The 64,803-nt window shown below is 45.0% G+C and overlaps 2 protein-coding genes across 3 annotated transcripts in view; both read right to left on the bottom strand.

The window, feature by feature from the left end:
• Nucleotides 1-4,629: 4,629 nt before the first annotated feature.
• ADNP2 (ADNP homeobox 2) lies at nt 4,630-39,072 on the bottom strand. Of its 2 annotated transcripts, XM_040264408.1 has the most exons (4): nt 39,022-39,072; nt 28,135-28,255; nt 14,402-14,491; nt 4,630-9,297 (listed from the first exon to the last, which is right to left on the bottom strand). In XM_040264408.1, exons 2-4 carry the CDS (start codon nt 28,240-28,242, stop codon nt 6,064-6,066), a joined length of 3,432 nt encoding a protein of 1,143 aa, XP_040120342.1. In that variant the 5' UTR covers nt 28,243-28,255; nt 39,022-39,072; the 3' UTR covers nt 4,630-6,063. The 2 variants fall into 2 exon arrangements, with proteins under 2 accessions (XP_040120342.1, XP_040120343.1); XM_040264409.1 differs by lacking the exon at nt 39,022-39,072 and having other exon boundaries at nt 28,135-28,294.
• Nucleotides 39,073-51,754: 12,682 nt separating this feature from the next.
• The window catches only part of RBFA (ribosome binding factor A), a 14,698-nt gene continuing 1,649 nt past the window's right edge, over nt 51,755-64,803 (bottom strand). Inside the window, exons 2-7 of the mRNA XM_040264399.1 lie at nt 63,274-63,316; nt 61,163-61,339; nt 60,575-60,687; nt 57,979-58,063; nt 55,413-55,486; nt 51,755-54,296 (exon numbers count right to left, since the gene is read on the bottom strand). Of these exons, the coding sequence (XP_040120333.1) occupies nt 54,035-54,296; nt 55,413-55,486; nt 57,979-58,063; nt 60,575-60,687; nt 61,163-61,339; nt 63,274-63,316 (754 nt within the window). The 3' untranslated portion in view covers nt 51,755-54,034. The remainder of the gene's footprint in view (nt 54,297-55,412; nt 55,487-57,978; nt 58,064-60,574; nt 60,688-61,162; nt 61,340-63,273; nt 63,317-64,803) is intronic.

Below are 64,803 nucleotides of genomic sequence, written 5' to 3'. Positions count from 1 at the left end.
TTCCAGAATCTGAGTGTAGTCTGTTTCCAGAATCTGAGTGTAGTCTGTTTCCAGAATCTGAGTGTAGTCTGTTTCCAGAATCTGAGTGTAGTCTGTTTGATATCATACTAACGTGTGTGTGTCATTGTTGTTATTTCATAGACAATGTAGGATTTTCTGGGTCTTCAAACAGTTCTGAAAGCTGCTCCATAGGGGTTGGGGAAGCAAAATGAGTCAACTTATCTATAAAACCCTAGCAAAACTACTGTTCTTATTGATTATACAACTTAACACTCAAGATAGATCTATAGAGAAACATTAAGAAAAACTATTGAACCATTATGGATTGCTATTTTCTCTAGCTTAGACAAGTGGTAAATTATCTAACATCATATTAAACTTTCCATAAAAACCATGCACTGTAAACCGTAAGAAACTAATTTCTGAAAAAATATATTCATTTATGACAACTAATTCTGAATTTGCATTTGATATGATCACGATCTTACTTTATCTATAGCAAACACATCTATATGGCTGAAGTAGCATTAATAAAGATTAATAAAATTTTAAATGTTTTACTATTAAAAGTTTTATCTCTGAAAAGGAATTTATGTAATTTTTGTTTGTTTAAAAGTAAACAATCATTGCTCATATTTTATGGGTGGGATAAAAAAAGTGGTTTCGGAAGCACCTTCTTTAATAGCGTGTGGGAAATGAATGTTACCTACTATTTAGCGGCATTATTATATATATTTTACCTTCTGAAAGGTGAGCTAGGTCATCTGTGTGAATGGTGTTAGTGTCTGTTTTCCACCTACCAACATAGTGGCCTTAGAGATCCCAGTCATAAAACAGATTTTTATTTTGATTTTAATCTACTTTACATGGTGACCCTCCTAGGTATCTGATCCCAAATAAGCATAAAGTTTAGGCTGCTTTCATATGTCATTATCACAGGTCTTTGAGGTTGATAGTGCCGGTAAACTGTCATCTTAATTGTGTATTATAAAAATCTGGTAATTTAGACTTAAAACTTTCATCAGTGTTGACACGTTTTACTCAGATGGTTCATGGATCACAAATTTTAAAACTCCTGGGGTTAGAATCTGAAAGTACCTAGAACTACTGGGCACTGTAACAACTAACATGTTCTCGGGGCTCACTCACTATAAAGCGTTTCCCTGTATAAAATTTTCATTGCTATAATGAATTCTAAATTTTTAAACTTTAAAAACTAGGTAATGATTAGTAACACTGTGATTCCGTAAGTGTGCACCGGCAGGAGCGCTACAAGGTGAGGCTTTGTATTAAGGACTGCGTTTATATGTTTACTCACCACCTACAAGAAAAAGAATTGGTTTCAGGACAAAGATGACATTACATTTAAGTTTTTAAAACTTAGTTTTCTGGCAGTACCTCGTAGTTCGAATTTGTATTCCTTGGTTGATAGTTCAGCAGGGGCTCTGTTTAGTAACATGAGGAGACATTCCAAAATACTGAATGAAATAGCCAATTTGCATTTCTTTTTTGTTGTTCTAATCAAAGACTTCCCTCCTTTCACTTTTCATTCAACAAATGTCACCTCACTGAGTTCATCACGCATTCGGAACAGTACCCGGCGCACAGGGCATCACTGCTGTGACCATCCAGGGCAGGGTGCCCTGCGCCTCCACACCAACAGGGCCGCATGCACGTCCAGAGAACGGACATTTAGGAGCAATGGTACTGCATCCCTTAAGCGATGTGCCACTGTGGGGAGGTGAACTGACCTCTGGGTAGGGTGACCAACTGGTCCCCGCCTGCCTGGATATTCCCAGTGTCGGTACTACAAGTTCAGAGAAATCCCTCAGTCGTGAGCAGACTGCAACAGTTGGCCACACTACCTTGGAATCCACATCTTCATCTTGAAAACACAGGCAAAATAATACCTACTCACAAGAGTACTGAGGCTTAAGTAGGGACCTATTGATACAGGACAGAAGAATGGAGCACAGCAGCACTACCTGTCACCTCCCTACTCCTTCCACCGGACTAGCTCCCTGCCTCGGGCAGCTTACTTAACCTGTTTCCTTTATATGGAAAAAGGGAAAAGAACTTTCCGTTTTCCTTATGTATGAATACTACCATTCACCTCCTAGGTCTGTTCAGAGTTAAAATGCACATCAGCTGCATCAACACAGAGCCAAGTAAGGAAAGCAGATCATCAGCATCATCATTAGAATACTCAGCCCATTTCCCAGCAACCGTCAACTGTTGATAAATGTTTATTATTAGAAAGGCGGTTTAAAAACAATGTATAAACTAGGTTAGTGTTTTGGGGCTCTTTTTTCTTTTCTTAGTCAGGGCTGTTGCTTCCTCAGAGAGGAAACAGAGAGCTGCACATAAGCATCAGATGTGAGGCTGCGGGAAAGGGTAACAGAGATGGGTGACCACCAACACATCCCTGGGGACTTGGGGCAGAACCATCAGCTCCCGCAGGCCTGGTGCAGCTGCTGCTCTGAGAACAAAGGCAGGTGGCTGAGAAGCAGCCACAGCACAGCATTCCCAGAGGCCTTACTGCAAAACTGAGTGAAGAACCACAACAACGTGGCTTCTGCAGGGAGACAGACCTGGCCTGAGCCTGAGGGAGAGGACATGTCCACCCCCCCGGGAGGCCAACTGCAGGGCTGGTGTGAGCAACAGCCCTTCCCTGGGACACACCTGCACCAGGGCTTCCGGAAGAGCACCTCTGCCCAGGATGCCAGTCCAGAGGTGATACAGCAGCCATTTTTGTGGTTACCTGGTGGTAGGTGGATGACGGGTCTTCTGTCCCGTCGGCTTTCAGGACCAGCCTGGCTTCTTCACTGACTGCTGTGTCCTGTTTGATCGCACTGGTGAGGGTGAGGGGGGCAGGAGTGGGCAACCCTCTGTGCCAGGTCGTCTCCATGCTCCTGTGGTGCTGACACAGCCTGGCACCAGTGCTGTCCTCAGCACAGCGTCCCACAGTGTGTGCCCTCGCACCGGCCTGTGGCCCACAGCCCAGAAGCTGGAGACTCGACTCCCGCCTCTTCGTTGAGGTCTCGCGGCTTGTGGTGCAGTCAGCCCTGCAAGGCCTTGCTGCCCGCTAGAGCCACGGGAGCCATGCTCTGCCCATCCAACCTCACTCGCCTTCAGCTTCTTAAAGAAAATATTCAAGGGCCTTAGGATGACATCAAAGCTGACCTGTTCCTCAGCTGAGTTACCAAGGCAATCTGACAAAGATTTGCAGAGCTCCATTCTGGAAGCAGCACACTGACAGGCAGGTGGGAGAGCAGTCACCAAAAGATCCACCACAGGAGCGGTGGTGAAGGGGCCTGCCTTGTTACCGGGTCGGGGAAAGGCTTTCTGGGGCCTCTGGAGTTGTTCTCATTTACTATTCACTGTAACAAATGAAGTGACGAGGTTCCTGGCTGTTAAAAAATAATACATCCCAAAACCATGGTAACAGAATTCAGAAATTACACTAATATGCTACATTCTGTCTTTCACCGAATAGACTTCAAATATGTAATCTGAGGGAAGAGGGAAGGAGAAGGAAGCATTTATTACTTGAAGCAAAAACACGGGATATTTCCCAAAGCAGTGTCTCCAAATATGTAATAGTTTTAATGTTCATGCATAGATTAAAATTTAAATATACACCTTTTTGAAAACATGAAAATAAAAAAAGAATTGTCTTCTTTCCTTCTCAACTTCCAATCTTTTAAATGACAGCAGAAAAATCCCCCACCACAAAACTAAAGTTTAGTTTTTCCTTTTCAAATAATAAACTTAGGGAATTCCCAGTTGTTTAAGGGCCCACACTTCCACTGCAGGGAGCAGAGGTTCAGTCCCTGGTTGGGGAACTAAGATCCCACATACTGCACAGCATAGCTAGTAATAATAAATTTACTGCCTTTTTACAAGAACTCCCATATGCTTTTTTTTTTTTAATGTTCATATATATACTTTATTTTATTTTATTTTTTTTTTTATTTTAAATTTATTTATTTATTTATTTTTAATTTTTACTTTACAATTCTGTATTGGTTTTGGCATAGATTGACATAGTCCCATATGCTTTTTGAAGCTCAGTTTATATCAAATTTTGATCTGTAAGCCTAAAAAAGTGTTTAAAAACCAGTAACTAACATATAAAAAGACTCCACATCAAAAGCTGGACTACAGCTAGCAACCAAAATTCCTTCATCACAGTGGTTCTGCTCAGGGCTGTTCCTCTCTGCTGGAGGGACACAGCCTGGGGAGGGTGCAGGGGCCATGGCAGGGAGGGAAGAGGCTGGCGATGCCGCTCTGATCCTGCAGTGGACAGGACCATCAGTCCAACAGACTGACCAGGCCCCAAACTCACACAGAGCCCCGAAGTCTCACAACTGAAGGAGCGCAGGCCGAGCCACACAGATGGCAAGCTGCGCCAGTCAGCACAGGGCTCAGCCTGGAGAACGGCAACTCCCGGCCACCGTCACACAAAGCAAGGATCTCCAGCCACAGCTATTTCGTGACCCTGTAATTAGTCAGCCTTTTGGAGGTGTGCTTATTTTCACAACAACAAATATGGTATCTACTTCCATGTTTAAATTGTTTCTGAATCATCACGATGTTTTAACATTTAAAAGAATTAAACAGTTCTACTTGCAGTGGTATAACAAGTTTTAATTCAAAATAGACACTCTGAAAACAATAAGTAAAAAAAAAAAAAACTTGAACAAGCTCTTTGAATTTACAACAGAGCACACCAACAATCACACACACGCCAGTTTCACAATTGTCTCAAAAATGTACATTACAGCAATGACATGCAAGAATTATACTTTAAAAATCCACGTGGTAGACTGTCACATCTTCCAAGCACGCAGCACAGAGGCCGTGCATCACCAGCACTGCGGCTCAAGGTCAAACAGGCTGGTCTCCATAACTGCTTCTGATGCTTTATTTCAGATTTTGTGGAAAAAACGAGGCCTAGCTGGCCAAAGGACAGTAACACACTTGATTCCTTAGCAATAGCCCATCCCAGTAACCTGGACACCAGGCTATGGGAAAGCCCATTTTCCCAGAATGAATAAATTTACCTCCAGGAAACTGTCAGATTTAATACACCAACTAGGAGACTAGCTCCAGTCCATACATTTCACCTTGTTCCCTGAAAACCTGTGTTTAAATCTTAGTAGCCACACTCAGGGGTCAACATTTTATTCCTGAGTAACACAGACTTTCCCGTTCACTGGTTTATGAACAGTTAGGTTAGGAGGAGAGCTTGTGTGTGTGTGTGTTTTCAGTGTTTGTTCTAAAGGCACTAAAGATTTATTGTCTTGTCTTTGAATGGAGACTTATCACCATATCAAAAAGAGGGGGAAAGTCTACAGTGAGAAGTATTTTGTACCTACAGAATTACTTTATTTGTAAAATAACTTGATTTAAATACCGGTTCAGTATACTTTTAACAACTGAAAACATTTGGTTTTCTGAGTTACAATCAAAAACAACAGGACGTAAACAACTGAAAAAACGTAAATCAAAATTATAATCTAATAAGCAAATACCTTACAAGAAGAAATCAGCATAAGTTAATGCAGTGCATCCTTAAGGAACCAGACACGTCACGGAGGCTGCTACTCACTTCTCTAAACATTTACTGTATCGTCTGCTGCTACTTAGGAAGCTGAGGGAGAGCAGTTTTAATTTGCAGTTAATCAAGTGTTTTGAAACAAGCTGAAATTTCCTTAAATGAAAAATAAACATAGATAGATTTCAGTTTTTATCATACGATACTGACACTACTGGGAAAACAAGGCGTGCATGAATTATCAAAAGATTTAATTTACATGACAGAGGAAAAAACAAAAAATAACTGTTACAAAATCAAACTGCAGGAAACAAATTTGAAATAACTATTCACTTCTTTATACAGAAGTCTTTCTGAGCACCTGAAAGAAATCTAAAGAGCAGCATAAAGACCACTGAAACTGATTAGTTCAACATACAGTGAAGAAAATAACATTTTTAAAAATCTCAATTGAAAAAACTACTAATTATCTAATACTTTAGATTTCCTAACTTTTTTTTTTTTTACAAGTTTTGTGGTTCATGCTCAAAGTTCAATCTGTGTTTAACATTTTTAAGTTCAGACATGTCAAAGCCTAAAAGTACAGAAGGCTTGTGATTTTTTATTGCTTTCATGCAAATATACCTTCTTTTTCCAAAAAATGAAGCCACATCAATTTTCCACACCCATAAAAGTGAGGATAACAATTCTATTTCCTTTTTACTAGGATATGGTCTCTTGTGGAAATAATCCCTAAGAAACTGCTTTTTGTCTTCGTAAGAACGGTCTTCGTACTTTTTAGGATTTAATGCTAAAATCTGAAGAGCGTCGTCACTAATGGGCGGCCCCTCCGTCCTGCCCTCACTCCGCTGCCGTTTAACAGGTGCAGCACTCGGTGCCTTTTCTGGGGCTGGGTCTGCGTCCGCGTCTATGATGAGGGGCCGCTCCGCGCCATCCCTCTGGTCTTCGGCCGCGGAGTGGCCATCGGGCAGCTTTCTCTTCACTGAGAAGCTGGTGTCATGGATCACCTCGCCGTTGACTAAGAGCAGCTCGCTGTTCTCCAGGAGGCCGGGCTGGCCCTGCAGGTCGGGGCTGCTGTCCTTGGGGGCGCTGCGGCAGCGCAGCAGGTGGATGGCAATGGCTGCCAGCGTCATGTTGCCGGTGTAGACCCCACAGCAGTGGATGCACTTGAAAGCTGGAGACTTCAGAATCGTGTGGACTGTGGGCGTGATGTGGTGCCTCTCCTTCAGATGCAGCTCGTATGCCTCCGTTGTCACAAAGGTGCCAAAGCAAAAGGGGCAGGTCAACACCTGCTTGCCGGGCCTCCCAGATGCACCTTCAGCCTGGGGCCTCACCTTGATGTACACAGGCACCAGCGACTTGGAGTGTATGCCCGCCAGGATGGCCAGGTAGACCTCCCGCTCGCCCAGCTCCTCCCTGGGCAATATGGTAATAAAGTCAAGGTGGGGAAACAGCAGGTTGCCATTGGCGTCGATATCCAGCTGAAAACCTTTGTTACTGTAATCCATGGGCAGCTTCTTCTTCCCCAGGTGCATGGTCCGACTGTGCTCTGAGAGGCCTCTAATATCATGGAAGGTGCACGGGCAAAACAAGCAACCCAGGCCGTGCATCAGTAAGTGATGGATAAGCTCTTGCTCCGAAACTAAGCACTTACAAGACAGACACCGCACTGTCTTCTCTCTCATCCACTTTAAAAACGGTGCACATGCTGCCAGTTTCTCTGGCTCCAGTTTGTCGGCAGCTTTGGATTCACTGTGCTTATGCGCCACTTCCATATGGACCTGGTACACATTGGAAGGGAAGAGCTCGTTGCAAACGGGACAGGTTTTCCATTGCTTGGCCTGTTTGAGCACCTGATTCGCCTCTGCCACAGACGAAGAGGCCTGAACAAACATACTCTGAGTGGCATTTACCACCACAGGAGGGGAGGGCATGCCGGCCATGGAACTGGCCATCTGGGCGGCTGTGCCTGACTGCAGGAGCTGGACAGGCATCTGGGGAGGGGCCACAGTAGCAACACTTCCAGGGGGCACGGGCAGAGTGACAGATACCGGGGCAAGTGTGTATGTGGGTATGCCATTCACTTGTTTCCCTGTGGGGATGAGTTGTCGAAGAATAGAGCCCGACGTCAGGAAAGTGGTGTTTGGCGAAGCACCAGGTCTAATGGTCTGATTTGCAGGCAGAATGTTGGTATTCAGAGACTGATTAAGCTGCAGGACCCCAGGCCTCACTGACTGGCCCACAGGAAGAACTCCTGACATGACCGGCTGACTGAGCTGAAGAACACCAGAGTTAATGCCCTGGTTCACAGGAAGAACAGCTGACGAGACTGTCTGGTTAGGGGGAAGGAGCCCAGGTGGGACTACCTGGCCAGGCGGGAGCACCCGCAGTGGGACCGTCAGCCCTGTGGGCAGTGCTCCCGAAGGGGCCGTCTGTCCGATGGGGAGCACCCCTGACTGAACCACCTGGCCAGCAGGGAGAACCCCAGAAGTCGCTGTCTGTCCTGAAGGGATGACCCCAGCAGGGGTCACCTGTCCTGCAGGAAGGACCCCTGACGGGAGTGTCCGACTCACAGAAATCACCGCTGGTGAGACTGCCTGAAGCACTCCAGGGGTGACAGAGGGGTTGACAGGGAGGACCCCAGACCCAACGGGTCTGTTCACCGAAAGAACTCCAGGTCCAACTGGCCTGCTTATGGGCCCCACAGGCTGGCTGAGCGGCAAAACCCCCGGGCGGATGGTCTGATTTATGGGGAGGACACTGGTTCCAACAGACTTATTTACAGGTCCAACCGTCTGACTCAAGGGCAACATGGGAGGGTTTGCTGCCTGATTAAGTGGCACTCCGTGAGAGAGAAAGACAGGCTGAGGCGTCGAGGGTGGCAGAGTGAGGCTGCTCTGGCCCACTGGCAGAGGACTGGAGACCAGAGTCACGTGAGGCTGGGCTACGGCTGGCGGAGAGTGGGTGACACTACCCACAGCCCCTGCAGCCGGAGGGGCTGCACCCTGAACCGGCTGCACCATGGTCTGGCTCTGGCCATTCTGTGGCAAGGAAAGATGGAAGCCAGGAGATGAGGCTGGGATGCCCGGAGCGCTGCTATTCGGTGGTACGGCCACGTGTGCAGCTGGTTTGGGAGCAATATGCATCTGTTTCAAAAGGCCAGTCTTCTTAATATGTTCTGAGATCACAGACCTAAGCTTATTCTCCAAATCCCGGTGTATATCGGATGTCAAAATATGATACATTAAAGCGTCCTGGCTGCTGGCATTGGCGTTGCACTTTTTACAGTAATACCTGTCAGACGGGGGCAACTTCTCTGCACAGAGGGTGTCGTCAGCTCCTGGATGCTCACCCATCTCCTCAGTTCTCAGGCCAAAGTAGGAGTTAATTAAGTAGTGAAAATGTGCTACCAGCACATGCTTCTTCATGCTGTAGTACAGTGTGTTTGAAAAGTTACATTTTAAACATGTAAAACTTATCACATCACTCCTAGATGATTTAGTTTCACCTGAAATATTCACTGTGTAATTCTGGACTTTCCGAGCAGGTGCATGGAACATTCTGAAGTGCCTTCCCACAACTCTGGGTTGAGAGGAAAACACGCAGTTTGGGCAAGGGATCACCAGCTCCTGGTCAATTTCATCTTCATGGTAACGATGTAAATGATTTTTGAACGAAGTAAGCACTTTTGTGGAGTATTTACAGAGGCTACAACAGTATGGTTTTGTTCGATATCTCTGTTAAAAAAAAAAGTCAAGCATAGTTTAATAAAACTACATAGTTTAATAAAAATCAGATGCTACACAATCTACAGTTAACAAGTAAACAATTTTTTTTCTTCTAACTTGCTGGATCTAGGACTGTGTTTTAAGGACAGGCACCTACAGATAACACACATCACAAAACCCTTTTCATTTTTTTTCCTAAAACACTTTAAAAAATGTAACAACTATTCTCAGCATTTAGGCCATACATACAAACTGCGTTTGGTCCCCAAAACATAGCTACCTGAACCCCGTTTCCAAAGCCAGCCATTAAAATCACAAATCTCATTATTTAACCCTGTACTCTAAATCAACTGCATCAATTGAACTCAATTCTCAGCAAGAAAAAATTACTTTCTCCCTCATTCCACTTTTCTTAGTTCCAAGTTGCTTACTCCAAATTCTAAAACTTCTGAAATGTTCTAACATAACCAAAATTGATAATTGTTAAACTGATCACCCGTCTTTCATTTCCCAGATTCCAGGAAAAATTATGACCAACCTAGATAGCATAGTCAAAAGCAGAGACGTTACTTTGCCGACTAAAGTCCGTCTAGTCAAGGCTATAGTTTTTCCAGTGGTCATGTATGGATGTGAGAGTTGGACTGTGAAGAAAGCTGAGCACCGAGGAATTGATGCTTTTGAACTGTGGTGTTGGAGAAGACTCTTGAGAGTCCCTTGGACTGCAAGGAGATCCAACCAGTCCATTCTGAAGGAGATCAGCCCTGGGATTTCTTTGGAAGGAATGATGCTAAAGCTGAAACTCCAGTACTTTGGCCACCTCATGCGAAGAGTTGACTCATTGGAAAAGACTCTGATGCTGGGAGGGATTGGAGGCAGGAGGAGAAGGGGACGACAGAGGATGAGATGGCTGGATGGCATCACTGACTCGTTGAATGTGAATCTGAGTGGACTCCGGGAGTTGGTGATGGACAGGGAGGCCTGGCGTGCTGCGATTCATGGGGTTGCAAAGAGTCGGACACGACTGAGCGACTGAACTGAACTGAACTGAGGAGACAAATGGACAGTGACAACCACTGAAGACAGAGGGGCTGTGGCTCACTCACTGTGAATAAGCCTGAGGTAAGTTCAAGCCACAGACTGCCACTCTGACAATGTGGTATCTCTATGTAAGGCAAATATGGGGAATTCAGCAAGCCTGGGGCATAAGAACAGACAATTGTACAACAGCTGGCCAACTGAGAAGCACAATGTGTTCTGACATCCAGGAAGCCTTGCTGGTGTGACGTGAGAGCAGCACGGCAGGCACCAGATCCCAGAGCTGGAGCACCAGAAAACACTGGGCCTAGCTTCACAAGCAGGAAGGCCGGGGCATGGACAGGTTAGACACCGGGGCAGAGGTCTTCCCACTCTGCAGCTGTTTCCCGCTGACACAGTGGCCGCTGGCCACCCCCGTCCTTCCCAGACATGTGCCCGGAGACCACTCTCTCACACACACACATACAAATTCCCCTCCTGTGGGTTTTGTCACTCTCTCTGCTAGTCACGCAGTCTTCCTCTTGGGTCACTGATCAGAGAAAGCACCCAAACACATTCAACAACATGTCACTACTGCCTTTTCAGCAATTAAGAAATCTCAGGTTCTGGCACTTCCAGGAGAATCTATAAAAAACCTAGGGGACAGCCAATCACACATCACATTTTAAAAAATTTCCAATTCGGACACACTTTTTTCTATTTTAATATCTCTGAAATCTGGAAACACCTTACAACTGACAGTTTAATGCTGTACTTTAGTTTCATTTGTGGTTCATTTAAAATGGAGCCATCTTATAGTCCACAAATACTGTATTGAAAAACCAGATACACCAGTTAAAGAGTCAACAGAACTAACAACTTGTTAATATCTGTTAGTACTGAACAGATCTTTGAATCAAGGCAAGATTTCTTAAATAAGACATCATAAATACAATCCATAATAGAAAATACATGCCTCCTGAGGAAATCTGTACGCTGATCAAAAAGCAATAGTTAGAACCGGACATGAGACAACAGACTGGTTCAAAATTGGGAAAGGAGCACATCAAGGCTGTATACTGTCACTCTCCTTCTTTAACTTCGATGCAGAGTACATCATACAAAATACCAGGCTGGAGGAAGCACAAGCTGGAATCAAGGTTGCCAGGAGAAATATCAATAACCTCAGATATTCAGGTGACACCACCCTAATGGCAGAAAGCAAACAGGAACTAAACAGCCTCTTGATGAAGGTCAAAGAGGAGTGTAAAAGCTGGCTTAAAAACTTAACATTCAAAAAACGAAGATCATGGCATCTGGTCCCATCGCTTCATGGCAAATAGATGGGGGGAAAAAAGGCAACAGTGACAGACTTTTATTTTCTTGGGCTCCAAAATCACTGCTGATGTTGACTGTAGCCATGAAATTAAAAAACACTTGCTCCTTGGAAGAAAATCTACGACAAACCTAGACACCACATTAAAGAGCAGAGACATAACTGCCAACAAAGATCCGTCCAGTTATGGTTTTTCCAGTAGCCATGTATGGCTGTGAGTTGGACCATAAAGAGGGCTCAGCGTGAAAGAATTGATGCTTTCAACTGTAATGCAGGAGAAGACTGTTCAGAGTCCTTGGACTGCAAGGAAATCAAACCAGTCAATCCTAAAGGAAATCAACCCTGAATATTCATTAGAAGGATTGATACTGCAGCTGAAGCTCCAAAACTTTGGCCACCTGATGCGAAGAGCCGACTCACTGGAAAAGACTCCAATGCTGGGAAAGATTGAGGTCAGGAGGAGAAGGGGATGACAGAGGATGAGATTGTTGGATGGCATCGTCAACTCAATGGACATGAGTTTGAGCAAATTTTGAGAGATGGTGGAAGGAGAGGGAAGCCTGGTGTGCTGCAGTCCGTGGGGATGTGAAGAGTCAGACATGACTGAGTGAATGAACAACAGCAAAAAAAAATTATAAACAGGATTTTATCAAAGTAAGAAATCTTCTCTTTGAAAAATACTTTAAAAGATAAAAAAACAAACCACAGGCTAGAAAACAATATTTACAAACCACATATCTAATAAAGGACTTATGTCCATAAAACACACTGTGGACATGTTCAAGTCTCAGTAAGGAAACATATGACCCAATTTTTAGAAAACTGGCAAAACATAAAGAGTCGAATACTTTAAACTAAAGAGGGTATCCAGATGCCAAAGAAACACACATAAAGACGCTCAACAGTGTTAGTCACCAGGGAGATGCATATTAAAACCAGAGAAGACACCACTACATGCCTATTAAAATGGAAAATAAGCAGTTAAATCCAAAAGCACAAAAACCTTGACAGAGTCCAGTGAGGATGCAGAGCAGCCGGGATGCCCACCACCGGTGGGAAAGCAACATGGTACAGGCTCTTTGGAAACAGTCCGGCAGTTTGTTCCAGAGACGGACCATATAGTGTACAACCCAGCAAGCTCACACCTGGCAATTACCCAAGAGAAGTGAAAGCAAATGTTTAAAGAAAAACCTGTATGTCAAAGTTCTAGGAAAGTGATCAATCAGAAGTAACTGGAGTGTGAGACCTTGGTTCACTGTAACAGAAAAATAACCAAGGAGAGAAGCAGAAAGAAGTGGAGTCAGGCATCCTGGGCACTGCAGGATGCCTTGTCTCCGAGATCATCCCTGTGTCCCCATCTGCCTAAGGCCACGTCTTCAGGTCCTGTAACAGCTGGGCTTCATTTCCAACATAACACGAGCATCTCCATCCCAATCCCAGATATCCAGCACATCTCATTTCTCTGCAGCATGAGCCACATAATCCAGCCAAGTAGCACATTCCTGCTACAGTGGCCGAAAAACTGTCTTTGTTCAAAAATCCTATTTCCCAGACACAAATTAAAGAAGGCTATCTACAAATGCAAAGCAAGGTACTAAAACTAGCAGGTAACACAGCCTCTACCACGCCAGGTAACAGTGGTTTATTTTTTCTGAAAATGGTACCTATTTAACATATTCAATCTCCACTATTTCATATTGCTAAACTTTTTGTGCCCATTCACACAAACAAAAACATAAACTCCCTAAGGAAAAGAACCCTAACTTTCACCTCTTTGCATCAAGCACTCAGAAAGTTGTAGCAGGAATTTGAAAAATGTTTCTTGATGAAGAGCATATAATTATACATTATATTGCATGTTACATATAATCTTTTAGGAATTCAGATGAGAAAAATCAGAGAGGCATAAGAAAATATTCACGAAGCCACGGTATTCAAAACAAGGCATATTTGAAAAGCCATGAGCTGTTCTGAGCAGAATAGCCAAATCAGAGCAATTTCAAGGAATCTTGTGTCTGTTGGTAGAGAGGGGAATGTCAGGTCAAGGAAGGAAAGAGACACCGAACAGGCAGAAAGCAGGACTCAAGAGGACAAGGTGACAACAGAAATGTTTACAAATAAAATTCTGACAGAAAAACGACTGACGAGTTACAGAAAGCTTTTTTAAGCCAGAATTCTCAAGGGCAACGCTATTTGGACAAATGGGCGGGGGAGGCAATGAGCGGAGGCTGGTCCCCTTGGTGCGAGCTGCCTGGAGGTGCTAACCCAGCGGCTGGGTGGCAGGAAGGTTTTCCAGAGGAAAACACTTTCTCACTTTACAATGGAGAATTCAGCAGTATGTCACAGTTTAGCTGGAATCTGCTTAACTATGAGGTTTCAAATTTATTATAAATTGTGTTCCCTGATTCAAACTCCATATTTTTAATTTTTGAAACCACAATGTATGCTCATACTTGAAGTCATTTCTTTTTACTCAGAATAGTTACATAACTCAGAAGCCCTTCTTATATCAGAGGCATATAATAATAATATAATAATTTATCACTGTATCACTTCATCAACTTTATATGCAGAGAACTCACAGCATCAACAATCCTGTATTATAAAACATTTAACTTTTTCTACTTCCCTACATGTTTACATTATACCCTCCTCCTCCCTTTATTCATCTGTAACCCCGAAACACACGATGTTCCTCAAAACTAAACCAACACTTACCCCACGTTCTGAGGAAACATGAAAACTGGAAATAAAAATACATACCACTTTCTTTCCAGAAGGTTCCCACAGAGAAATATCTCCCCATGATGTGTTATAAAAGTACTTCTCTCCTGGGTCAAAGCCTTTAAGGTCCTTTTAGAAAGGGAGAAAAAGAGAGATTATTACGTAATTTCAGAAGATAAAGAAGTAAGAACCCAATGGGATTCTTTGGCACTTAAGAAATCTACATGCAAAGGACTTCCTTGGTGGACCAGTGGTTACAAGTCCCAGCACTCCCAATGCAGGGAGCACAGGTTCAATCCCTGTCAGGGAAATGAGATCCCCTATGCTGCACAGTGCGGAGAAAGGGAGGGAGGGAGAGAAAGAAAGGGAAATCTACGTGGGAAAACTGAAATGAAAATATATCCCATGGCAAACTCTGACAGAGTTCCCATCAAGCTAGAGACCTGGGGAAAATGCTGAAATAATCCAAGTTAATAGTACAGCTTCTGTACTCCAGCAGCTGCCTTTCAAATTATGTCAAGTCCTTACAGAGTTTATACTTAGTAAACGTATCTTCTGAGTTTCACAGTGTCTTAAATTCAATACATTTTTTTCTTCCTTTCCCACACTTTCTTGTTTGCGCTTCATTAAACTGTCCTATTACAGAGCTGATTTCCTTCCTGGCCACACTTGCTGGGGTGCTGGATTCTTTCCATGTCTTCAGACTTCCATAAATTAAAAAACATACTAAATATATATATATGTAGTTTTAAAAATACAGTCTTATAAGAAATAAGCAGATGAGATTTCCCACAAATAATTTCTGAAAGAGAAAAACCACATGAGCAAACACTGTCTTCCCAGTGTGAGCCCCATGGAGAAGCGTGTCTGGGGTGGGATGACGTGGGCACGCCAAGTGTTGGTAAGAAGTCAGACGGTGAATATGTAAGGCTTTGCCAGCATGCAGTCTGTCTGAAACAACTCAAGCTCACCACTGTGCACAAAAGCAGCCATAGACAGTACGTAAACACAGACAAGCAAAGCTGTATTTCAAGAAGTTTATTTACAAAATAGACAGCAAGCCAGATTTGGCCCAGTTTGCCTACCCCTAGTCTAAACACTCAAATAAGAAGTATAGAATGTCAGATTGAGTTAAAAACCACAATCCAATTATATGTTGACTGACTGGTTCAAAATCAGGAAAGGAATACAAGGCTGCATACTGTCGCCCTGCTTATTTAACTTCTTTGCAGAGTACATCATCCAAAATGTCAGGCTAGATGAATTCACAAACTGGAATCAAGACTGCTGGGATTCATCAACCTCAGATATGTAGATGATACCACTCTAGTGGCAGAAAGTGAAGAACTAAAGAGCCTTTTGATGAGGGTGATAAAAGAGGGTAAAAAAGCTGGCTTAACACTAAACATTCAAAAAACTAAGATCATGACATCCAGTCCCATTGCTTCATGGCAACTAGAAGGTGAAAAAGTGGAAGCAGTGACAGATTTTACTTTCTCTGGCTCCAAAAGCCCTGCAGACGGTGACCACAGCCATGAAATTAAAAATGCCTGCTCCTTGGAAGAAAATCTACAACAAACCTAGACAACGTATTAAAAAGCAGACATCATCTTGCCAGCAAAGGTCCACTGCATGAAAGCTATGGTTTTTCCAGCAGTCATGTATGGATGTGAGAGTTGGACCATAAAGAAGGCTGACCACCAAAGACCTGCTTTCAAATTGTGGTGTTGGAGAAGACGATCGAGAGTCCCTTGGACAGCAAGGAGATCAAACCAGTCCTAGAGGAAACCATTTCCTAAAGGAAATCAACCCTGAATATGGAAGGACTGTTGCTGAAGCTCCAATACTCTGGCCAAGTGATACAAAGGGCAGACGCATTGGAAAAGACCCTGATGCTAGGAAAGACTGAGGCAAAAGATGAAGTGGGTGGCAGAGGATGAGATGGTTAAGACAGCATCACCAGCAAGAATTTGAGCAAACTCCAGGATATAGTGGAGGACAGAGGAGCCTGGCATGTTACAGTCCATGAGGTCGCAAAGAGTGGAACACAACTTAAGAGACTGAACAACACCAACAATTATATGCTGTCTACAAAATTTCACTTCAAATACAACATCATAGACAGGTCAAAGATAAAAAGAAGGAAATCCATGTCACATGACCACTACTCTAAAAAAAGCTGATATAAATCACCAATGTCAAAAAGAGAGGGGAGGACTTTTTCCGGTGGCAAGTGGATAAGAATCCACCTGCCAATGCAAGGGACACCAGTCCAATCCCTGGTCCAGGAAGATTCCACATGCCGGGGTGCAACCAAGCCCACAACCTGCAACCGCTGAAGCCCTTGCACCTAGAGCCCGCGCTCTGCAGCATGGGCAGCCACCGCGATGAGGAGTCAACACCCTGCTGCGAAGAAGCCCGCACTCGCCGCAACCAGAGAAGCCTGCACAAGGCACCGAGAACGCAGCGCGGCCAAAAAATAAACAGAGATACCACTATGGTTCCTAGAGATGAGAAAATAATATGAACACCATGATGCCAATAAATTCGACAAATTAAAACTGACAAGGACAAATCTCTTAAAAGAACATAAGAAAAAGCTCACTCAGGAAAATCAGATAACCCGATAGCCTGATGTCTAGTGTAGAAATTGACTTCATAACTAAAGCCCTTCCCACAAAGGAAACTCTAGTTCCAGACAGCTTCACTGGGAATTCTACTAAACATGGTATTATCAATTCTACATAGACTCTTCCAGAAAATAAAAAGGAAGAAACAATGCCCAATTCATTTCACAAGGCTGGCCAAGACTTGACAAAGATATAACAGAAAATGAAAACTATAGACCGTACCCTTCAAGAACATAGATGAAAAATCCTTAACAAAATGTTTGCAAATCAATTCACATACTAAAAAGGACCAAGTGGAATTTATCCCAGGGATAGAGGTTGGTTTAACAATTTTTTTTTCTTAAAAAATAAAAACTATGTAATTCACTAGACTAAAAAAAAGAAAATTATATTAATATAGAAAAGTCATCTGACAAAATTCAACCATCGGTCAATAATTTCTGCTCTAAGCAAAGTAAGAATAAGGAACTTTCTCAACCTGAAAAGGGGATCTCCCAAAAATATGTAGCTAACAACTATGCTGCACGGTAACATAAAGAACATTCTTACATCTATTTTAGGTTTCATTTCAAAAATTTTTTGAAAACCAACACTATCAAAAGTTAGTAAGGATGTGGAGCAAGGGAAACCCTCCCACACTGCTGACAGGAATGTGAAATAATCACACAACTACTTTGGATAATACCAACTCTAGGTATTTATCCAAGAAATATCAAAACAGCTGTCCACAAAACACACTTTTATAAGAATATTTGAAAAAAAAAAAGTGCTAGCTCCTTAGCTGTGTCCAGATCTTTGCGACCCCACCAGGCTCCTCTGTCCATGGTATTCTCCAGGCGATACTGGGGTGGGCAGCCATTCTCTTCTCCAGGGGATCTTCCCAACCCAGGATCAAAACCACATCACCTGCATTGCAGGCAGACTGTTTACCATCTGAGCCACCAGGGAAGCTCTGTAAGAATATTTTTAAGAACCTTACTCATAATAACCCCAAACCAGAAACAGCCTAGGTGTTCACATTAGAAGAATCAACAACTACTTACAGAATGGGATCCTCCTCAGCAACAAAAACGACCAGCTACAGAGAAACAACACAGAAGAATCTTCCCCAGGAGCACCTATTATTTCACTGATATAACACATCAGACAGGCAAATCTCATCCACAGTGAAAATTTTCAGCATGATGGTAACTGGTGGGGTGGGGTGGGGTCTGACTTCCACACCAGGTCCTGTGCCCTGACAGGGGCTTGTACTGCATGAGTCAGGGCATTTCCAAACCCATCAACTGGAGACAGCTACGGTACATCTCACAAACATATAAATTCCCCTCCCACTAAAAGCTGTAAAGAATTACTAAACTTGTGTTATGACACACCTATGCTGAAAGAGTTTAAGGGCAAATTTATCAATGCCTGAAACTTAGAAATGCATCAAAGTATAAGATAGAAGGACCTCCCTGGTGGTCCAATGGTTAACACTCTGCACTCCCAGTGCATGGGCCTGGGTTCAATTCCTCGTCAGGGAACTAGATCCCACATGCTGAAACTAAAGATCTCACATGTTACAATTAAGACCCAGTGCAGCCAAACATAATTTTTTTTTAATAAGGTTGACGGATGGGTGTATATACATATGCATGTTAATTTTATAGAATTTAGGTGGGAGGTACATGGGTTTTCATGGTACAATCCTTTCAGTACTTCTGTAGGCTTCAATTTTTCATAAGAAAATACTGGAAAAGGAAGAAGTAAGCAGTAATGTTCTACCGCAGGAGATAAGAAGGGTTTAAGGGAAGAAGTGCTTTCCACTGTCAGATGCAGGAAAAAAAGAGCTAATATGGGCTTCCCTGGTGGCTCAGTGGTAAAGAATCCACCTGCCAAGCAAGAAACACAGGTTCAGTCCCTGGGTCGGGAATATCCCCTGGAGGAGGAAATGGCAACCCACTCCAGTGTTCTTGCCTGGGAAATACCATGGACAAAGGAGCCTGGTGGGCGACAGTCCATGGGGTCAGAAAAGAGTCAGATTCAATTTGTGACTAAAGAACAATAAAACGCAACTATTAGGAAATAAACAGATTAACTATTTCAATATTTTTTGTAGATTAAGATATAGGAACATAGTGTAAGATTAAAAAATCTGTTTATACATATAATGATCTCGGAAGATGGTCACAGGGTGGGTTTAGTGCACCTTTTTTTGAAGCTTCCCTAATTCAGATGCAACAACATCAACTTTGCAAACACTGGTTTAAATGTTCTGACCTGATCTAATACTTGATGCACAGAAATTAAGTGTGGGAGCTGCCTCAGAAATGGCAGCTTTGCGTAGAGCAGCAGAAAGCAACACAGTGTGGTACAGTGCAGCAAGAGCAGGAGCAGCCAAACTTCCAGGCCAAAGGCAGGCTGCCCCAGGGCTTCCAAAAGCAGGGGCGGGGCCACGGAGAGCTCCAGGGAGGGCAGCGCAACAGAAGACTGAGAGGAAAGGCTTGCGAAGTGACAATCCGCAAGTCACAAAGCCAACTATGACCATGGATCCAAGTTTCTACCAGATGGTCAACCTTAACTGCTTCTAGCTCATGTCGCTCAATAAATCTGACAGATACTTTAACCAAGGGACCTTCTATTTCTAAATCCCCTTTTCCTACCACTTCTTTAAAGAGTTCCGGCCCCCATGTGGCAGTATTTGTATCTCTGATAGTTCCTAATTGCGAAAACACAGGATGACAAAAGCTGCTAAGAACAGTAACAGTTTTTAATTTTTTAAATTCACTTATTTTTGGCTGCACCTGGTCTTCGTGGCTGCGCGCAGGCTTTCTCTAGCTGTGGCAAGCAGAGCCTACTCTCCAGCTGTGGTGCGCTGGCTTCTCCGGATGCAGAGCATGGGCTCCAGGGCCCGTGGGCTTCGTGGCTGCAGCTCGTGGACTCAGCACTCGCAGCGTGCCAGCTCTAAAACGCAGGCTCAATGGCTGTGGTGCACAGGTGTGGAATCCTCCCGGACCAGGAACTGAACCCATGACCCCTGCACTGGCAGGTGGATTCTCAACCACTGGACCACCAGAGAAATCCAGAACATTACTACTTTTAAATAAATTTGGATACTATTAATCACCTCAGTATCCATGAATATTTGATATATAACAGTAATTTAATGGAAGAGTTCACTTTCAACTCTCAGATAATGCTTCATTTACCTATGAATTTTTAGCCACCAGAAAAACTGTAATAACTCCCAAATAACTTCATGACGCCTCAAGGGCTCACATCATATATTAGCAATCTCTACCCTAAGCAGCACACACATTATACACGGAAAGAACATCTAATGTCTCTTCCACTTTCTTGGTCCCACCAATTAGGGGTGGGTGTGTGTGTGTGTGTCTGTGTGTGTGTGTGTCTGTGTGTGTGTGTCTGTGTGTGTCTGTGTCTGTGTGTGTGTGTCTGTGTGTGTGTGTGTCTGTGTGTGTGTGTCTGTGTGTGTCTGTGTCTGTGTGTGTGTGTCTGTGTGTGTGTCTGTCTGTGTGTGTCTGTGTGTCTGTCTGTGTGTGTGTGTGTGTGTGTGTGTGTGTTTAAAATGAACATCTCCTCTGCATTTTAATGAGATTCAGGACTGGCCCTGCCTAACTAGGGTGACCAAGCACCAGTATGACTGGGACTGATCTCTGTTATGGGTCCAGCACATTCAAGATATGCCACATACTCTCCAAGCACAAGTTCTGAAAAGTTTTTTTAAGGTTTTACATGAGGAAATGTGAGTAAAATAATGAAGACAATTGATGTGACTATTTTACAGCATTAAAATGTAATTCTGGGGAAGCTTACATGATATGAGTCTCAGCGTCCTGGTGTTCACAACCGAACAGTTTGCTGGCTGCACACCAAAATTAAAACAACCTGAGAACTGAACAAAGATACGAAAAGAGATAATCAAAGAAACCTAAAGTTGTTTCCTTGGAAAGACCAACAAAATTTACAAATGTTTAGCTAGACTGACAGAAAAAAGAGAGAAGATAAAAGTAAGTAAAACCAGAAATGAAAGTGGATGTTTTACAACTGACCTTACAGAAATAAAAGGATTAGATGAAAATACTAGCAACAACTGTATACAAACAAAATAAACTAAATGAAATAGACAAACCCCCAAAAACACACTAATTATCCAAACTTATTCAAGAAATAGAAAATTTCAACAGACCTATAACAAGTAAAGATTGAATCAAAAGGCATAATCAAAAATATCAAAACAAAGAAAAGTCCAGGGCCAGATGGCTTCATTGATTAATTCTACCAAATATTTAAAGAAGAATTCTTTGAGTTCTTCTCAAACTCAAACTCTTCTCCCCACAACAGAAGAGGAGGTAATACTTCCTAATTCATTTTACATGGCCAGCATTATCCTAATAACAGAGCTAAACAGAGACATCACAAGAAAAGAAAATTACAAATATCCTTTATGAATAAAAATGAAAACTCCTTAACGGATACTAATGAACAAAACCCTACAGTGATTACAGATTATACCCTATGACCAAGTGGGATTCATATCAGGAATGCCAGCAGAGGCAGCATAAGAAAATCCATCAGTGTAATATACCAAACATAACAGAACAAAGCGGAGAAAAACCCACACAACTACCTCAAGCGGCAGAGAAAGCATCTGACAAAATCCAACACCCTTTCATGATTAAGAAAACACTCAGAAAAGCAGAACAGAACTTTCTCAACATGACAAAAGGCACCGATGGACACCATGATACTCGACAGTGAGAGACCGAAAGCATTCCCTCAACACTGCGAACAAGACAAGGACGCCTGCTTTCACCACTGCTACTCAGAACTGTCCTGGAGCCCTAGCCAGAGCTCTTAGACAAGAAAAACAAATAAAAGGTATCCACAATGAAAGGGAAGAAGTATTACTTTCTATTCACAGGTGATACGATCCTATTAAGAATCCAAAGTGGGGTTTCCCTTGTGGCTGAGTAGTAAAGAATCTTCCTGCCAATGTAAGAGACATGAGTTCAAACCCTGATCCAGGAAGATCCCACATGCCGAGCAGCAAGTAAGCCCGTGTGCCACAACTGCCGAGCCTGTGCTCCAGAGCCCGGGAGCCGCAGATCCTGAGCCATGCGCTGCAGCTACTGCAGCCCCAGCGCCCTGGAGCCCGTGCTCAGCAACAAGGTAAGGCACCACAATGAGAAGCCTGCGCACCACAACGAGAAAGTAGTCCCCGCTCTCTGAAACTAGAGAAATCTGTGTGCAACAGTGAAGAGCCAGCACTGCCAAAAAAAAGAATCCAAAATAAGCTACCAGAGGTAATAATAAACTCTGTAAAAATGCCAGGTACAAAATGAACATACATAAGTTAGTTGTTTTTCTATACACCTGTAATGAAAAATCTGAAAAGGGAATTAAGATAGCAATTTCATTTACAATACCATCTAAAATAATAAAATGCCTAGGTATAAATATAACCAAAGAGGTGAAAGTCTTGTAGACTGAAAACTACAAAACATTATTGAAAGACATTAAAGACCTAAATAAATAGAAACACATCCTTTATTCATGGGTAGGAATACCGCCAAGATGTCAATACTATCCAGCGTGATCTACAATATAATCCCAATCAAAATTCCGATAGTCTGGCAGAAATAGAAACTCCAATCCTTAAGTTCCTATGGAAGTGAAAGGGGCCCCTAACAGCTTAAACAATATTGGGGGAAAGAAAAAACAAAGAAGTTGAACAACTCACTCTTTCCAACTTCAAAACTTAACACAAAACTATGGTAATCAAAACCCTGTAATACTAGTGTAAGGACAAACATACAGATTAATGAAAGAGAACTGAGAGTTCAGAAATAAATCCATGTACCTATGGCCAAATCATTTTCTACAAAGCTACCAATTCCACTCAATGGGGGAAAATTAGTGAAATCAATGGCTCCGGAACAACTGGATTTCCACGTGCAAAAGAACGAAGGTGGACCCTTGCATCACACCACATACAACATTAATACAGATCAACAACCTAAACAAAAAGAACTACAACCATCATACTCTTAGAAGAAAACACAGAAAATCTTAACTTGAATCTGGCAATGGCTTCTCAGATACAACACAGAAAGCACTGCAAACACACAAACAGGACTCCATCAAAACATAAAACTTTTGTGCATCAAAAGATATTATCAAGAAAGTAAAAAGAGAATGGGAGAAAACATCTACAAATCATACCTAATAAGGGGTTAATATCTGGAATATATAAAAAACTACACCTCAACAACAAAAGGACAAACAATCTGATTTTAAAATGAACAAGACTTGAAAGCAAATCTCCAAAGATATACAAGTGGCCAATAAGGACACAAAAAAATGCTCAACGTCATTAGTGCCCACAGTGGCGAGTGAGGGAGGGGGAGAAAGAGGACACGAGAGAGAACAGACAGCAAGGCTGTGGCTAAACTGGAACCCTCATGCATGGCTGGTGGGAACTGAAAAGGGTACAGCCACTTTGGAAAGTTAGGTGGGTCCTCATAAAAGCTAAACAATTATTACACGATCCAGCAAAAAAATGAAAATAGGGCCTCAAACAGACACATGTGAGCCAAAGTTCACTACAGCATTATTCACAATAGCCAAAAGACAAAATCAACCCGAGTGTCTATCAACAGATAAACTGATAAAATGCAATATGTGGTTATATAACGGACTGTTACTTAGCCATAAAAAGGACTAACATTTTGACACATGCCACAACATGAACCTCAAAAACATTAAGTAAAATAAGTGAGTCACAAAAGATCCAATATTGCATGCTCCACTCACATGAAATATCTTTAATAGACAAATCTATGGAGACATATAGTAGATTACAGGTTATCAGGGGCTGAGGTGGGAGCATGGGGAATTATTACTTAATACTTAAGAGTTTCTGTTTGAGATGATGACAACTAGATGATGGAATCTAGGTGCAAAACAGTGTGAATGTAATTAATGGTACTGAATTTTACACTTAAAAATGGCTAAATGGGCAACTCCCTGGTGGTCCAGTGATTACGACTCGGAGATTTCAACACTACAGCCAGGGTTCAGTCCCTGGTGAGAGAAATAAGCTCCCACGAGTCACACAGCAATGGCAATTTCATGTTATATCTTACCTTTATAAGTACACTTAGAAGATTTAAGGAGAAAAAGAGATTAAAATAGTTCATTGCTTATCTTATACTGATTACATACTGAAATAATATTTGTTAACATATGAGGCTAAATAAACTAAACTATTAAATTAAAAAAATAAAGAACTGGAAAAGTCTTTGACAACACCAAAGAGGCACTGCAAGCAATGCAGGTGCACAGGGTCCTGGGTTCAGAAAGGTCAGTGCAGGGTTGAGTCCCCGCTATCACCATTTTTGAAGTGTTGATAATTTTAACTCTGAATTTGTTTTATGACGTGAAGTCTGACAGGACAATGAAGCACGTGCCAGGGGCCTGAAGCTTCAGCTCACACACGGCCTCACCACCATTGTTTCTGGGACAGAGCCTGTCGCTGCTCTCGGCCCCCATACCCTCCACACCCCCCTCTCCCACAACCACTCTGAGACTCTCGCCCACCACCTGGGGCAACAGCTGAGCTGTCAGGAGGTCCACATTCCACAGTCGCCCTGCTGAGAGCCAGGTTGAGACTTGGGGAGAGGAGGAGGCAAGGTGGTTACCAGCCTCACCCTCAGCGTTTGGCACATAACTTGGCGCCTAGTGCCCACTCTGAATACAAGTACCAGAAGCATCCTGGCTCAGAAGCTGAAATCACGTGGGAGCCATCATCTGCCTGGGACAGCAAACTTGTCGGGCCTGCTCATGGCCCCACATTTTCATTTTGCACAGGGCCCTTCAAAATAGCTAGGCTTTAATATTAATAATTAATTAATTATTAATTATTAATTAATTAATATTAAATATTAAATAATGTTTAAATAATATTTAATAATGTTGTTAACTTTTTAAGAAACTCTTCAAGATACTCTAAGGAGTTGCAGGGTTTAGATCTACTTTTAGAAAGGAGATAAGGTTCATGGAAGAGCCTGTTTTCCCTCAGGTTTACTTTCTTCAGCCAGGTTTCTGACAAGAACTATACAGATTATGATTTGAGGTCCTAACTCTTAGGATGAATGGAGTCATATACACTTTGGAACTCCAAGAAGGCAGAGTGACTTCTCACTATGAAGTCTGAAATGCTGGATAAGGAAACAGAAAGCACCCTGACAGGTGTCAGACAAATGCCCTCCTGTTTCATTTGGTCAGTGTTGGTTTTCATCACTTTTAACCAAGAACTCTAAATATTACAATGGATTAAGAGTAAGTACATTTGACATTAAAAAGTTCTTAATGTGGGATTCAGTGAAAAGAAAACACAAAGCTAGCACATGGTTAGAGCATGTCCTGTCTCTAAAAATCTGAAAAGGTATTAATATAACAATGTTTACCGTGGAGATTCCAAGGTAACAGAGTACAAGCAAGCTATTTTTCTCTCTATGTTTCTATGTATATTTTCTAATTTTTCTATAATGAACTTTTATATTGCTTGAGTTTTCAGAAAGTCTGCAGAATATAAGACCAACTACAAATTAATAAAAACAAAATTCCCCCCCAAAAGAATTAGTAAAATTTAACCCAATAGTTAATTAACTAAAAATACTGGTATGCCATTCAAATGTCTTACTTTTGTGAAATATACATAGATCTGTGTCAGCATAGTCTTGGAAAGAAAAAGTTAAGTCTTCAACAAATTGAGATGAGTAAACAATCTTAGACTGACTAAGGAAGCAAGTTAGTGAGGAATGTCCAGTTTTATGCAATGTCAAAGTCAAAGGAATCCACGATGAAAAATTTTAGTTGCTACTGACATTTTATCTAAAAAAAAAAACACTAAGTTTGTAACAGAATTCCATTTCAAAAGTGAATTCCCATTAAAGGAGACTAAAGAGAGATGACAACCAAAGGCAATACCTGACCTGAGGGACACAGACAAACACACAGCATCAGGTATTACAAGAGGTTTGGAGAAAAACAGAGCAGGTAAGATAATGAAGTGGAAAGAGCAGAATTTTAGGGGGAAGATTTTTCTGGGGCAGCAACGTTTGACAAGCGAACTACTTGATGTCTTTTCTTCAGAAAGTTTACTTTAGAGCAAAAATCAGTTCTGACCATTAATGAGAATCCTGGTAATTATTAGTCTTTCAGCCCCTTTTTATAAATAAAATCAATCTGGTTCAAAGTCTGAGATTTAAAAATTAAGAAACTGAACTCTTCCTGGGCCAATAATATATTGAATCAAATTATTCTCAACTCTGAAAAATTCAAAGCAGACGCAGTCCCTATTTTCAATAGGTATGAATTAAACATGCACAGAATGGCTATAAAGCTACATGCTGCTGCTGCTAAGTCACTTCAGTCGTGTCCGACTCTGTGTGACCCCAGAGACGGCAGCCCACCAGGCTCCCCCACCCCTGAGATTCTCCAGGCAAGAACACTAGAGTGGGTTGCTATTTCCTTCTCCAATGCATGAAAGTAAAAAGTGAAAGTGAAGTCGCTCAGTCATGTCCAACTCCTAGCGACCCCATGGACTGCAGCCTACCAGGCTCCTCCGTCCATGGGATTTTCCAGGCAAGAGTACTGGAGTGAGGTGCCACTGCCTTCTCCGATAAAGCTACATGGCAAACTTTATTTAACAATTTTTATTTATTTATGCCGGCCATATATTCTCATTATAAAATTATATGAGAACAGAATTCATCATAAAGAATGTGACTGTGACTTTAATTTTTAAACTTTTGTAAGACTGCATGTATTAAATTCACAAATCAAAAAAGACAAAAGAAAACAAACAACCCTACCATACAAGTATGCATCCCCATTTGGGATTACTCTAATACTGAAAAACTGATTCAGTCTTTTTCTATTAAAAAAATTTAAGTAATTCAACATCTTCCCCTCAAAGATCAAAAACAAATATATGCTGCAACTAATGGCTGCATATTGTCACCCTGCTTATTTAACTTATATGCAGAGTACATCATGAGAAATGCTGGACTGGAAGAAGCATGAGCTGGAATCAAGATAGCCGGGAGAAATATCAATAACCTCAGATATGCAGATGACACCACCCGTATGGCAGAAAGTGAAGAAGAACTAAAGAGCCTCTTGATGAAAGTGAAAGAGAAGAGTAAAAAAGTTGGCTTAAAGCTCAACATTCAGAAAACAAAGATCATGGCATCCAGTCCCATCACTTCATGGCAAATAGATGGGGAAACAGGGGCTGACTTTATTTTTCTGGGCTTCAAAATCACTGTAGATGGTGATTGCAGCCATGAAATTAAAAGACACTTACTCCTTGAAAGAAAAGTTATGACCAGCCTAGGCAGCATATTAAAAAGCAGACATTACTTTGTCAATAAAAGTCCGTCTAGTCAAGGCTATGGTTTTTCCAGTGGTCATGTATGGATGTGAGAGTTGGACTGTGAAGAAAGCTGAGCACCGAAGAATTGATACTTTTGAACTGTGATGTTGGAGAAGACTCTTTGAGAGTCCCTTGGACTGCAAGGAGATCCAACCAGCCCATCCTAGAGATCAGTCCTAGGTGTTCATTGGAAGGACTGATGCTGAAGCTGAAACTCCAATACTCTGACCACCTGATACGAAGAGCTGACTCATTTGAAAAGACCCTGATGCTAGGAAAGATTGAGGGCAGGAGGAGAAGGGGACAACAGAGAATGAGATGGTTGGATGGCATCACCAACTCAATGGACATGGGTATGATGGACTCCGGTAGTTGGTGATGGATAGGAAGGCCTGGCGTGCTGCGGTTCATGGGGTCGCAAAGAGTCAGACACAACTGAGCAACTGAACTGAATGACTATAAACTCCCTCCTAAAAGTAACTAAAAACTGGAGCCTAAAGCAGTCACTTTAAACCATAAAGACATAAATAAGAAGGAATGCTGTTCCTGGGCCTCATTTTAAGAGGTAGCACTTTCCACCTTGAGGCATCTGACCTTTTCAAAGTCCCACTCAGAGTCCCATTCAAAGAGTCCCCCTCAGCCCAGGGCCTCCACGGTTACTGTCTTCTCTTCATCCATTACTCGTGTCCTCTTACCTTCAGCAGCTCCTTGCAGCTGTCAAGCCCAATGTCCACAAGAATGCTTTTCACCTTTTTCCGTACCTTCCTGATGTTGTCAAGATTCTCCACGGGAATTTGAAACATTTTTTAAATTTTCCTTTAAAGAAAAGAAAACAAAATTATAATAAGTGTATACACACACATGCGCGCGCACACACACACACGGGAATTTGAAACATTTTTTAAATTTTCCTTTAAAGAAAACAAAATTATAATAAGTGTATATACACACACACACACACACACACACACACGGCGCTAGTGGTAAAGAACCCGCCTGCCAGTGCAGGAGACATAAGAGACATGGGTTCGTTCCCTGGGTCAGAAAGATCCCCTGAAGGAGGGCATGGCAGCCCACTCCAGTATTCTTGTCTGGAAAATCCCATGGACAGAGGAGCCTGGTGGGTCGAAAAGAGCCGGACACAACTGAAGCAACTTAGCACGCATCCATATATACACACATACACATGTATGTGCATAGAGTTTTTAACAGGGTAGGTAAAGAAAGCAGAGTAATTTTCAACAAATTATTCTGGGACAATTAGATTTCCACAATCAAAGAATAAGCTGGATTCTTTCCTATTAGTATACACAAAAATTAATTCAAAATGAGTCCTATACATCCATGCATAAGTGAAAACTTTAAAACTCTCAGGAGATAACTCAGGCATAAATTTTCATGACATTGGATTTGGCAACACATTCTCAGATATGATATCATAAAACACTAGGAACAACAGAAAAAGTAGCCAAGTTGGACTTCATCAAAATGAAAAACGTATATGCTTCAAAGAAAACCATCAAAAAAATGAAAAGACAATCCACCACATGGGAGAAAACATTCATAAATCTTATTTCTGATAAGGAACTTATATCCAAAATATATAAAAAAAACTCTGATGACAATAATTAAAGGACAAATATGCCAACTTAAGAACAGGAAAAGGATCTGGATATTTCTACAAAGACAATATATAAATGGCCATTAAGCACTTAAGAATATGCTTAAAAACATTAGCTATGGGGAAAAGCAAATAGAAACCATCCTGAGATAACTCGTCACACCAACTAGAATGGCTGTCCATCTTAAAAGAAGGAGCAGTAACAGTGCTGGCATGGATGTGAAGAAAGCGGACCCCCCATGCACTGCTGGCAGTAATGGCAGAAAAGTGGTGCAGCTGGTTTGGGAAAAGTCCAGTGGGTCCTCAAAGGATTAAACATGTAAGTACCATATGAACCAGCAGTAACACCTGAGAGAAATAAAAAACCTGCATGCAAACAAAACACTGCACAAGAATGTTCACAGCACCATTACTCAGAAGTCAAAAACTAAAAAAGCGCAAATGTCCATCAACTGATAGATAAATAAAACGTGGTGTATCCGAAGAATGGAATATTATTTGGCCATAAAAAGTGAAGTGCTGATGCATGTTACACTGATAACCCTTGGGAAATACTATTCTAAGTGAAAGGCATCAGACACAAAGGACCACATATTATATGATTCAATTGACAGGAAATGTCCAGAATAGACAAAATTTACAGAGACAAAAAGAACACTGGTTGCTTAGGGCTGAGGAGAATGGAAGGTGATGTGAACAAGGTTTCTTTCTGGAACAGGGACAACATTCTACAATTGACTGTGGTGATGTTATGCTCAACTCTGTGAATATGCTACATAAAAACCACTGACTGTACACTTTAAGCAGATGAACTGTACGGAATGTAAATTATATCTCAGTAATGCTGCTTTGGGGCTTTTCTAGGAGATCTGTTGGTAAAGAACTTCCCTACAATGCAGGAGACCCAGGTCTGATTCCTGAGTTGGGAAGATCCCCTGGAGAAGGAAACGGCACCTCACTCCAGTATTCTTGCCTGGAGAATCCCATGGACAGAGGAGCCTGGTAGGCTACAATCCATATGATTGCAAGAGTTGGACACGTCTTAGTAACTAAACCACCACCAACTCTGCTTTTAAAATATCTGAAAAGGCATAAAATTAAAATAAATCCTGTGGTAGCTGACCAGGATAAAAGGTACAGCTGTGACCTTATTATCTGTAATAAATACGGATTCTAAAAATATATATTTGTTAATGTGTATGTGTATATTGTACAGCTCAGGCCACTGCAAGAGCCTGGAAGTAGTTACACACCAGTAGCAGACCACGCCTTGGGCTCAAATCTTCCTTTCTAAATATCACTTTCCCTTAAAAGGAAGCAGGGCTCCTTGGAAAAATGGCTGATTTCAGGGCTGGAGCACAGAAGAGACAAAATGATCCTAGAATTCGTCTTCTGCCAGAAAATAAAGGAGTTGCTCAGAAAATGGGGAGACATGTCAAAAGTACTCAAAAGAAGTCAGCTTGAAGAAGTTTCCACAAGCCAAAAATATGGGACAATACGGGTACCAAATAAATGACAGTAACAGATTATAACCTGCAGCCCTGAAGTGTCCAAAGATAATGTCACCGCATCTCCCCTCTACATGGTTTCCTGAGAACATGTCCGTGACATTCCTCCTAAGCAGCGGGGGCATCTACACCCCCACTCCTTGAACCTGGGCAGAACTCGGCAGCTCCCTCGACCAATAAAGCATGGCCATGTGAATGCCCAGGCTAGACCACAAAACGCCACACACTTTCCTTGCCCTCTGGGTACCATTACTCTTGGACTCTAGACTCCTTACTGCAAGAAGCTCAACTAGCCCACATGGAAAGGTTCCACATCAACCAATGGACATGAGAGTGAAGGTGCTCTTACAGCCTGCAGCTGTCCACTCACCCCGAGTCTTTGAGTTTTCTCAGGTGAGGCCCCAGACATTGTGGAACATAAACGAGCCATCTCCCCCTCCTCCCACCTGAAGAATTACTTAATTTTTATATACAATATTTCACTCCATGAAGTTTTATGGTGGTTTGGTATTCAGAAACAGTTATCAAAATATAACCCACTAGAACATACACTCAAGTTCATGATAACAAAAATAATTAAATTTAAAGTTTAGTCAACAACAGGGTATTTCATATCATTTCCAAGCATCTCCCCACAAAATACTCATTAATAACCAAGGGGAAAAGAGCAATTCACAGAAGTCTGGAAGACATCCAATTAAGAGACAAAATTCCCTGTAAACTTCAGAAGTATCCAGATGATACAAGAGCACCATTCGTAATAGCCAAACTGTGGGAAAAATCCAAGCGTCCATGAAATGGTGAACAGATGAGCAAAACATGACATACTCATACCACAAGACACTACGACAATAAATATAACTAGGCACTAATGCACACAACAGCATGAACATCAGTATCTCAAAAACATGATGCTAAGTGAAAGAACACAGATGCAAAGTCCTCATATTGTCTGAGTCCATTTATATGAAATGTTCAAGAGAAATCTACAGAGATAGAAGGTAGATTAGTGGTCAGCTGTGGGTAACTGCACATGGATAGGTTTTTGGGGAAAGTGCTGGAAATGTTCTAATACTAGATTGTGTTGTTAGTTGCACAATTCTATAAATTTACTAAAAATCAACTAATTATACTTCTTAAAGAGATGGGAACACCAGACTACTTTAACTGTCTGCTGAGAAGTCTATATGCAAGACAAGAAGCAACAGTCAGAACTGGACATGGAAAAATGTACTGGTTCTTGGGAAAGGAGTACAACAAGGCCGTGTATTGTCACCCTGCTTATATAACTTATATGCAGAGTTGTTGTTGTTGTTCAGTCCCTAAGTCATGTCTGACTCTTTGCGACCTCATGGTCTGCAGCACACCAGGCTTCCCTGTCCTTCACTATCTCACAGAGTTTATTCAAACTCATGTCCATTGAATCAGTGATGCCATCCAACCATCTCATCCTCTGTCATCCCCTTCTCTTGCCCTCAATCTCAATCAAATAACCCAGCATCAGGGTTGTTTCCAATGAGTCACCTGTTCAAATGAGGAGGCCAAAGTACTGGAGCTTCAACTGTCAGCAGCAATCCTTCCAACGAACAGAGTACATCATGGGAAATGCCAGGCTGCATGACTCACAAGCCGGAATCCAGATTGCTGGGAGAAATATCACAACTTCAGATATGCAGATGATACCATTCTAATGACAGAAAGGGAAGAGCAACTAAAGAGCCCCCTGTTGAGAGTGAAAGCAGAAGAGTGAAAAAGCTGGCTTAAAACTCAATGTTCAAAAAACTAAGACCATGGCATCTGGTCCCATCACTTCATGGTAAATAGATGGGGGAAAAGTGGAAATAGCAGCAGATTTTATTTTCTTGGGCTCCAAAATCACCATGGACAGTGACTGCAGCCACGAAATTAAGACACTTGCTCCTTAGAAGGAAAGCTATGACAAACCTAGATAGCACACTGAAAAGCAGAGACATCACTTGCTGACAAAGGTCCATAGTCAAAGCTATGGTTTTTCCAGTAGTCGTGTATGGATGTGAGAGTTGGACCATAAAAACAGCTGAGCACCGAAGAATTGATGCTTTTGAACTATAGGAAAAGACTATTAGAGTCCCTTGGACAGCAAGGAGATCAAACCAGTCAATCTTAAAAGGAAATCAACAATGAATTGGAAGGACTGATGTTGAAGCTGAAACTCCAATGCTTTGGCCACCTGATGTGAAGAGTTGACTCACTGGAAAAGACCCTGATGCTGGGAAAGACTGAAGGCAGGAGGAGAAAGGAACGACAGAGGCTGAGATGGTTGGATGGCATCACTGACTCAATGGACATGAGTTTGAGCAAACTCCGGGACACAGTGTAGGACAGGGAAGCCTGGTGTGCTGCAGACCATGAGGTCGCAAAGAGCTGGACTACTTACTGAACAATACTCAGAAAAAGAACATGCAAGGAAAAACTAAGGAACTGTTTCAGAGTGTGAGAGACTAAAGACAATTAAATACAATGTGCAATTCTAACTAGATTCTTTACTATAAATGATGTTTCCGACTGGCAAAACTTCAATGTGGGCTGAGGATCATCAGATGGTAACAATGCATTGATTTTCTGATTTTGATGATTGTGTGCTGGGTATGCAGAATGTCCTTATTGTAGGAAATGGACAATATTGGAGTCATTTGGTATCTTTTCTGGCAACTTAGTTTCCCATAATTCAGGGGAAGTTCTTTGTACTACACCAGCAACTTTCTATAAATCTGAAACTATTTCAAGAAAGGTTTTAATGCACAAACTATAAAAGCTACGAACAAAATCAGTTAAATTTGAGTTAAAGAAATGTCAGGTAAAATAACGCTAATTTTCAAATTATCAAAATAATAACTTAAAGATTGATAATATCCACTGGTAGTGGCATCACCGACTTGATGGACATGAATTGGAGCAAGCTCTGGGAGTTGGTGATGGACAGAGAAGCTTGATATGCTACAGTCCATGGGGTCACAAAGTGTCAGACATGACTGAGCAACTGAACTGAACTGACTGGTAGTGAGGGTAAGTAGAAAAACATTAATTTCTCCATGTTTACACATCGACTGGCAGTATCTCCCAAGATTTTTAAACAATTTCTCTGGTTGGAAATTCCACTTCTAAACCCTTTTACAACTCCTCCTCGCTCAAGGATAAGCTTGGAACCCCTTCTAAGAACTCCCAGAATGGCCAGTTTATACTTATTTCATTGCACTCACCTCACTACGTTGTAATTATTTCCTTATATACCTATTTTCCCTTTTGAACTAAACATCTTCAGGGCAGGAATCATGTTTCTCTGCACATCTGGGCCTATCACAGAGGTTCAAAATGGACAGGCTATTATGGAGGATTGGTGAGTTGGAGTTCAAGACATTCTAATAGATAAGCATCAAAAAAAATCACTGAGGAGGAGCCTGGTAGGCTGTAGTCCATGGGGTCGCTAAGAGTCGGACACGACTGAGCGACTTCACTTTCACTTTTCACTTTCATGAGTTGGAGAAGGAAATGGCAACCCACTCCAGTGTTCTTGCCTAGAGAATCCCAGGGACAGGGGAGCCTGGTGGGCTGCCGTCTATGCGGTCAGTCGCACACAGTTGGACACGACTGAAGCGACTTAGCAGCAGCAGCAGCAAAGGAGTATCTAAATGTATTTGGCAATAGGTAAGTAAACCTGAAAACATGGACCAGAATAAAACGAGACATGAAAGGGGCATTAGAGCTAACAGTGGGAAGAACTTCTCCTACTGAGTAATAAGAAAATGTGAAGTATTGAGAAGCTAATTTGGAATGGGTACATTTTTCAGACAAGTTACCTATGTAAAAGTTATACTTCAGGTTCAGTAGAGAGTTTGAAGGATCACTTAGCATTTTAGAACCAGAAGATACAAAAATCATAGCAAGTAAAGTTTTAAAATAATAAAATTATTAACAATAAAATGCACTGAACTGGGTTCTAGGCTTCAAAAGCATAATTTAAAAGACAAGTTGTCAAGAACCTTGTGGGAGCATTCTTAAAAATTAAGCACAGCATCACTTTCAAGCCCAGACTGGCTTCTCTGGCCAGAGCAGCCTCAACAGAAACTTCCCTTTACCTTTTCCACTCACTCCACCAGACATGCTGGTCTGTCCTCCTTACAGTTCCCGGAGTGCTTCTTTCCCAAAAGCTGGCTGATAAATAGGACTGCCCAAGGTTAAGACCATCATCCACCTATATCTACAACACAGAAGCTAAATGTATTGCTTGTAGAGAAATCTGGCCTCACATAGGAAGTGCTGATCTTATCACAGTTGAGAAAAGTAGTACAGGGACTGGCCACATTTCACAGGATGGTTCCCAAGCTGCTCCTGACAGGCCATCTCTCAGGAGGAAGGCGCTGAAGAGGCTTCCAGTGATCAGGCAAGCTTTAAAGGGCTCTGCAGGTACTTGTTCAAGGCTTGGGAGAAGGGCCAAAGTCTCTGTGAACCTGCAGAATAGGAGCTTTTTATTCTCAACTATACACGCTCCCATTCCCTCATCACTGTTGCTGTGGTTCCCTCCCTCCAAACAAGTACACAGGTCCATTCTTCATTTTTAGAAAAAGTTTCCTGTTTATAGCATTTACTGTTTCAGAGAAACCAAATAAACATAATAAAATAAAAGACAGGTAAATCACAGAAGTTCTGTCAGGAGCCTTGGTCTACTGTTGCCAACCACTTTGAGAGAAAAAAGCTGACTTTTACCATAATTTATCCATTCTCTAAGAGATGTAAGATTCTACACAGAAGGCCGAGTGGATTAATTAACTGGAAAAGAAGTTGCTTAATGCTTCCATATATCTATAGATCCTTTACTGATGCTATTCGCTATATATTCTTAGTACTCAATTAAATCTGTATTTTCACCATTAGGAAACAGCAGGCTAATGCAGCTGTACTATCTACCAAGTTCAGTTCACAGTAAATTATTCTTTTCTTTTGTATTTTACTATTATTTTCAGCTGTGCTCGGTGCTTGCTGCTGCACACATGCTTTCTCTAGTTGGAAGGAGTAGGGCCTCTCTTGTTGCAGAGCACGGGCTCTAAACCCACAGGCTTCAGTAGTTGCAGCATGCGGGCTCAACAGCTGCACCATGCAGGTACAGCAGTTGTGGCTCATGGGCATATTAGCCACACAGTAGCTTCTGGAATCTTCCTGGATCAGGGATCGAACCTGTGTTCCCTGCACTGGCAGGCAAATTCTTACCTACTCTATCATCAGGAAAAGTCCCACAGTAAATTACCTTTAACTTCGCAGCGTGTGGTAGACAAGAATTTACCAAAAATCGCATTCAAGTGCAAAAGAAAATCGGAGAAAGCAATGGCACCCCACTCCACTACTCTTGCCTGGAGCATCCCAGGGACAGGGGAGCCTGGTGGGCTGCCGTCTATGGGGTCGCACAGAGCCGGATACGACTGAAGCGACTTAGCAGCAGCAGCAAAAGAAACTATTATTTTCCAAAGAGGCACTTAAAGGGTTTTTGTTGCTTTTTAGTATCACGATCACTTAAGAATATCCCATTATCAAAAAATACACCGTAAAAAAAGTCATTCTGGTAATAAACAGTAATTTTTTAAGTCATAGACCTTTCTTGTAAGTTCCTGTGAAATCTAAGTTCTGAAACGATTTCACTTGCAAAACAATCCAGAACAATGATCTCACAAGCAAGACTCTGGAGCTACACTGCCTGAGTTCAAGTAAACTCCACAGTTTACTACTAGTTGTGTGATCTTTAGCAAGTTATTTAATCCCAGGGACTGTTTCTTCTGTAAAACAGGGACTGCACAACCGACTCAGAAGCAGTTTTGAGGAAGAAAATGCATTTAACACAATAAAAGCACTTAGAACATAAGACTGTGAGTTTGCTATTATCTAACTCCAAAAACTTAAAATGCAACATCCAAAAAACTAGGATCATGGCATCCTGTAGAAGCAGTCACAGATTTTATTTTCTTCAGCTCCAAAATCACTGCTGATAGTGACTGCAGCCATGAAATTAAAAGACGCTTGCTCCTTGGAAGGAAAGCTACGACAAACCTAGACTGTATTAAAAAGTAAAGACATCACTTTGCCAACAAAGGTCTGTACAGTCAAAGCTATTGTTTTTCCAAGTAGTCATGTACAGATGTGAGAGCTGCACCATAAAGAAAGCTGAGCACCTAAGAATTGATGCTTTTGAATTGTGGTGCTAGAGAAGACTCTTTATAGAGTCCCTTGGACTGAGAGATCAAACCAGTGCATCCTAAAGGAAATCAACCCTGAATATGCACCAGAAGGACTGATGCTGAAGCTCCAATACTTTAGCCACCTGATGTGGCCTCGCTGGAAAAAACGCTGATGCCACAGAAAGACTGAATGCAAAAGAAGAGGGTGGCAGAGAATGAGATGGTTATAGATAGCATCACTGACTCAATGGACTGAATCTGAGCAATCTCTGGAAAATGGTGGAGGACGGAGAAGTCTGGAATCCTGCAGTCCTGGTGGGGGGAGGGGAGGTGGTGCTGGCAGTCGGACATGACTTAATGACTGAACAAGCTCCAAAAAGTATAAGTGAAATGCTAAAACTACTCGAATACAGGGTTTTGTCGTTTCTTTTTAAGTCACTTTTAAAACACGATATTTCTACAATACATGAAAGCAAGAATCAAAGGTCTGGGTTCAAACACAGGAAGATTCCTTCTCTGGCAGGCGCCTTCAGCAAGTCCTCATGATTCAGTGTCCTCCTTGTAACACACTGCCAACAGGTCCGTGATAACCAGAGTGGCAGCCACAGCAGAATATTGGGGTGTGACCACTCAAAGTGACTACAACCATAAATTCACCAGAAACATATTGCAAACTTGGATCAAATTAAAAAGGTGTCCCAGATATCTTCAGATAGATAGATATCTTCCCTGGTAGCTCACATGGTAAAGAATCTGGGTTCCATCCTCGGATCAGGAAGATCCCATGGAGAAGGGAATGGCTACCCACTCCAGCATTCTTGCCTGGAGTATTCCATGGACAGAGGAGGGTGGCGGGCTACAGTCCACGGCGTCAGAGTCGGAGACGACTTTCACTCACTCACTACGGGACAGGAAGGTCTCGAGTGGTTACAAGAATTGTGTGTGAGTGTGAGTTGCTCAGTCGTGTCTGACTTTTTGCGACCCCATGGACTACAGCCCACCACGCTTCTCTGTCCATGGAATTCTTCAGGCAATACGGGAGTAAGTGGCCATTTCCTTCCCCATCCTCTCCCGACACCAATCCTCAATTCCTAACCCTAAAACCAGCTCTCACATCCTTACCACTGCTCAGTCAGACGAGTGAGCCTGTCTCCTCCCAACTCCAGGCCCCCTCCAGACTAGCACCAGTACCCTTACGACACACAGTTCGGTCACTTCCATGTCTAAAGACCACTGTCTCAACAAACTCCCAATTACAACTAGAATATCAAAGTTCGTTCATAACATGGCTACCTACTCAGTAACAAGTTACACATATTTGTAAACATGTATGTCTAAACAAGTTACACATACATTACTTGACTTCCAACCAAAGCCCAACAGCGCCTTCCTCAACTCGCACTTTTTGCGTGGCCCTCTCCCCCAGAACGCTCCTCCCGACTCCCGGTCCCACGTGCGCGCTGAGCCCTGTGGGGCTCGCCGCTGCCCTCAAGCACTTGCCCATCTGCATCATAAATCACCGCACACAAGAGTCCTCCAGGTCTCAAGAGGCTGCCATTACCCATTCCATTCAATTATAAGGAGTTTTAAGAGCATTCCGGCAAGCCTCCCATTCAAATTCAAAGAAAATACTTTAAACATTTAATTATTTAGCAACTGTTCAGTGAGAACTAGCGGCTACTATTTTCGACGTTCCCAAGCCAAGAGTCAGGAAAAATTCTGCGCGCTCTACGTAAGCGCGGTGAGCGGCGGTATGTGAAAAGTTCAACTGTAATGTCAACATCTGCACGTCATCAGTATTCACACCGAGAACTCCAGGGTGAAGGAATTGGAGCTCCTCTCAGCTGTGCGCTCAAGAAAAAACCCGCCACAACGCAAGCAGCTGAGCGCGCTTCTGCCCGGCCCGCGTCCGCGCTCGCTCCGGGCGGCCCTCCGGCTCCCAGCCCGCCCCCCTCCCCGGCCCTCGCCGGCCCTCCCCGACCGCCGCCCTGTCCCCGCGTTCCCCTCGCCCAGATGCCGTCCCCCGCCCCGCCTCCCGGGCCCCATCCCCGCCCCCCTAGACCCCGGCCCCACGTGACGCGGAGGGACGACGGGCACCCTTCAGGCCGCGAGCCCCGTGCTGGCAGAACGTCGCGGGATTCGAGAGGCGGCCACGGGCCGCCGGGTGTGGGCGGGGTGGGGCGGGGCCGCCGCCGGGACTTCGCAGGCCGGGCCAGGGGCGTCGCCGCGGGCCGGGCCGGGGTTACCTACCGCTGGGCGCCCGCAGCGCCGCCGCGTCCCTCGCACGTCTGGCCGCGCCCGCTGGGGCCCCGCGCCCGCCCGCCTCCGCCCCGCGCGGCGGGACCCCCGCTCGGCGCGCGCCACCCCGCGCGACCCCGTCCCCTCCTCCCAGCTCGGCCAGAAAGAGAAAATGGCGCTCGATTGGCCTCCGGAAGTGACGCGCACCCTCATTTGCATGCCGATGCAGTCAACCAATGGGAGAAGAGCATGCATGGGACCCCCCACTGGGCACTGTCCCAAAGGCCCCTTTGGGCCCCTGCCTTAAGCTGAACTGGAGGCTCAGCAGTGGGAATGGGGTTTTGTGTTGAAGCCCCCTCCCCTGACCCCACTCTTGCTACAGTGAACTGGCCTGCTAGCCTCTCACCATATCTACAAACTCTCGTGAGAGTTTGAGGTGATGGCGTCACTAGAGGGGGCGGGGCCCGTGCGTCGTTCTTCACGTGACCAATCACGTGGGTTCCCTAGAGCTTTGTCTTCATTTGCATGAGGTGGGGTGGAGCTAGTGGCAGTAGCTGGAATGGGTGGCCCCGCCCACATCTCAGAGCCAATGGGAAACCAGCTGTGAGGGGAATCCTGCCCTATCATTGGAGGATAGAACTTGAACTATCAGAAGTTTGACAAGGATGCTCTTGATACAACTTGGTGAACTGACTGGATAGGGTCTCCTGACTTCGTAATTATATCCTAAGGAAATTAATTTCACACTTTTTCTTGAGAATTCGTATTTTTAAGTTAAAGCTACTACGTGCTGTGTAGGAAAAAAGTTAATTGCATACATTTATAAAAATTCTTAAATGGCTTAAAAGTTCACTTTTGCCCAGCTTTGTAAAAAAAGATGTGAAGGGATAATATATTTCTCAAAATGAATGTACCATAACGTGAATGGAGCTTTCAAAATGCCTATGGGTCTTCAACTGTTGAGTAAAGTGCCCAAGGGGTAAGACTAGAACCGCATTGCCCTCAGGGAACTTGAAGTTTAACGGGGAGGCCTGCTGTGTAGGCAAACAACTATTTTAATTTATCGCTCCTCAATGACTACTCCAGCCCTTTCTCCCTTCACTGAAGCTGCCAAGCCATTACCTGCCCCTCCTCAACTTACTTTTCAGCACAAGACCATGTCTACTTCTTCCAGAACACCAAGACCATCAAAAATGGTCTCCATCTATCTCCTCCGGCCCCATGTGCACACCTTTTCCTCAGCACCATCCTGATCAGAGTACGCGTCGGTTCACGCTCAGGACCAGTCCCTTCATTCCTGGGCCTTGTTTGCCCTGCCCGGCACCTCATTGCCCAACCATTCAGTTCAGTTCAGTCGCTCAGTCGTGTCCGACTCTTTGCGACCCCATGAACCCCAGCACGCCAGGCCTCCCTGTCCATCACCAACTCCCGAAGCCTACTCAAACTCATATCCATTGAGTCAGTGATGCCATCCAACCTTCTTATCGTCTGTCATCCCCTTTTCCTCCCACCTTCAATCTTTCCCAGAATCAGGGTCTTTTCAAATGAGTCAGTTCTTCGCATCAGGTGACCAAAGTGTTGGAGTTTCAGCTTCAACAGTTCTTCTCACCTTCAATCTTTCCCAGAATCAGGGTCTTTTCAAATGAGTCAGTTCTTCGCATCAGGTGACCAAAGTGTTGGAGTTTCAGCTTCAACAGTTCATCCAATGAGTATTCAGGACTGATTCCATCCTTTAGGATGGACTGGTTGGATCTCCTTGCAGTCCAAGGGACTCTCAAGAGTATTCTCCAACACCACAGTTGAAAAGCATCAATTGTTCAGCGCTCAGCTTTCTTTAAAGTCCAACTCTCACATCCATTCATGACTACTGGAAAAACCATAGCTTTGACTAGACGGACCTTTGTTGGCATTCCTCTCTCCTAATTTCAGCTTCTCTCTATGGGTAACTTCTGCTCAGTTTAACCCAATGACTAAAAACATAAGAGGCACTAAGTAAATGTATGAATTAATTTTAAAATATTCTTGAGTGCTGGGTTGATATCACTCAACCACAATTTGTTTTTTTCTCTACAAGAATCCAAGCCATAATTGAAGGAGAATTTGCTCTTTATAGTTATTTATGAATTATGATTTAATTTTATAATAAATCACAGCAGGAAATGGGTATGATGTCCCTATATATCTTTCTTGAAGAAATGGGTGGGATGAAAAGTTACAGCCTTCTGGTCACCCTTGACCCAGACCACGCAGTTCCAGTGGGAGGATCGTATCACGTATCTCCAAATGTCTTGCTGCTTCCGCTCCTCACCCTGTGCTCTCCTGCGCCACCCTCACCCGCATCTAAGAGTGGGAAATTACAGGTATCCCTTGACCACCGGGCTTCCCCTGGTGGCTCAGCTGGGAAAGAATCCGCCTGCAGTGTGGGAGACCTGGGGTCAATCCCTGGGTTGGGAAGATCCTCTGGAGAAGGTGAAGGCTACCAACTCCAGTATTCTGCTCTGGAGAATTCCATGGACTGTATAGTACATGGGGTCACAAAGAGTCAGACGACTGAATGACTTTGGCCACCAGTGACTTCGTAACTGTTAAAGAACAGATTTTCAGCTTGAACACAAGCTCTCCAGTGCTGACCATCCCCAGCCCATCTCCCGCTCACACAAACACTGCACAGTATTTGTTCATGGGATTCCTCCCTTTTCCACAACCTGAACTGATTTCTATTCCGTTGCCATTCAAGGCTGAGTTCTGCTGGCTTCTCTTCCAAGATCTTCCTGACCACCAGCACTGCACACGTACCTGTGGCAAGATGTAATGGGTTCCTCTTGATATTCACAGAACGCTGCACTAACTGTGTGATCCTCATTTGCTAATGTATCTGTCTCTCTCAAGGAGTGCTGTACCAACAGGGGCCATGTCTCCTGGTCATCACTGTATCCCTGATGCCTAGGTTACTTTAATATAATTTATAATAATATTTTGATGAACATAATAAAACTTTAATAAATGCTGAAAGAATTCATTTTTCTCCCAACACCTTATAAAAATTTTTGAACATACTGAGTAGTTGAAATAAATGTACAGTGAACACCATCACCTAGATCTTACAATTAACAATTTTGCTGTATTTGCTATATCACCCAGCTATCCAGCTATTCATCTTTTTCATTCATTTTTTTATCAAAGCGTAGTTGATTTACAATGTTTGTAAAGCAAAGCTGATTTACAATTTACAAGGAATCGCTGCTTTATAGCAAAGTGTTAAACACATAGAGACATTCTTTTTTACATACTTTTCCATTATGGTTTATCATAGGGTATTGAATATAGTTCTCTGTGCTAAACAGTAGGACTTTGTTGTGTATCCATCCTATATGTAATAGTTTATATCTGCTAGTTCCAAACTCCCAGTCCCTCCCTCCCCCACCCCCACCCCCTGGACAGCCACAATTCTATTCTCTGTGAGTTTGTTTATGTTTTGTAGATAAGTTCATTTGTGCCATATTTTAGATTCTACATATAAGTGATAACACATGGTATTTGTCTCTTACTGACTTACTTCACTTCATATAACCTCTAGTTGCATCCATGTTGCTGCAAATGGCATTATTTCATTCTTTTTACGGCTAAGTAGTTTTCCATTTCATATATGTACCACATCTTCTTTATCCATTCATTAGTCGATGGACATTTATGTTGTTTCCATGCTATTGTGAATCAACTTTTCATCTCTTGTACCATGTTTTTTTTTTTTATGCACTCAAAGGAAATTGCAGTTTTGGTCTACTATGTCCCTAAACACTTCGGCATGCATGGATTATGTTACAAATGACATTTAAAACTACAATTAACAGCTTTCATGTTGAAAGAATTGTCCCTCTCCATGACAGAGGAATGAGCAATATGACCCAGAGGGACTCAGTCATCAAATCATTCAAAATCAGAAGTTAAACCTGAGGGCGTATATGCTGGACATGTCACAGAACAAGCAAGTTTGTTCTGCTTCTTCTCACTGAACTTGGTTTCAGTACAAGTACCAGATGCTTTGCTTTTAGTTGTTCAGTTGGGTCTAAATAGCCTGTGCTGGACTTTTTCTACACTCTCATCTGGTTCCTTCTATAATCAGCATCAGCTTTTGTAAAAATAATTGTCCACCACAAAAAAGAGCAATCTGGGTGACTACATAGCCCCAGAGCCTGACATGTCAGCCCACAGGGGGAGACCTTTGGGAGGGTGCTGCCTTGAGGGTCCTAGCTTCCAGATAAAAGTGACACATCATATATGTGTGTGTGTGTGTGTGTGTTTTCCTCTGGGCAGACCCAGCCCCACATCAGGGGACACACCTTTGCAAGCAGAGTGGGCTGGATTTCCAAGTCACATAGGCAACTATACCTGGCAACGCACAGAGAGACCACTGTACACATGCCCGTCTCAATAAAATACATCTCTAAGGCTCATCCAAATCCACTGACATTTCTATGGAAAGATATTTTTTGTGAATACCTTAGATGTGATCTTGCCTTTCTCATCTTTGTTTTACATTTATTTGTGCCTGCTAGACACCAAGGAGACAGTAATGAGCAGAAAACAGAAGAAATTCAATCCCTGCTTTCATAGAGGTTAGAGAACCATGAGGGAGATTGTCATTAGTGAAATAAGAACACAGTCAAAGTTTAATTATAACCTGAGCAAACACTCCTGAAGAAGGGAGACTCTCCGAGCATCCACATCCCAGAGACCTAATCTGGAGGCGCATTCTTGACAGAGTGGCAACCTTAAGTCAGAAGGATGTCAGCTCGACTGGGTCAAGGCAGCAAGTGGTCGTGAGGGGAGATGACTGCAGGCAGTGGGAACAACCCTGTGAAGTCCTTCCCTTCGCTGTACTTCCAGTCTGTCCTCCAACCGGTTCTTTCTGCTTCTCAGGTTCCCCAGAATTATGTCTCACAAGCTGTTTTAATCAAATTAATCCTGCCTTAATGGAGAAATAGCAAAACATTGGGAATTTCTGATCTCCCAGTGGTATTTTTAAGTTTTTTATTAGAAGAGAGATAGTATTTTTAGGAGGAAAAAGTCATCAATTAAAAATTGGTTTACACATACTTATTCCCAAACTGAAAAATAAATCATCATAAAAGGTAGTGAAGGGGAAGAAGAATTAATATATAATTTTCAAGAAGCATAGAGATGTTACTGTCTCATCTCACAGATGAGGAAACAGCAGCTCAGAGAAATTAAGTAGTTACCTGAATTCACACCCCCAACTGCGTACAGAGACAGGCCTTCCAACTCTTCATTCTTGGTCTTCCCATTTTTCTGCCTAAGTGCCCACAGGTATCGATAATCAACCATGAACATCTGAACCCGCGAGGCAAGCACAGTGTAACCTCACCCCCTCCCACCTGAGCCAGCAAGCCTGCACTGAAGGCTTCTAAACCTCTTTTCTGGTCATCTTCTTCCTCCATGTCTAATTTAGCTTCACTTTCTGGGTTTTGCACAAGTTCAGAGCCATCAACAGGCGACACTGGGACTTCATCTACCAAGCCATTTCTCCGTGTTCTCCCCAGTGTGATTGGAACAGCTTTTATGGCTGGACACGCCTCTCCACTCCTGCCTTTCTCATTGTCTTTTCTTTCATGAAGCGCTGCTTCCAAACAGCCGAAAATGGAGGTGATTTTTGTTCATTTACATATCAGGACATGCTCTGAGTTTCTTTTAAAGAGCCATGGGAAAAAAATGATTTCCGAATTGTTTAGAGGAAAAGTTTATGTTTACATTTTAAAATAAAACCTCAGTGAAGCTCACTTTGAGAACTCACTCTGAACCCCAACAAAGCGGATGGCTCTCCAGGGGACACACTCAGGTTCTCAAGTGCTCGGCAGAGCACCCTGGCAGGTGCAAATGAAATAGCAGGCAGTTAAGAAAGCTTTGAAAGTAGACATTTACAAAAATTCAAACTATATATTTTATATAGAAAACAACAGCATAATACCTCATTCAGAATTTCTCCTTTATCAAAATTGTCAGTTAATAAATTTCACTCTTTTCCTGTAAAGGCAGAATGCTCATCATTCTTCTAATAGGCACAAGGCTTAAAACTTGGCCTTTAAGATAAAAGCAATTTCCTCATATCTATCTCCAACATTAAGTGCGTCACACACAAGCTTGTCTGCACAGTACAGTATAATGTTTACATGTGCTCTCTATTAATTCCTTTTTGCTTCCTTAGTGGTTTCCTCCTATCCTTCTCTTTTGGGTTTTACTGTCCTTTATCTAACTCAAATTGTAAAGTCAGAAGGAAAAATTTTTGTCTGGCCTTGCCCTGCGACACTGCTAATGCTCAGAAAGCTTAAATGGGAACCAATACTGTCTGCCCAGTGGTCTACGTTTGTACTAACTCTTGGCCATCCTGGGGTACAGCTGCACCCCCAGTGGTAGCTGCAGGAGGTGAGGATCAGCTACCAACGGAGCCCTGTTTTGATGTTCTGATAATACTGACCTTCAGCTTTCAGAGGGGTCTCCGTGGTCCCAGGAGTCACAGCCACTGTCAACAGCAGTCCCTTGTTCCCCTGCCCTCCCTCCAAGCCCAGACAGACGCCCTCCAGGGCCCCTCCCTGGTCTCCCCCATTAAAATAACAAGCAACCCCGTTTAAAAATAGGCAGAGGACCTCAACAGACATTTTTCCAGAGAAGACACACAGATAACCAACAGGCACCTGAGAAGATGCTCAGTGTCACTAGTCACGAGAGAAATGCAAACTAAACCGAGATGTCACCTCAGCACCTGTCAGAATGGTTACTGTCAAAAAGACAGCAACAACAGCGGGCGAGGGTGTGAAGGAAAGGGAACTCTCATGGACTGCTGGTCGGAATGTAAATTGGTGCCGCCTATATGGAAATTCTGTCTAAAATTGAAAACAGAACCACCATAAGATCCAGCAGTCTCTCTGGTGGAATTCAGAAGGAGAGTTGAGTGGAGGACTCCCGGCTTGTGGTTCTCAGACCGAGAGAAGGCACATGGGTGTTTTGTTTGCAATCGTCAGTTCAGAAGAGACCACACCACCCGGTCCTTCGGCGCGTTCCCTCCCAGGGCGAAAGATCCGCGCCCTTCAAAGTCGCTCAGGAGTCTGGCCCGAGCACCAGAGACTGGGTTCACACCTGCCGGGTTCTAGCAGGCGGTCCGGTCCCGCAACGCAGGAAACCATTTTCTAGATTTTCTTTTAAACAAGGACCTTGCTTCCATGTTCTGCTTCAAGCTTGCAGAAGAACGTTGAGCGGTTTTCTCGCCGACAGTCGGTGGAGCGAGCGGGACCCGGCCGGCCGGGAACTGCGACCCGGCTGGCGGGACACCGAGAGAAGGCTCCCCGCCCGCTGCCCGCCGCCCCGGGTCCCAGTCAGGGGCGCCTCTTCCCGACGCCGCCCCGCCCCGCCCCCCCACCCTCTCCAGGCTAAAGGGGAGCTCCGCTCCCGGCTCAAAGCATCTGGAGGTGTTTCCCGAGACCTGGAGACCCGCGTCTCCCCCCCGACACCGCAGGGTCTGCGCAGGACCCTCGGAGGAGCCTGCCCGCGGCCTGGGGAGGGGGAAGCCGGGGTCGTCCGCGCCGCGTGTCCAGCGCACCGGGCGGGGCCGGCAGCGGCTCCCACTCGGCCCGGGGAGGCGGCACACAGCCCCCGCGCCCGCGCGAGCTCCAGGCCGGGGCTGCAGGTGGAAAGAGCGGGATGAGGGGTTGGGGCGAAGCTCTCCCCCTTGGCTCGGCGGCTGGAGTGGTTTCCTCCTCAGACCTCGGAGCCCTTCAATCCAGTTGCACTGCGACCCCCGCCGGGGCGCGGGAGAGTCTGGACGGCAGACCCCCGTCCTGAGAGCCGAGCGGGGCGCGGGCACCGGGCCGGGAGCGCCTCCTCGCACAAGACCCGGGGCTACCCGGGCGCCCGGCGGCAGGGCGGCCGGGGCTGCCCCCGACCCAGACGCGACACGGAGGTCCGCGCGCGTCTCCAGGCCCCGAGCCCGGGGGTCGCGACGCAGGTGTGCCTCGGTCACTCCGCGCCGACCCGCGCCGCCCCAAGCCGGCCTGTGGCGCCCACGGGGCTCCGCTCCACGTGTGCGGAGGGTCAACGCGCGACCCCCGGGGAGCAGCGGAGAAGGGCGAAGGGCGCTCCCCGGGGAGATCCTGCCGGAGACGCTCGGTGGGCCACAGCGCGTGCTCCCGGGCCGGCAGCGCCGCGTCTCCAGGGAGCTCCGTAGAAACGCAGATCCTCGGGCCTCAGGCTTGCGTCCCCGGAGAGGTGGTCGGCCGCGTACGGTGTTACCGGACCCCGGGGTGTACACTGAAGCTTGGGAACGGCTGACCTACCTGACGAAGTAACAGACGCTGATGGAGTTCCTTAGCTTGAGACGCCTGGACTCAGTCCCCGTTTCCGCAGCAGTTTCGCAGAGAAAGAGTTCACCGACGTGCTCATGAGACTGGTTCGAGGGTTTCATTAGGTCAGCTCTTGCCAACTTCTTGTGATTAGCGTGGACGCCAGGCGTCTTCTGGGGGCTCCAGCAGCCCTCAGGGGCGGGCTGTCCGGCAGAACCCGAGCGGGCTTCAGCGTCTGGGGGCGGGGGTGTCGGGGCTGCCTGCTGCCTTCTCGGGGCACTAAGCACCGGCCAGCAGGAGCCGGGTCAGCCTGTTTCCCTGTTTGTAAGATGAGGACTGAGCTTGCAAGCCCGCGACTTTCTGTGCCCCTCCGCTCCCCTCTCACCCCCCTGCCTTTCTCCATCCCCGAATTGCTCCACTGCGCCCGCCTCACTGCCCCGGGACACACTCTCCTGTCGCATGCTGGAAAGGACCCCGGAGACGAAACGAAGGCAACAACCCCATAGGTAGCCAGAAAACAGCCTGCCCACCGGGGCATCTGCAGGTCAGGTGTGTAGTAGGATGCGCAGTTCCCAACTGAAGGCTCCCTCTTCCCATGATGGGCTCCGCCCCGCAGATAAGGGGGGGTGCAGCAGAGGTTAGGACCGCGGGCTGCCTCTGGCTGTACCATTTACCTTCTCATCAGTGTGCCAGTGTTCACATTTCTCCACATCCTCGCCAACACTTGTAATTCTTTTTAATACTAGCCATCCTAATGGATGAGTTGGTATATTGTAGTTCTGATTTATTGTTCCTAATGTCCTATTGTCCCATCGTCCCTAATGATTAGTGCTGTTGAGCATTCTTTTCATATGGTTACTGGTCATTTGTACATCTCGAGAAAATTCTACTTAAGTTCCTTCGCCTGTTTTTGAATTGTTTTGTTGCCACTTGTGTTGTAAGCATTATCCATTCTAGATTTTAATTCCTTATCAGACATATGATTTGCAAGTATTATCTCCCATTCTGTGGATTGCCTTTTTATTTCATTTATAGTGTCTTGGCACAAAAGATTCTCACAAAGTCCAACTTGCCTGTTTCCTTTTGATGCCTATGCCTTTTGTGTCATATCCAAGAAATCAATGCCAAATTGAGTGTTTTGAAGCTCTAGTCCTATGTTTTCTTTTAAAAGTTTTAGTGTTAAGTCTTTATGTGGCTTGTGGGGTCTTAGTTCCTCAACCAGGGCTTGAACCCATGCCTTTGGCAGTGAAAGCATGGACTCCCAATCACTGGACTGCCAGCAAATTCTCTATATTGTTGTCTTACATTTAGGTCTTTGATACTCCTGAGAAATATATGCTGGTCAAGAAGTTAGAACTGGACAGGGAACAGTAGACTGACTCAAAATTGGGAAAGGAGTACAAGACTGTATATTGTCACCCTGCTTATTTAACTTACACATAGAGTACATCAAGAAAAATGCCAGGCTGGATGAATCACAAGCTGGAATCAATATTGCCAGGAGAAATACCAACTTCAGATATGCAGATAATAACACTCTATTGGCAGCAAGTGAAGAGCAACTAAAGAGCCTCTTGATGAGGGTGAAAAAAGACAGTGAAAAAGCTGGCTTAAAACTCAACATTCAAAAAAAAAAAAAAAAAAAAAGACCATGGCAGCCAGTTCCATCATTTCATGGCAAATAGAAGGGGAAAAGTGAGAGATGTTATTTTCTTGGCCTTCAAAATGATTGTGGTGATTGCAGCCATGAAATTAATATGCTTGCTCCTTGAAAGGAAAGCTATGACAAACCTAGACAGCATAATAAAGAGCAGAGACATCACTTTGCCAACAAAGGTTCAGAGTCAAAGCTATGGTTTTTCCAGTAGTTAAGTAAGGATGTGAGAGTTGGACCATAAAGAAGCCTGAGAGCTGAAGAACTGATGCTTTCAAATTGTGGTGGTAGATTCTTAAAGTCCCTTGGACAGCAAGGAGCTCAAACCAGTCGATCCTAAAGGAAATCAACCCTGAATGTTCACCAGGACTGATTCTGAACCCTCAATACTTTGGCCACCAGATGCGAAGAGCTGACTCATTGGAAAAGACCCTGATGCTGGGAAAGATTGAAGGCAGGAGGAGAAAAGAGTGGCAGAGGTTGAGATGGTTAGATAGCATCACTGACTCAATGGATATGAATTTGAGCAAACTCTGGGAGATAGTGGAGGACAGAGGAGACTAGTGTGCTGCAATCCATGGGGTTGCAAGAGCTGGACATGACTTAGCGACTGAAAAAACAAAATGTCCAACTTCATACTTTTTTTTTCTGTTTTGGTCATGGCACTTGCTTAGTTCCCTGACCAGGGATTGAACCCTTGCTCCCTGCATTGGAAGTATGGAGTCTTAACCACAGGACTTCCAAAAAAGTCCCCCATTTTCACACTTTTGTATGTGGTATCTAGCTTTCTTGGCATAATTTATTGAGATTTCCTTTTCTCCATTGTTTCCTTTGCCCACTAAATGATCTTGGCACCTTTGTCAAAAACCATCTGGCCATTTATGTGATGGTTCATTTCTGGGCTATTCTATTCTATTAGTCTATATGTCTGTCTTAAAGCCAACACCCAGTTTTGATTACTGTTGTTTTTGCAGTAAGTTTTCAAACTGGAAAATGAAAGTCATCCAGTTTAATTCCTTTTTCAGGATTGTGCTGACTGCTCAGAATCTGAGATTCCTTATGAAATATAGTATGAGCTTGACAATTTCTAGAGAAAAAAAAATCAAGATTTTGACAGACTCCACTGATCTGTAGAGTGCTTTGAGTAATACTTGTTTTCATAAGTCTTCCAATCAGTTAACTTCTTTCAGCATGTTTTGTAGTTTTCATTGTACAAGTCTTTCTCATTTACGCTTAACTCCTAAGTATTTCTTTTTTGGCAGTATTGTAAATATTATTGTAATATCAGGTCTTGGGTTGTTTTTTTGCCATACCATATGGCTTGTGGGATCTTAGTTCTCCAACCATGGATTGAACCTAGGCCCCAGCAGCAAAAGTGCAGAGTCCTAACCAGTAAGACTGTCAGGAAATACCCTGTAATCACTTTCAGATCACTCATTGCTCATGTATAGAAATGTGACAGCTTTTTGCGTGCCGACTTAATCTTGCTATTTTGCAGGGCTCATTTATTAAATCTAACAGCTTTTCTTTGGTGTGGTATCTTTAAGATAGTCTATGTATAACACCATATCATCTGCAAACAGACCATTTATTTTTCCCTAATTTGTAGGCCTTTTCTTTTCCCTGCCTAATTGCTCTGGCTGGAACTTTCAGGACTATGTTGAATAGAAACGGTTTAAACAGGCAGGCATCTTGGTCTTGCTGCTGACCTTGGATGAAAAGCTTTTGGTCTTTCACCACTGGGTACTGTTTGCTATGGATTTTCTCATATAGATTTTATATTAAGGCAGTCTGCTTCCATTCCTATCTTGAGTGTTTTTTCATGACAGGTGTTGAATTTTTTTTTTTTTTTTTTTGCATCATTTGAGAATGTGGTTTTTCCGATCACTTTGTTGATGTGGCACGTAACACTGATGACTTTCGTGTGTTGAACTTTTGCATTTCAAGGATATATCCCACTTGGTCATGGTGTTTAATCCTCTTGATATGCTGCTGAATCCTGTTTGCTAGTATTCTGTTGATTTTCACATCAATGCTCATGAAGGATACTGGATTTCACTTTTCTTTGTCATGTGTGTGTGGCTTTGGTGTTGGAGTTATACTGGCCTTCTAGAATAATTTGATAAGTGTTCTCTCCTCATTTTGGGGGGAGAATAGTTAGCATACTATTATGAGCTCTGTTACATGGACAGCCCTGCCAGGCTTTGACAGTTACATCTAGAATTCAGGCAGGATTTCACAAGGACTTTCCTCACTTCTCAGTGGTTCTTCCTCCACTTTTGCTTTTCTGGTCACTAAAACACCCACACCCCACTGCTGGTGGCTTGTGACCAAGATTCACGTGTATCTGATGTAATCTGCTTTGAAGACCCAGTACTTGAGCACGGGAGCCAGATGGGGACAGTGACTCCTCCCGAGCCTCCTTGGTCCCAGTAACGTGTGAAGCAAGCATCCAGCCCACAAGCCAGTTTGCAAGTCGTGGGCCTGAGCAGGGACAGACATCAGGAGCTCAGCTTCTGGAAATGGAAGGACCAGCCTACACAACACGAACGCCAACACCACGCCAACCGCGATGACGTTTGGTTGCTCTTCATGCAGCTCTCAGCCCACAGAACACGCGTCACCTACAGGGGCCTCTCCCCACTGCACTTCACTGACTCAGGTCTACAGAACCCGCATCAAGCGCTTCTCCAAAGCCAGTTCATGGACCATCTGCAGAGTGGAGACAGAGGGGATTTTATGTTTGGGGCTGAGTGAAGAGACTTTATTGAACATTTCAGAGTTCCTTCCATACATATTCTTCGCAGAGCAGCTTACTTTAATAAGCTGGATCTAATAATGTCACAGTTCATGTGGAGAGGTGCTATGCATAAGTCAGTTTGAAAATGAAGACAATGCGGCAGGGACCTGCACTCTATAAAACTGGGAACCGATATGCAGAGCTAAATGAAATAGTGTAGGGTGCAAGTTTTTCCTCCAGCTACTGAAAACTCTGAGGTCTTTAAACACTGGTGAGACTACCTGCACGCACTTCAGAAGGTAAAGTGAAACACTGAATGGCTAACTCAAGAGCTGCTGCTCACACAGCATGTTCAGCGAAGCTCCTGGTTAGACAGAGCTGAGTTTTCTAGGGAAAGTGGAGTCCAGGTTGCTGCTGCTGGGATGCTACTAGAGGAGAGTCCATGGGCACCCGGAGCTGCCATTCCTAGGGAATGTGACAGCACCTCCCTTCTGCCCTCTGCACCTGGGGCTCAGAATCGGTCCTGACACCGTACATGGCTGTTCTAGGAGGGAAGACAGCAAGATTCCTCTCACCAAGACTCAGGGCCCAGCGGCAGGAAGACTACCAAGAGCCTTGCACTGAGACACTGCACTGAGTGTCAGCTGGGTGGGCAACAAAGGGAAGGGGTGTGTGTGTGCATGTGTGTGCTCTCACACTGAGACTGTGCTGTGTGTGTGTCTGAGTGTATATGAGTCTGTATGAGAGTTGGGAGGACTACAAAGGGAAGGTGTAGAGATATGTGTGTGCACGTGCACGTTCTCACACTGAGACACTGTGCTGAGTGTGTGTCTGAATGTGTGTGAGTATGAGAGACGGGAGGACTACAAAGGGAAGGTGCCCTGAGGTCTAGGGAAGCTTGCTACGATCCCACTGGTCGTGGCCAGTTTGGGGCTGTCTCTGCTGCAGGGCAGGGCTTCCTCCCAACGGAAGCTACGGCAGAAGACACAGCTTTCCTTCAAAATGAAGGCTACAGCAGCGCCATGAACTTTCAGGTAGAACTGAGATGGCATTTCTCCAGCCTCCAAGGGCACATGTGTGAGCTCTGGTTCCAACCTGGCAAGACAGGAGCACCAGAAACACCCCGGAGGCACCCCCAGTCCTTTGAGGCGGGCGCTCCCACGTGCACCACACTGCCCGTCAGCGCAGGTCCCGTGCACATCCTCACACTGGCCAGTCCTCCTTCCAGACACCTCTGGTCTGGACAAGAGGCTGTGTGAGCACCCACCTTCCTAAGGAAACACCCACACAGGTACCCGCACAGCTCCAGGGCACCACACGCACCAGCCGCACAGCCATGTGGCCAGAGCAGGTACGCATGTGGCTGGCCGGTGTCCCAGGACACTTGCTGGCCCTCCAGCAGGGGCCACATCCCTGCCGGGCACTGCACCTCGTCCCAGGTGCCAACAGGGAACGGAGCATCCAGGCCACACCACTGCTGCTGGGATACGGGCAACCTTCCCAAGAGATGTTATGAGAAGGGGGATCACACACCCTGAAAGCTGTGCTACAAACGTCTCTGCTGTATCTCAACAGGAACCCTTCTCCAATCATCTGAACTGGGCTGGTAGCATTTTCAATACTTCAAGGCTGACACCTGGTGAGTCGAGACGCCCCAAGTTTAGGACACATTCTCTGTGTCAGACTCAGATGGTTATTTCCTAACGAGGCTCATCTAACACAAGCATTCTCTTTGGAAGTCACAGAACAGAATCTCACATTCGGAAGAACTCATCGGCAACTCAGGGCCAGGACTGACATCTCCATCAAAAGGCACTAATATGGCGCTAACCTGACTGCGGAGAGGACAGCCGTTTACAGTACAAGGCGAACGAAGCAGGCAAAGCAGCGCCTCTGTGAACAGAGGCCACCTATGCACCCCAGGACTCAAGTGTCCACATGTCTGCGCGTCCACGAAGACCAGGGGAGCACGGCAGCCACGGATCTGGGGGCGGTGGAGAAACCAGTGAGTGAGCAAACGTGCACAAGTGGATCCCAAATAAGGAAGCCTGACTGCTCGCCATATACCAAGAGGGTTTTACACCCTTCCCACAGGCCTCTCCTGCAACACCGCACAAAGCGTGCAGACGGCACCCACAGTGCGCACGCGCCCGGAGCCAGGTCACGATCCACTGCCTTCTGATCCTTTCTCTCCAACTCAGTTCCTGCTCTGCTTCTTGGAGCCCCACTCGTACCCTGGGGCGCACTCCTCAGGAGGCCCCTCGATCGTCCAGGGGCTTGTCACTCCCCACCCTGCAGAAAGTTCTTGGGAGAGAGGTCATCATCCACGCGGGGCTTAGCCTTCCTCCTCCTCATCTGCTTCGTCAGGTCAGCCATGTGCTCTGGCCGCAGGGGGTCCATGCTCCCATGCCCTTGCTCTCTCCTCCTCTTGTACTCCAGGATCTGCTTGTTGAGTGCCTCATGGTCAATCCCACACAGGTTCAAGTGTGCAGCAGGGCCCAGGGTATCACTTGGCGAAGCAGCATCCAGGGCCTTGGGGTCACTGGGGGAGAAGGGGAGTTGTCACACCGGGCACAAATATCACATGGCATGCAAACACGCCATCAGCCCCCTGCCCACACACCGTGCTGCCACCTCTCCAGTGGAGCTGTGGAGCCAGCACAAAGCGGGCTTTGGTCCAGCGGTCTCCAGTCTAGCACTTCTTGACCAGCACTCCCGGAGCCTGTATGTGGCTCAGGCCCCCATGCTCCTGATGCAGACATTCTGGGCTGACATCAAGTGTCAATGCTGCCCCACTTAAACATGGCTAGTGCACTAGGCTAGTTAAAGAGAATCATGGGGAGCTGGTCTTTAGTTACCTGATGAACCAAAAGAGAAGACAAGTCCATTCTGAGGGCAAAACCAGAGCAATCCTCTCAAAACCCCAATCTGGCCACAGCACGCCCCTCACTCTCAGACCTGGAAGGGCTCCACACCCACAGGCGCTCCACCTGCCTCGCCCAGGTCTGCTCCTCACTGAGCTGGAACTGGAGACTCACTGCCACTCGAGGCTTCTGCCCTAGCTCAGGGGTCCAAGTGTTGCCCCCACCCCCTGGCAGGCTGGCTCCTGCAGGCCCCAGCCCCCGAGGCCCTGACGGTGCCCAAGTGATGCTCACATAGATGATCTAAGGACACAGGCTAGACATCCGGCGGAGCTGCTCCCTCACCTGGAATCCTCACGTCACCTTCTCAGAGGCCTACCTTGATGTTCACTGCTTCCTAGCAAAATGCAGGCTCCAAAGACTCTGCCATCCACTCACAGCATTCCCCAAGCATTAGAGCAGGCCTGCTGGGAGCAGGCACTCGACATAACGCACGAGGGAACAGGGAGGGTGAGCTGCAACCACCAGCACTCAGCGTCCAGGCCCCAGCACTCCTAGTGGGCCCAGAGGCCCTCCTGACAGCCTCCCCAAGGTGCTGGGTAACTGGCCAGCTGCCACTGTGGCCTGCCATGGGCCAACCCTGGGTTGGGCCTCAGGTCAAGACCCTAGGGCATAAACCAGGGCCCACCCCCGCTACACTGGGCTGGGGGCGGGCAGGACTGTGCAGCGGTTGTGGAAACCAACACGTCCATAGCTGTGTGTGCCCACATCAGAGATACACGTCCATATGTTACCACCTGAAGTCACTTTGCACAAAGTCTTCTTTTTCACCCCGAGGTCCAAAATCAGCAATTGCCAACAGCCGATCAATCTGAAACGGAACAGACAATGGGTTACTAAAGAGCTGTGCTTCTCCACTGCCTGTGCCCGAGTGGGGCGCCAGCGGACTGCAAGTGTCAGGCCGCCCAGAGCCACGGCCACCTCAGGGCCCGGCTGCGTGACAGTGTTCCCTCCCTGATGTTGCCCATGCCTGCAATCTTAGTTACACTTGTTCTGATAATGAACCGAGTCTTCTCAAAAGACTGTACTTAAAGCGTGTAAATGTTAGTCAAATTTACAAAGAAACCAGTTAAATATTAGTTGAATTACTGACACTTACTGGTTTCTAATGAGGTTTTGTAAAATGCTTCAATTTTGCCACAGAATTTGCTTGAGGCAAATGTGGCTATGTGGGAGTCACAAAGCTCGGCATTTGACTCTAGCTCTGCGCGGTGTGCGGGGCCAAGGCTGGAGATGTACTCTGCTCCTCAGCAGGCCCCAGCGAGGGGCCCCACCTTCACCTGCCTGCTCTGATGCCGCCAGGTAGTCCCACCCAGGCTGGGCACTGAGGCCTGAGCTCCCACTTCAGTGCGAGCCCAGCCAGCCTGACCCACAACGGGGTCCCGACATCCACATGAAGTCATCACCAACAAGTGACGCTATTAAAACCACAAGGTGAACCAGCCACGAGTCAGTCCACAAAAAACCCAGGAACAGGATGATGATGCTACATCGAGGACAAACGGGCCTCCTCTAGTTAAAACTGGGAGTTAACTCACATTCCTGATAGCCAATGGTGCTGAGCACCTGAGTGTGCACACTAGTACCACCACCAGTAATGAGCACGCCTAAGTGTGAGCACTGGCAGGACCACCAGTGCAGAGCACCCCTGAGAGTTAGCACTAGTAGTACCACCGGTGCTAAGCACCCCTGAGTGTGCCCACTGGCAGAAGCACCAGTGCTGGGCAACCCTGAGTGTGATCACTGGCAGAACCAGTAATTCTGCTGAACTACCTAGATTTCAGTTTGGACACAGCTGATTACCCAGCCTCTTTCAAACACCCAGACCTGTGACCTGAAGACTGCATTCTATCCTGAGAACGCAAAGTAAGCTGTTCAAACTGGAGCAGTAGCAACTACTTGCGACTTTTGTTGCAACCAGTATTAGAAATAAACTGACTGACAGAAGACTCCAAGTTTCATCCAGAACTAATTTCAAATTTCTGCTTACCAATGCATGATTTTAAATCTTAAAAATGTACAGAGTCTGAAAAATTCTGCTCTGACTTAGCCAGGGGAAGCAGTGACCATGCCCCTGACGGTCACCTGCCCAAATCAGAAACCCACTCTGGTCCAGCCTTGACTCCTAACTACAGTGAGACAGTGCAGGACAATGCGGCCAGCCATGGCCTGACCTTCCCTTGGTGGCTCCACGTGCAGGAGCCGCCATCACCATGTGGCTCGTGTCCTACACTTCAGCACTTCCCTTGAGCACGTGTGGTAGAACAGACAGGCCTGAAGTGGACAAAGGCCCCCCTGGAGACACACAAGCGTACAGGTGGGAGCATATACCCTCCCTCCAGTGACTTTTCTGGAAAGGAAGCTACACAGCCAGGGAGCACCTTGCAACTACAAAATCCTCCTCCACAGAGAGTGAGAGGAGTCACAGTTCAGTGAGAGCAAGGAGCCCACCCTCTGGGACAGGCTGGGCCCCTCCCACAGCCCTGCACGGGGACTCCTGCTGGCGTCCGCACACCACAGCTGAAAGCCCGCCTGGGCTGACAAGCGGCTCTGCATCTTCACTCCTGCTCCCCTTCTAGCGAGGAAACCACACACCCACGAGGCTATTATCCAAATATTCCAGGATAGGCTGTATGATGAGAAATGAGACAGCAATGTACAACTGGATCTTTGTCCTCTGTGGACCTACGCACTACCTAGTCTTACACTGAACACGCCACCAAATCCTCCTGCAGCGCTGCAGGCTTCTTCAGTGAACCTGTGAAGGTGTAAGACACCTTAATAACCCAGGAACTACCACCAGGTGAAAAATGCATGTACGTTAACAGGTTTTTAACCTCTAAAACCTGTACTTCACACAAGGAAAACAACTATGAAACAATGACAGTTCCAGGACAGAACGTAAGTGTGTCAGCCTTGACGGTGTAAAGTAACCACAGACAGACTGAAACCCAGGGAAGCAAGAGGAGGCAGCACGCTCAGTGGGCAGCTCTGACTGCGTCACGTTTATGAGAGAGACAGGGTTGCAGTTTTTGAATGTGATACTCAAACTACAACTATGGGGCTGTAGTTTTGACAGTGATACTGACGAGCATCAAAAATTTAAAGCTATGCAATGTGGCTTCCTCTGGGGAACCAGGCTGAGGACAGGGGTACAGGAGCCCTACTTTTCATTTGTACCTTTCCAAATATTACCTTTTAAAATCTGTACACAGTATTCTTTTGAATATTTAAAACTTAAATGTAAAGCTTTACGCATACAAAAGCTGACACAGTAAAGAGGCAATTATGTAAAAGTCTTACCTCCATCACAGCTGCGTATTTTTTGTCCTGAACAAACACTATAGGCGGCACATTCCTCAGAGTCTGCTGGGACATCAGAAGATGCCTGGAGAGAAAATAAGGTTTGAGCAGCTGAGGTGACACCTGGCGGAGGGGTGCCAGAAACAGAAATGTCATCTCACAAAGAGGTGAGACGTGAGTCTTGTTCATCACAGTATTCAAAGATGAAAAGTCTTCCTTAGCCCACTGCCACATTTCAACAGGGGTATAAAACTTGGGATGGCCTGCCGGGCATCACCGCCAGCATCCTGTCCCTCCATTCACGGCACCAGCAGCAGCGCCACAGAAGGGTGGCCGCCAGCCCCCCACCACCAGACGCCAGACACAGAAAACACTGCTGGGACGTGCAAGCACAGCTGCTCAGCGACAGAGCTGGCACCCAGTCACACGGAGACCTTTACACTGAAGCCTGGAAGTCCAAAGAGGTGGGAAACGTTCTGTTCAACTGACTTTTCTGATTGCTGCTGCTGCTTAGTCGCTTCAGTCGTGTCCGACTGTATGCGACCCCATGGACTGTAGCCCATCAGGCCCCTCTGTCCGTGGGATTCTCCAGGCAAGACACTGGAGTGGGTTGCCATGCTCTCCTCCAGGGGATCTTCCCGACTCAGGGATCGAACCCGTGTCTCCTGCACTGCAGGTGATTCTTTACCACTGAGCCACCAAGGAAGCCCCACTTTCCTGATTACCTAAAAGCTAATCAGAAAATGATGCTGTTATCTCAACACTTGTTGGAAATCTCTTGTTTTCTTGTTTCTGTGAAATGTAAAAACTGAGAGTGACTGACCACTCTTTGACGCCCGGCTTCAGAGACCACAGCACTGCAAGGGATGCAGAGCGGCTGAAGCAAAACCACCAGACCCGCAGGACCCTGCTCGCAGCATCTACCCCCTCGCCTTCTAGAAAGGAAGCATGGGGCTTCCCTGAGGCCCAGGGGTCAAGAACCCTGGTCCAGGAAGAGCCCACATCCATGGGGCAACTAAGCCCGTGAGCCCCAACTATGGAGCCCGTGCTCTGCGACGAGAGAGTTGCCCCCATTCCCCACAGCTGGAGAAAGCCCGTGTGCAGCATCGAAGACCCAGAGCAGCCGAAAATAAATAAAACTTTAAGCAGAAAAATGAAAGCCTGCTGTACAGTGGAGGCAGGAGACCCAGGGAGAAAGGAGAGAAGAAGGATGGAGAAAGCCCAGTTCTGAGGTTTTCCACGTTTTAAAGACTGAGGAGAAAACTGAGTAACTTTTTTCCTACCACCCAGCTCAGTGGTCCTCACAATTTTTGGTCTCAGAACCCCCTTCATACTCTTAACAATTACCAAGGACACCAAAGACCTTTTGTTTATGTGGGTTACATCAATCAATACTTAACACATTAGAAAGTGAAGCTGAAAAATGTAAAAATATGTGTTCATTAATTCATTTAAAGTAACAGCTGAATTTTAAATGAGATTAAAAAGAGTGACACTGCTTACATGGTTTCAAATTTCTTTAAAACTCGGCATAATGGAAGTCAGCTAGATCCTCACCTCTGTATCTGCATTCAATCTGTCCTACTATTTTGCTTAAAAAAAGAAGAGGGAAATGTAAGCTCACAGATCAGAAACTGAAAAAGGAAGAGTATGTGAACAGCCCTTCAGAAAGGTGTCGACGTTCTCTGATGCTACACAGACTCTCAACAAAAGTAGTGTATTTAAGGCTGCAACGTGGAATCTGCCACCAGACGGATGGACAAGTCACTCTCTGTCCACTGAACTCCTGTGATCCTCTTGCCCTCTGAACTGACCTTTCCCCATTGCTGATTCTGTAATATCATACATTGGTAGTTTTCAGAATGATGATGCACTTTACAATATATCGTCTCCAATCTCATCAAAAGGGTCTTATAAACGGCAAAGCTGTCAAACTCACAGTAGTGGGTACAGGCTTTCTAAAATTCTCATACTGAAAGCTTGCATTTTATCACTGGTCAAACATGGTCAGTTGTTTTCTTGAAGTGACAGGTTCACTTTACTCACTTTGGAGAAAATTTCTGTCAAATTCCTACATCTTAATAACCATAGTTGGCTCGCTTGTTCTTCCAAGTGAAAAATGTGTATTCCGGGTCACAATCAGCAACCACAATGTTTTTCCAAGACAACCACCAGGGCCTCACACTTTCCACCACAGATACTAAAAAGATGTGCTGAAGGGTCAGATTTAATAAAGGGAGTAACTTCTGCTTATTCACCAAGGGTATTCTTAATGAAGCTGGCAGTTGATTATCTGAGTACATGATGACGCCACAGTGACGACAAGGACATCCACAGTGCAAATGTCCACAGAGCGAGCAAGGAAAACCACACCTCACCATGAAAATAGCTCTAACCTCATGAACATCCCCCCACAAAGGACCTCGGAGGTCCCTGGGGAACCAGGCCCCACTTAAGAGAACCACTGACCTAGCTTGTGGCTTATATGAAAATGTGAATTCTGCTCTGAAATTCAAGAAAACACTTCCCAAATTTTCCTTAAAAGCCAAAGTGGTGAACACACCAGCTGGCAGGCAGGGTCAGGCAGACGGCTCACCTCATGTGCGCAGCACTCCTCCGCAGGACGGCCTCCGTGTGTGCATTCTGAGCCTCAGAGAGGGTCGCCCTCCAGAAGACGCGGCAGGCAGAGAAGTCTGAAGTCAGAGAGACCTGAGCCCCCACCCCCGCCCCAAATCACTGTCAGTTCACCTGGGCTCTCGTGGACAGAGGGTGTCAGGAGATAGGCACTAACCCAAGGGCAGTCCTGGCTTCGCCCCCAGCACCAGCGCCCAGCGCCAGGGCCCCAGGCCCCTGCAGCCCTGCACCCTGACCTGACTCTAGCCCCCGCCCCATCCCAGAAGCGCCTCAGTGCCCTCTGCCCTCCCTGGGTGAACCCACTCCACCCTGAGGGTAAAGCCGGCAGGAGCCAGCTCCCCGTCCTTACCCCGAGGGGGAGGCACACGGGCCACCACTCGTCTGACCCAGATCTTCCTCTGATGGCCCGCCTCACCCCAGGGAAGAGCACCAGGCGCTGTCTGTGCCTGACCCCACACCTTCCTCCTGGCACCTCAAGGCGCACACCGAGCCTCCCTCCTGCCTCTCCCAAGCACGAGGCACCTGTCGGGGTATGAGGTCCCATGGCTACCTTGCAGAGCTCCACGTTCAGGTCGCACAACTCCTGGCTCACTTCAGGGGTGCACAGCAAGTCTGTGAGTGCTTTGTAGAGGAGGCCATTCAGGGCCCGCAGGCGCACCTGGTCTTCCTTCCGGGTTCTCCGAGAGGTGCTCTTCGTCAGGAACTCCAACTGAGAGGACTTGTGGGTCTCCATCAAGAAGAAATGCCAACATTACACAGAAGCCAACATGACACCTATACGCGAACCTTAACGACAACGAGGGTCACCCTCAGCCACCTTAGCTTTCATGAGGATATACTTCATTTTACAGACCTGGACCCATCTAGATTTTACCTAGCATCCCTTCAAAATTAAAAGTATGGCCAAGTACATAAAATTCTTAGTGAAATGTAATCCACATACCATAAAATTTTCCCTCTTAAAAAGTACAATTCAGTGGTTTCCAGTATCAGTTCAGTTGCTCAGCTGTGTCCGACTCTGCAACCCCATGGACTGCAGCACGCCAAACTTCCCTGTCCGCTACCAACTCCTCAAGCTTACTCAAGCATCGAGTCAGTGATGCCATCCAACCACCTCATTCTCTCGTCCCCTTCTCCTCCTGCCTTCAGTCTTTCCCAGCATCAGGGTCTTTTCCAAAGAGTCAGTTCTTCACATCACGTGGCCAAAGTATTGGAGCACCAGCTTCAGTCCTTTCAATTAATACTTAGGACTGATTTCCTTTAGGATGGACTGGTTTAATCTCCTTGCAGTCCAAGGGACTCTCAAGAGTCTTCTCCAACACCACAGTTCAAAAGCATCAATTCTTCACCCCTCAGCTTTCTTTATAGTCCAACTCTCACCTCCATACATGACTACTGGAAAAACCATAGCTTTGACTAGACCAACCTTTGTCGGCAAAGTAATGTCTCCAGTTTTTAATATGCTATCTAGGTTTATCATAGCTTTTCTTCCAAGGAGTAAGCGTCTTTTAATTTCATGGCTGCAGTCACCATCTGCAGTGATTTTGGAGCACAAGAAAATAAAGTCTGCCACTGTTTCCTTTGTCTCCCCATTTATTTGCCATAAAGTGATGGGACCAGCTGCTGTGATCTTTTTTTGAATGTTGAGTTTTAAGCCAGCTTTTTCACTCTCCTCTTTCAGTTTCATCAAGAGGCTCTTTAGTTCCTCTTTGCTTTCTGCCATAAGGGTGGTTTCATCTGCATATCTGAGGTTATTGATATTTCTCCCGGAAATCTTGATTCCAGCTTGTGCTTCATCCAGCCTGGCATTTCACATGATGTACTCTGCATGTAAGTTAAATAAGCAGGGTGACAATATACAGCCTTGATGTACTCCTTTCCCAATTTGGAACCAGTTTGTTATTCCATGTCCGGTTCTAACTGCTGCTTCTTGACATGCATGCAGATTTCTCAGGAGGGAGGTTAGGTGGTCCCATCTCTTTAAGAATTTTTCACAGTTTGTTGTGATCCACACAGCCAAAGGCTTTAGTGTACTCAGTGAAGCAGGAAGTTTCTAGTATACAGTGTATTTTTTTCTAAAAGGGACCATTAGTTACATACACTTCCAGGATACACATACAATGTATTTCAGAGATACTGCAGGTTCCTTCCAGACTATTACAATAAAGCAGATATCACAATACAGTGAGTCACACAAATTTTCTGGATTCCTGATGCATATAAGTTATGTCTGCACTACAGTGTAGTCTATTAAGTATGCAGTAACAAGATATCTAAAGAAAAGATACACGCCTTAAACTGAAAACCCTTTATTGCTAAAACATGCTGACACTGACCTGCCAAAGCAGGGATACCACAGACCTCAATCCGTAAAAAACACAGTAACAAACGCAACACAAGGAGTGCCTGCATACCTACACATACCTGTGTTACACACACACAACCTGAATGGATGTCACCATGTTAGAATCTGATAACAGATACGACATTCTGGAAAACCGTGCTGTAATTTTTTTAAAGGTCAAATCCCCACGTTAGCAGTGTATGCAGGCTCACCCCTCCAGTACTGATGCGGACGGACCACAGGCTGGAGTGCTGGCCAAGGCAGGGCCTCCTGCCCTCTGAGATACCAAAATGCTCGTCACTGCTCCTCCTACTTACCAAGTGAGAGCCCAAGGAAGGACCTTCATACCAGAACTTCTTCCTGTGGGAGAAAGTGAGAACTCTTCTGGATAAAATGGCAAATTGGCAAAACAGTTACAAATGCTAACCATAGGTTATGATATCATAGCTGTTTCTAAAGGGCTAAGCCTGAACATACAGATTAAGTTCCTGGGGTTCTAAAAGATTTAGATATCCACCTGACAGCAGCATGGGTTTTGGGGGAGAGACAGGAGGCAGTTTTAATTCAGCTCCAAGTTTTACCTAAAGTCTACTTCTAGTCCCAAAGATGGAGAAAGGGGATCTTAAAAACACACCTACCACATGCATGACAGCACTGTCCTACTCCACAAAGCTGCTGCCTGGGACCTGGTTAACAACTGACACGGTCACACAGCGACAGCTAGGTCAGCAGAGGGCAAATGGGAGAGCCAGGCTCCTGACTCCTGCAGACAAGCAAGGGAAGGGGGTGAGGACCATTTGGGCACCAACAGGTTAGAGATGGAGGTCAGCAGGAACTCAAGTTCCACTATTTACAGCTACAGGTGGTGAGATGGAGATACATTTATAGATAAGCATATACCCTTCGCTTAACCTGAACACATATTGTTTTCACTTTGTCAGCTGAAAGGGTGTAAAAGACAAATACCCCAGGAGCAATGACATACTCAGCTCCAGATCATGGTTCTGATGCCAGTGTCCAGCGAAGGAACCAGACAGAGCTCCCTGGAGAAGTGGCTGCTTCTAGCACTGAGGCATTCTGTAGTGCCATAATGTAAAGAAGTGCTAATAAATTTCTTTAAACGTAAAAACTACTTCAAGGGTTTCCCTGGTGGTCTACTGGCTAAGAATCTGCCTGCCAACACAGGGGACACGGGTTTGATCCCTGATCCTGGAAGATCCCACATGCCACAGAGCAACTAAGCTACTGAGCCCACACGTCCTAGAGCCTGCAATGAAAAGCTGCTCACCGCAGCTAGACAGTAGCCCCCTCTCCCCACAACTAGAGAAAGCCTGCAGGCAGCAACAAAGACCTAGTACAACCAATAAATAAATAAAATAAAATAGATAAAAACTACTTCAAAACCCCTAACAATGAGGCATGTCAAAGGAGCATAGGAGCCACCTGAAAGAGCTACCAATGGTCCAAAGCTGGAACAACTGGAGCAAAATTAAGTAATAATGGGTTCTAACCCATGGGTGCACACTGATAGGAATTAACAAATGGATTAAAAGAGACATACGTTCCATCAAAACTCTCAATAATTCATGAACCTAACTCACACTACTCCTTAGGTGTGAGCGGCATACAGTGACTTTCCCGCAAAGACGACAGTATGGAATCAGAGCAGGGGAGGTAACTTTACAGTGGATAAACCTGACAGACACAAAGGACCCCAGTCAATGATCAAGACCAACATCAACAGGGATAAACCATCTTGATATCACGTATGTGTTCATATGTGTGATGATGTGATGAAAACGTCACTTTACATGTATCGTCTTCCCCCAAAACCAAAACCCCAGTAT

Source organism: Oryx dammah, unplaced genomic scaffold (genome assembly GCF_014754425.2).
Source record: "Oryx dammah isolate SB20612 unplaced genomic scaffold, SCBI_Odam_1.1 HiC_scaffold_22, whole genome shotgun sequence".
In the NCBI taxonomy this organism is placed as follows: Eukaryota; Metazoa; Chordata; class Mammalia; order Artiodactyla; family Bovidae; genus Oryx; species Oryx dammah.
The sequence above is the reverse complement of the archived record's forward strand: the minus strand, read 5'-3'. Positions and strand labels throughout refer to the sequence as shown.

What these genes read in the sequence shown, in the direction of transcription:
- ADNP2 (XM_040264408.1), bottom strand. Translation starts at nt 28,242, where the DNA reads ATGTTTCAAATTCCCGTGGAGAATCTTGACAACATCAGGAAGGTACGG. An exon ending in GCTGCAAGGAGCTGCTGAAG is followed by an intron (nt 14,492 to 28,134) that starts GTAAGAGGACAC and finishes CCTTTCTAAAAG; the next exon opens with GACCTTAAAGGCTTTGACCC. An exon ending in AACCTTCTGGAAAGAAAGTG is followed by an intron (nt 9,298 to 14,401) that starts GTATGTATTTTT and finishes TTTTTTTAACAG; the next exon opens with AGATATCGAACAAAACCATA.